The 72,089-nt window shown below is 43.4% G+C and overlaps 2 protein-coding genes across 6 annotated transcripts; both read right to left on the bottom strand.

Annotated features, from left to right (window-relative positions):
* Positions 1–4,308: 4,308 nt before the first annotated feature.
* Positions 4,309–8,044, bottom strand: LOC125449179 (probable G-protein coupled receptor 139). Its single transcript, XM_048524855.2, has 2 exons — positions 7,961–8,044; positions 4,309–6,266 (listed from the first exon to the last, which is right to left on the bottom strand). Exons 1-2 carry the CDS (start codon positions 8,028–8,030, stop codon positions 5,356–5,358), a joined length of 981 nt encoding a protein of 326 aa, XP_048380812.1. The 5' UTR covers positions 8,031–8,044; the 3' UTR covers positions 4,309–5,355.
* Positions 8,045–24,667: 16,623 nt separating this feature from the next.
* LOC125449055 (gastrula zinc finger protein XlCGF17.1-like) lies at positions 24,668–49,281 on the bottom strand. 5 transcript variants are annotated; one of them, XM_059641879.1, is made up of 4 exons: positions 49,185–49,281; positions 48,703–48,816; positions 45,241–45,364; positions 43,336–44,681 (listed from the first exon to the last, which is right to left on the bottom strand). In XM_059641879.1, exon 4 carries the CDS (start codon positions 44,581–44,583, stop codon positions 43,744–43,746), a length of 840 nt encoding a protein of 279 aa, XP_059497862.1. In that variant the 5' UTR covers positions 44,584–44,681; positions 45,241–45,364; positions 48,703–48,816; positions 49,185–49,281; the 3' UTR covers positions 43,336–43,743. The 5 variants fall into 5 exon arrangements, 3 of the variants coding, with proteins under 3 accessions (XP_059497862.1, XP_048380612.1, XP_048380614.1); XR_009443172.1 differs by lacking the exons at positions 43,336–44,681; positions 45,241–45,364 and adding an exon at positions 24,668–27,200; XR_009443173.1 differs by lacking the exons at positions 43,336–44,681; positions 45,241–45,364 and adding an exon at positions 37,884–38,003.
* Positions 49,282–72,089: the final 22,808 nt, after the last annotated feature.

The following is a 72,089-nucleotide window of genomic DNA, read 5'->3' as shown; positions in this document are numbered from 1 at the left end:
TTGCCTTTTCCTGACTTTGTGCTGGGTGTATCGAGATGTTTAGTCGCAGTTGATTTTCTTGAGTCCAACGGATGGGCCGGAAGTCGCTGATTGATGTTGCAGCGGCCGCTTTCTGTTGGCCAGCGGGGTTTTGGGGAGCTCAGAGACAGAATCTTACAGATAGTAAGAACTGCAGATGCTGGAGTCAGAGATAACACAGTGTGGACCTGGAGTAACACAGCAGGCCAGGCAGTATCAGAAGAGCAGGAAAGCTGACGTTTTCTGTCGGGACCCTTCTTCAGAAATGTGAGAGGGGGAGCAGAAGGGTCTCAAGACGGGCCCCGATAACACACTGTGTATCTAGAGCCAGAATTTTGCTGTTTTTCTTCACGTGTCTCATCGCCATAGCGAAATTTGTCGGAGAAATTCACTGCAAAGGGCAACAGGGATCGTCGTGGACGAATGCTTGAATCATTGATTTGAAAACTATTCTACTGCAAATATATAGGTTTGAATCCAGCCCGCTCAGGTTACTGTGCCTCTTAGTTCACAGAACCTAGTTCACAATGAGTCAAAAACAAGGACCGCCACCAAACAGCTTAGCGTGAATTTCTGCACCAAAGAAAGTACCCCATGAAAGATGAATATTTGGTTGTAGTGGAATTTAAATGCATGACTCCAGAGGGTGGAATATGCATCCAGCACCTTAAATCGCTCGGTTGCATTGTCACGTCTCTATTCCTTTTTAGATCATCTCAGAATACTTACAGTGTGGAAACAGGCCCTTCAGCCCAACAAGTCCACACTGACCCTTGCAGCATCCCTCGCAGACCGCTAATCTGCACATCCCTGAACACTACGGGCAATTTAGCATGGCCAATCCACCTAACCTGCACATCTTTGGGCTGTGCGACAAAACCGGAGCACCCGGAGAAAACCCACACAGCCACGGGGAGACTGTGCAAACTCCACACAGTCACCCAAGGCTGGAATTGAACCCGGGCCCCTGGCGTTGTGTGGCAGCAGTGTGAACCACTGAGCCATTGTGTTGCTGATGGATTGGCCCGCTGCAATCGTTGTGATCTAACATGAGCCGAAGACATGGAACAGGTCTATTGCACCCTCGATCCTGCTTCGCCAATTCATGACATAATCGTTGGTGACCGTTGAGTGGGAAGCTCCAATAAGTCTCCAATCTCTGTCCCTCACTCTGCAGATGCTGCCTGGACTGCTGAACATTTACCACATTCCTACCGCCTGTGTTTCATACATATTCAGCATATGCCCCGCAGGAGGGTACAGAAAATGCAAAAGCTAACGATGACCGGCCCGACAATGCGAGCTACAGTTACAACCTGGCACCATTGAAAATCTCATTCAGCAAATCTGCTTTCAAACCTCGGATTGGTCACACAGAGGGAGGTATGTTTTGCTGGAATGGATTCTTAGGTAATGGAATGACTGTGAAGGCAGCAGCAGTGGCGATCAGCATTAAAGTTCCAACACAGAAAGAGACAATTCGATCCGGATTCTGAACAAACAAACAAAAAAACAATGTTTTTTTCGATTTGCAATGAAATTCGTGCCAGCTTGAACAGCAGAGGAATAATCTTGTCTCACACTTTTACCCCCATTTTACCCCGTGTTATCGCCCCTTCACAGTGCATGGATCTTTCGCACTTTGTAAACTGTCACGGAAGTTCCTTCTGTCATTTCAATCCCCGTTATTTGTTTTCTGTCTTGGTACCCATTGTGTTTTCCACCTTCTTTGAACGGTCAAGCAGCAGTGGATTTGTTCCATTTCTTACTCCACAGAAGCTGCCGGATCTGGTTTCGGTTAGGATTGGAAATCAAGTTCATTGTAACCCGAGTCACAACACAGAAAGCATCAAATCCACGGCATCGGATCAAGAGGGAGTTCGAGCCAAACCTCCCTCAAATCCACCAACCAGCGTCACTTTAGCCAGTTTGCCATTTCAGGGCAGTTCGGCCACGCATAAGTTTGTCTCTTCCTGGTGCCCCCAGTACTACAACCTGATATTGTAGTCCAATAGCTGGATTCTGAGAAAGAAGATAATAAAATGTGAGGCTCGATGAACACAGCAGGCCAAGCAGCATCTCAGGAGCATCCCAGCCTCACATTTTATTATCTTGGATTCTCCAGCATCTGCAGTTCCCATTATCTCTGAGAAAGAAGGCTTTCTGCACTTTTGTAATGATTGCATCGATCTTTTTTTTCATGAATTAAAAATTCCAAACTGTTCAGCCAGAATCAATAACTGTGGAGGTTTGAAAACGGATCTGGAAATGTCACCGAGGGAATAAGTCGACAAAAAAATGCAGAGGCAGGGTGGACATGTGAAAGAAAACAGAGAAAGCCAGTGAGAGGTCGGAAAAGCTGTACAGATAGTGGTGGTAGGCGGGAGGTGGGTGATGACATGCTATGTTTTACTATCCACTATTTTCATCGGTACACTCATTATTCCCGATTAATCAATCCCAGCCGCCATTTCAAAACACTGAGCAGTTCTGAATAGCCTCATTCTGTGCTGACAGTTCTCTGTACTTATTCCCCGATCGGGTGGGAACAAGGACCACGGCATTGATTCCTGGGATGAAACATATATCTCAAGAGGAGGCATTCAGTGCGATGGGTCTGTTCGCTCCGGAGTTGAGAACATGGAGAAGTGATGAGATCTTTGCGTTTTGACCTATTGGACAAATCTAATAGTGCAATGAAGAGCCAGGAAAAGCAGAGCAACACTTTTCCATCAGCGAAAAGCACTCAGCAATCAACAAGTGTCCGAGTATTGAGAAAACTGCAGGCGTTCTCAGCAGCTGGAACTGAATTCAGTGAAGGCTCTATGTTTCTTCCTAAGGGCAAGAAGGAGGAAGATAAATATACACTGCGGGAAAAGACAGGGGACAACGAGACTGGCTGAGCTGTTGCTACTGTGGTACAATACAGTTATAATGGGTGGGTTGGTCACTTACACTGCTGTAAAGTCGTATAATTTTACTTCAACAATACTGGCAGCCTTGTGCATCATGTAGTCCTGACCGATTGATTTGAAATCCACTGGGATCTCTGCATGTTCAAAACTTGCTGACTACAATTCACAAACTCTGATTTTAGGCCGATGAGCAATTCTTTTTCTGCTGTTCAGGCGCCCCACGCAAGTTTTACTGTTTAAAAGCCAGTCATGAAGCAAGTTTGTTGATGTCAGTGTGAGGAGAAATTGTTCTTCAATATCAGGCCAACGCATTCACTTCCAGTCACATGAATCAGCTTTCTGTTGACTTTCAAAAAAACGGCTTTCCACAAAATAATAAAGGCTAAGATGTACTGACACACAAAGAAGTGTTTAATAACACTGTGAACAGACTAACAGTTCATTCAGTTAATGACAGAAATTCATGTGTTTCTTATGGGAGAGCAACAGTTGCTGTCTCAAATAGCGACTGAGAGCAAAATGGGAATAAAGGCGTAGCAGCATCGGGGAAACAAAGTGGCCGAGAGAGAGAAAACCAAAATAGCGGGCAAGCGATAAATGCCGCAGCAAAGATCAAAGCGGTGCAGAGGGAATGAGACCAGGTCTAAAATGGAGAAACAACTGGAATGGCATGAAGCAAGTTGGGATGAGAGTTGAGTGGTAAATGCTGTGTGAGTTTACTCAGTGAGGGATATAACGGGTTTGAAACGAAGCCAGAGGCAAAGAAATGAGGTCAGGAGGAATAAATATACAGGAGAAGCCTTGTGATACGGTGAAAGACAGGAGAGATTAATTAACGAATAAAAATATGGAAAAGGGCAGAAAATGTGAATGTAACACGTAGAAACAAAGAGATGGAAAACGATTCTGGAATCATCAATCTCTGATCTGCGAATGTTTTTATTTCCTCGTGGTGGCATGACACATGTCAATATATAGACATAAGAAATCTGCAAAAGAATTATGGCACATTGGACATGAAACACACATTTCTAGTGCAGCAGGAAGTGAAGAAAACAAATGAAATGTTTGATTTTACTTCGGAGTTTCGTAGTTTAAACACATAGAGTTGTAAAAATTATAGCATCTTGGTGGGGTTGCTCGATAAAGAGTGTTTACAGTTTTTGTTCCTCGAGTCAAGACAGGACACGCCGGCATTGATTTCAATTTAAAGGTGATGTGACCAGGATGATTGCTGGGATGAATAGGCTGACGAGTCAAGAAAGATCGGCAGATGAGAACTTTATTCAGTACAATTTAGAAAAAACGGTGGCTGTTTTTTATTGAACCAACACTGATGGGCATCTCGCTCATCCAGTAAAGTATACGGCCATGTTAATGTTTTTGAGATGTGGGTTCGAACACCAATGTGACTCAAATGAAAAAGAATACTAGCGAGCAGCGACTATGCAACTAATGCTGTTTGTCCTGGAAGCAACAAACTCGCTCAGCTATGTAACTAATTTCTCTGTGGAAGGAAATCTGCCATCGTCACATGGCCTGACTATTGACCAAACCTTGAACGTTGCTCAACAAAACGAATAATTTACGAGGAAGACAAGGAAGTCGAAATTGTTGGAGGCAACATGTTTGATATACGCACCAACGTTTTCATAGCCTCCAAATATTCTTTGCTATTTTATAAATCTAATGATAAATTATTGGTCAGACTGTTTGGCACCCAAGTTGTACGTCTGGAAAATAATCAGCTCGAGTTCAATAAGACTTCATCTTTTGTGTAGTTTCCTCAATGTTGTGCTTTTCCCCGCGTTTATTAAATTTCGTTTACACAAGAAATTTGCTCTGGCTCAAATAAATGACCAAACCATTATCCATATCGATCAGTAGAAGTTGAGAAAGGTTGTACAGCCCATGTTATTGCTGATTATTATCTCTCGCCTCCCTGCACCGGGTCTCTGTGCGTTTTCCTGGGAGTGTGAAAATGATAGTCCACATAGCAAAAGGGAAAACAATGTCATAGAGTGTACATCAAACACCCACTACTAAAACTAGTGAAAATGCTCTTAATTTTGTCAGCAGCCTATCGTTCGTGGAAAAGTGTTACAATCACGGAGACAGTTGTCATCTCACAATCTGTGGGAGAACCCAAACGTGATGAATTTCAGACTATGGTCATGATTCTGCAGTCATGGAAAGGGCCGTAACTGTAAATATTGCAGGGGGTTGATTGAGCATCAAGAACCGTTTCAGCAAATTGTGGGTATCCACGTAAGGACTGTCGGGAATCAATTCAGAGCATCAGCATAGACAGAATCTGGACTGAGAAGGGGACTCGATCAGTGGTTGTTCCAGTATTTAGCAACATTTGCATGTCCTGCAAAAATAATAAGTATTCAAATAATTCTTGCTGGATTTTCCAGACTCAGATCTGTCTTAAATTGATCAGTAGGCTTAACGGGTATTTAATCCCATTCTTTAACTCAGTTCTGAATTTACTCTGGGTCCCAGCATAAATAAACGGATTGATGCAGGAACTCAATATTTGAAGCATATATCCGCCTTCTTGAAGTGTAAATGCGGACTTACTGTTGGCAGAGCCTGAGTGATAAGTAGCATTCCCAATTCGGATGTTGAAGATCGTGACAAAAAATAATAAATTTAACAGAATAAAACTGCCCGAGATTGCAAAGAGCAAAACAATGGACTTTTTCCTTTTCTCCATTTCTGGGTCACTCTGATTCTCGCCATTCTTCTGGGTCCTGAGTCTCCTACGGGCTCTATTAGCTGCTAGAATGTGTCTGACAGTCAGAGCATTGAGCAGTAAAATGAGAATGAATGGGAGCAGAGGGTTTATAATGCAGCGAAACCAGTCATATGCTGTCCATGCAGGAGATGTGTAAAATATGTATTTTACTGTGCAGAGCCAGGGTATTTTGTTCAATATGTAGACAGGTTCAAATGCAAAATATATGAAGACACTTTTTAGAGAGGAAAATGTGGAAACTATACCTATAATTACTATAGCCAAATTCTCTGTGCAATATTTTACTTTCAGTTTCTGACAAGAAATGGCCACAAATCGATCAAATGTGAAAGTGACTGTTAACCAGGCTGAGCTGTCGACAACTGCAAAGTTTATTGCAGTACGCATACTGCATACTGGTGTGAGAGATAGGAAACTAAAAGGTGAAAAAATCCCAGCCATCCGATTTAGTATCACAGCCGTGACTATTACTAGAAGATCTGCCACTGCCATGGACAGCAAGTAATAAATGATGCATCCAGAGAGACCGCATCTTCTTCGGGACAAGATCACAATTACTGCCAAGTTAGCTGCAGGAGAAAGAGAGAACACCATCATAACTGATTTGGCTCGAATAAAATCATTCATTTTACTGTGCTCAGTGCAATTTAAACAGCTGAGAGCTGAACAAATGTGAACAAGTTTCTCTTCTGCTTGGTTAATCATTTTGATTAGTTTTACTCGATAATCTTGGTTAAAATATGCCACATTATGACTCAAAGATGAAAGAAATATCATCAGCTCTGAAAGACGTCCATAATAAATGGGAATGGACATCTAACTAAACACCCAAATATCTAATTTACAAGAATATATTAAACCAGAAAAGAAATTCAGAAAATGCCAAAGCCAATAAGTAAGAGAAGAGACAGCAAGATGTCTGGAAGCTAATATGACCACAGTTTTTTTCCCCTACCGGAATTAAATGTGGCTGCTTCCCAAGGAAAAATCTTAAAATAATTAACTTTGAAAAAGTCGATAGACAACTTGCTCAAAAATGTTCTGACACACAAAGAACTGAAAGGGAAATTTGTGTTTCTGCAAATTTGCTGGGGCAATCATTTGTACGATGCAATGAGAGGAGCTTAGCTGGTAACCATAGGTAACATTTGGGGCTCCATTGGAACTGGAACGGGAATGATATCGAGTGGAGAAACAGCTTGCAACAACGCTAACACTGCTGCACTCGTTAGCAAGACAAATGGTCAACTTCATCCCATATTGCTGATTTAAAATGAAAATTTGATTACATATACACTGTAATTGTAATCAGTTAGACTGCTTTACATGCTGTACTGAAAGATAGAACAAATGGAAGGCCCTGTCAAAGACTGGGAGTGAAAGCAAACCGGACAGTAAGTCATCAATTTAGAATAATCAGAACACATATTACATCGGTGGACAATGGAGCTGAAGCAATCAATGTTACCAATTGAGATAAAAAAAAACTATTCAGTGTTTAAAAAATTATCACTCGTCCACCAACGGGAAACTTGTAACTGTACTTTGAAAATTATGGCGCTGAAAATCTCTTACTTTGGAAATGCATTCACCCAATTTAGATAAAAATTATTCAATTTTTGAATTCCGTCAATGTAACCGCTTTCGAGAGTGTTCCAATGCATTCTAAATTAACAATGGCACTATGTACTCCAAATGTTGCAATGTTATAATAATCCACATACCAAAAAAGTCTGCAAGATGAGAGAATTTCGATTACACTGTGATGACAGTGTGGATATTAATTGTCAACCATCAACATTACTACTTTCAACCATAATAACTTGTTAGCGATTCACTAACAATAGTTCTGCCAAACCCACAAAGAGTCACGAGAAAGCAATGGCAAATTTGGGAGGATATATGTTTAAAACTGCGGGATGATATTTAGACAAGCAGTGTGATTTTACAGACAACATATTACAGTTTAATGGGGATGGGGTTCTATGCTAGTGATGGGAGAAAGAACTACATTAAATGTGATGAATGAAAGCATTGATACCTCAAAGTGCTGTCAACAAACAGGATCATCTATGCGGTAAACGTTATCAAGAAATAGTAACTAATATTACACATTTTAAGGTAAAAGTATTGCAGGTGTTCCCGGATAAAGCATACTCATTGAATGTGGTAAATAGTACTTGTGAAATGGAGAGGCGCTAATTAAAAATTATGTTGTTTCATAGAGCTATGAAGGAGTTACTTAAAGTCTACGATAATTTACCTGGAACTCCGATCACTGCAACAAAGGAATAGTAAATGGCAAACTGTAGACCTTTCACTAATCCGTGCATGTCTATCAGAAGCTGTGAACTAATTTGCTGAACCCTTGAAAATGATGAGTGTTAAGCTTATGTCAGGGCTCCAAGGGAGTTAATTAGATTCTATGACATATTGCATTAATTAAACTTATTGCAATTAATAAACAAATATAACTATGGGTTGGCAGGTGTTGATGTTTTGTTGTAGCAGAATGTTTTTCCTAGGATGTGCCAAGGATCAAAGATAAAATGTCCAACAACAAGAGACAGAACCACTACAGTGAGCAATTCTGAGAAAATTAGGTCTGATAAAGGTACTTGAGTTCTTGCTTACCAGTCTGGACTTCTTACGTGTCAAATTTCATATGAAGAGTGGTCGAGTAATTTTCATCTAAACTTGATGAAAATGTCCAACAACAAGAGACAGAACCACGACAGTGAGCAATTCTGAGAAAATTAGGTCTGATAAAGGTACTTGAGTTCTTGCTTACCAGTCTGGACTTCTTACGTGTCAAATTTCATATGAAGAGTGGTCGAGTAATTTTCATCTAAACTTGATGGAGTATAGAACGATAAGGAATAATTCCATTAAGTTTACACAATACTGAGAATCTTGGATAGAGTGGACTATAGGAAAAATGAAGTGAAGGCACAACACTTTAGAACTGAGATGAGAAGGAATTTCTTTAAGCAGAGGGTTGTGAAACTCTGGAATTCATTGTTGTGAAAGGCTTTGGGGGCCTAGTCATTGAGTGTATATAATACAGAGGTACTTTTTCTTTACTGGTAAGTAGAGGGATAAAAGATTGCAAGGAAAAGACAGGGGAATATTGTGGAGAAACCTATCAGCCATGATCAAAAGGCGGAGATGATTTGATGTGCCAAACAGTCTAATTCTGCTCCAATACCTTAAATACATAATGTCTCAGGAAAACTCAACTCAAATTTATACCCAATTTGAAAAAATAGGAATAAATCTTCGTCTGTAATCATTGTACACAGATAAAAGTAAGCACTGTTATAGTCTTGAGTAGAGGCCTAGCTAGTTATGAAAACCATCAATATGAGCATGCACAATCCTTATCGTTACATTGAATGTTGGAACACTGACCCTACACATTGTGCAGAGCAGCACAAGAGTATTCAATGTTAACATATACAGTTACTAAAGATTGCATTCATTTTTAGAATATCCTACTTGAATGGCGAGATTCAGTGATATCAGGTGATATCTGGTCTATTTCAGCTAAATCACATTCTGGCATTCCAGAATCAGATTGGCATAACAAGTCCATTTAAGGATGACATCATATGTAGAATGCAGAATATGTCATGTTCACCAGAGTTAAGTTCGACTTTTTCAGGTCTAACTCTGCACGCGCTTCATGAGCACAGGTAAACACACTTCAGATTAGAACACTACGATTCAAGAATGAGGAAAAAATTAGCATAGTTAATTATAGTGTTGATAAAGGTTAATCAATTATAAACTCAATCGAAGATTGTATCATCTTCGTTCTTTGGATATGAAAACATTCTCACCATCATGAAATTGAAGCAATAATTTCCATTTGCTCAAGTGAATGCAGCTTCAAAAATGCTGAAGAAAAGCAACAGGTTTTCTCAACAGGATAATTCAGGGCTCCAGCACAAAAGAGTGACATGACCCCTATATCATGTTAATTGGTTAGTAATAGTTACTAACGTTTATATGTTACTTTCAGATTGAAGGAAAATAAGGGAATGTTTTCAGGTTAAGAACTAAAAGACAAATAGGGTTTCTAAGAATATTAATTAAGAATTAAATAGATAAACTACAAATGCCAACCCAGGTGATGTGTTGTACATACATGATGTGAGAACTCTTTGACAGTAGTGATTACACTCGGAACAAATGTTTGTGGTTTGAGGATCTTCAGGCTCAGAGGTGATCAGCAAGAGTCTGAGCTTTGAAAAGTGTGTGGCATCAGGGAGGAGCAGAATTAATTGGGCGTCGTGTTTCAGCAGTCAGTCCAATCCTTCCCTGTGACTCCACTGAATTTGGTCATATATCAGGGACATTTGGTTGTGACTGCAGGCAAGTGGGTTCATGGGACCCACAAAGTAGTTTTGAAGGATTCACAGACCTTGAACTTGTCCAACTTATTTGAGACTCTTGCTGCCTGTGCAGATCACAGCAAGGCTGTATGGAGGATGAACAATCTAATAACAGCACTGTGATACAGGGAGCCATGGAAGAAGGGGGAGGAAAGAGAAATCCTGTTGTTATCAGGGATAGTTCTGTCACGAAATAGACATTGTTCTCTGTGGTCAGGATTGAGAGTCATGAAGGCTGTTTTGTTTGCCTGATTCCTAGGCTCAGGATATCTCATCTGGACTGCAGACAAATATGCAATAGGAGTGTGAAGATTCAATTGTTGTGGTCCGTGTAGGTACCAACAATTCAGGTAGAAAGAGCAAAAATGTTCTCCTCAGGAAATATGATCAGCTTTGGCATAAAGTAAAAAGCAGTGCAACAAAAGGAATTATCCCCGGATTACTATCTGAGCTAGAACTAATTGCCACTGGGTCCGCAAGATTAAAGAGGTAAATGCCTGGCTCCGAGATTGCTGTGGGAGAAAAGAATCCCAATTTTTGGGATATTGGCACCAGTACTGGAGAAAGCTGGGGCTGTTCTGACAAGCTCAGCTGTACCAGAATCATGCTAGTGTCCTACAGAATGCCACAAATAGGGTTGTGCATAGGGCTTTGAACTAAATAGTGTTGTTGCAGCGCTGGGATGGTGGGATCAGATGCATGGATAGTTAGGGGAAAATTTAAAGAGGGTGAGGACTCAACAGGGGCTATTAAAGTTTTCAGGATGAGTAATAGGTCAGAGAGTCTGAAAAGGCGAACTTTCAGGCACAGTAGACAAGGGACAACAATGAGAATTGAGCCATCTGTGCAGGACTGAGTGAATTGTACATAAATGCACACAGTATACAAAATAAAATAAAGGACCTTGTGACATTATTGAATTTGGGAGGTACAATGTTGTGAGAATAGCAAAGACTCGGTTTCTAGGGGCTGGGAAGTAAATATCCAATGATGAGCGTCATATCGAAAAGGCAGGCAGATGAGATGAGGTTGCATTGTTGTTAAGAAGTTAAAAAAAATTGAGAGCAATCCTCACTGATGATTGCACAATGTTCAGCACCATTCGTGACTGCTCAGATACTGAAGCAGTCCATGTTCAATATTCTATGATCTGGACAATATCCAGTCTTGGGCTGACAAGTGGAAAGTGACATTCACGCCATACAAATGCCAGGCTATGACCATCAGCAGTAAGAGACAATTTAACCATTGTCCATTGACATTCAATGTTGTTACCATCACTGAAAACCCTACTATCTACATCTTGGATGTTATCATTGACCAGCAAGTGAACTGACACATCACATTAACACAGTGTCTACAAGAGCAGGCCAGAATCTAGGAATACTGCAGCAAGTCGTTCACATCGACACTCCTCAAAGCCTGTCCACCACCTACAAGGCACACAACAGGAGTGCAATGGAATACTTGCCACTTTCCTAGATGACTGCAGCCCAACAACGCTCCAGAAGCTTGACACCATCCAAGACAAAGCAGCTGCTTGATATACACTATATCTACAAGCATACACTCCCTCCATCACGGAAGCTCAGTTGCAGCAGTGAGTACTATTTACAAGATGTACTGCAGAATTCACCAAAGATCCTCAGACAGCACCTTCTAAACCCGCAATTACTTCTTTCCAGAAGAACAAGGGAATCAGACATATAGGAATATCACCACCTCCATGTTCCCCTCCAATCCACTCACTGTCCTGACATGGGAATATATCACCATTTCTTGACTGTCTCTGCGTCAAGATCTTGGAAGTCCCTCCATTATAATATAGGGAGTCAGCCCACAGCAGGAGGACTGCAATGGTTCAAGAAGGAAGCTCACGACCACCTTCTCAAGGGCAATTAGGGGTGGGCAAGAAATGTTGGCCCCATCCTACAAATGAGTAGAGGAAAAAAAAGTGATATAGAGTAGGAAGATGTAGAATTTGTGCGGATAAGTTGAGGAAAAGCAGTTAATGTATAGATCTCCTGCTTGTAGTCAGGATGAGGGGAGATGATAAATGAAAATATGTAAGAAGATCATACTGCAATAATCAAAGGGGATTCAGTATGCAGTTGGACTGGGGAAAACAGCTTGTTATTGGTTCCTCAAAATGTATTTGTGCAATGTTTAGGAGACTTCTTTTTCTAGCAGCATGTGTAAGAGCCCACCAGACAACAGGCAATTCTGGATTTTGTGAGTAAAAGTGACAACAAAAGCAGGAGGAATGAACTAGCCAGGGTTGATTAGAAGGGGAGCTTAGCAGGGAAGACAGTGACAAAGCAACATCAGGCCTTTCTGGAGGTAAGTCGGGATGAACCACAGAAATTCTTGCCAAGGAAGAAGGGACAGAGGAAGACAGAGTAAGTGGAGGATGAGACAACTATGGGTGATGAGGGATGTCAGGGGCAGCAGAAAATCAACAGAAAAAGCTTAAAATGTGGTGGAGATTCAGAGGAAGCCACAGGATTGGGAATGTTTTCAAAACCAGTAGAAGATAATTAAAAGAAAAATAATCTGGGTGAATTGAAATAGGAGGCTGAGCGTGCTAGTAATTAAAAGAAGATGACATTTGTGCATTTATTTTAATCTTGAAAGGTAAGATGGAGGCAAGCGTTGGCATTGGACAGCTGAGAGAAGAGGCTTAAGAAGTAGAATTGGGAAAAAAAGGCAGAGAAAGTGAATAAAATGTGAGGCTGGATGAACACAGCAGGCCAAGCAGCATCTCAGGAGCACAAAAGCTGACGTTTCGGGCCTAGACCCTTCATCAGAGAGGGGGATGGGGAGAGGGAACTGGAATAAATAGGGAGAGAGGGGGAGGCGGACCGAAGATGGAGAGTAAAGAAGACAGGTGGAGAGGGTGTAGGTGGGGAGGTAGGGAGGGGATAGGTCAGTCCAGGGAAGACGGACAGGTCAAGGAGGTGGGATGAGGTTAGTAGGTAGATGGTGGTGCGGCCTGGGGTGGGAGGAAGGGATGGGTGAGAGGAAGAACAGGTTAGGGAGGCAGAGACAGGTTGGACTGGTTTTGGGATGCAGTGGGTGGAGGGGAAGAGCTGGGCTGGTTGTGTGGTGCAGTGGGGGGAGGGGACGAACTGGGCTGGTTTAGGGATGCGGTGGGGGAAGGCGAGATTTTGAAACTGGTGAAGTCCACATTGATACCGTTAGGCTGCAGGGTTCCCAGGCGGAATATGAGTTCCTGTTCCTGCAACCTTCGGGTGGCATCATTGTGGCACTGCAGGAGGCCCATGATGGACATGTCATCTAAAGAATGGGAGGGGAAGTGGAAATGGTTTGCAACTGGGAGGTGCAGTTGTTTGTTGCGAACTCAGCGGAGGTGTTCTGCAAAGCGGTCCGCGAGCCTCCGCTTGGTTTCCACAATGTAGCGGAAGCCACAGCGGGTACAGTGGATGCAGTATACCACATTGGCAGATGTGCAGGTGAACCTCTGCTTAATGTGGAATGTCATCTTGGGGCCTGGGATAGGGGTGAGGGAGGCGGTGTGGGGGCAAGTGTAGCATTTCCTGCGGTTGCAGGGGAAGGTGCCGGGTGTGGTGGGGTTGGAGGGCAGTGTGGAGCGAACAAGGGAGTCACGGAGAGAGTGGTCTCTCCAGAAAGCAGACAGGGGTGGGGATGGAAAAATGTCTTGGGTGGTGGGGTCGGATTGTAGATGGCGGAAGTGTCGGAGGATGATGCGTTGAATCCGGAGGTTGGTGGGGTGGTGTGTGAGAACGAGGGGGATCCTCTTTGGGCGGCTGTGGCGGGGGCGGGGTGTGAGGGATGTGTTGCGGGAAATACGGGAGACGCGGTCAAGGGCGTTCTCGATCACTGTGGGGGGAAAGTTGCGGTCCTTGAAGACCTTGGACATCTGGGATGTGCGGGAGTGGAATGTCTTATCATGGGAGCAGATGAGGTGGAGGCGGAGGAATTGGGAATAGGGGATGGAATTTTTGCAGGAGGGTGGGTGGGAGGAGAATACACCAACTCCCACAGCTACCTAGAATACACCTCCTCCCACCCACCCTCCTGCAAAAATTCCATCCCATATTCCCAATTCCTCCGCCTCCGTTGCATCTGCTCCCACGATAAGACATTCCACTCCCGCACATCCCAGATGCCCCAGTTCTTCAAGGACCGCAACTTTCCCCCCACAGTGATTGAGAACGCCCTTGACCGCGTCTCCCGTGTTTTCCGCAACACATTCCTCACACCCCGCCACAACTGCCCAAAGAGGATCCCCCTCGTTCTCACACACCACCCCACCAACCTCTGGATACAACACATCATCCTCCGACACTTCCGCCATTTACAATCCGACCCCACCACCCAAGACATTTTTCCATCCCCACCCCTGTCTGCTTTCCAGAGAGACCACTCTCTCCGTGACTCCCTGGTTCGCTCCACACTGCCCTCCAACCCCACCACACCCGGCACCTTCCCCTGCAACCGCAGGAAATGCTACACTTGCCCCCACACCTCCTCCCTCACCCCTATCCCAGGCCCCAAGATGACATTCCACATTAAGCAGAGGTTCACCTGCACATCTGCCAATGTGGTATACTGCATCCACTGTACCCGGTGTGGCTTCCTCTACATTGGAGAAACCATGCGGAGGCTTGGAGACCACTTTGCAGAACACCTCCGCTGAGTTCGCAACAAACAACTGCACCTCCCAGTCGCAAACCATTTCCACTCCCCCTCCCATTCTTAAGATGACATGTCCATCATGGGCCTCCTGCACTGCCACAATGATGCCACCCGAAGGTTGCAGGAACAGGAACTCATATTCCGCCTGGGAACCCTGCAGCCTAATGGTATCAATGTGGACTTCACCAGTTTCAAAATCTCGCCTTCCCCCACCGCATCCCTAAACCAGACCAGTTCGTCCCCTCCCCCCACTGCACCACACAACCAGCCCAGCTCTTCCCCCCCACCCACTGCATCCCAAAACCAGTCCAACCTGTCTCTGCCTCCCTAACCGTTTCTTCCTCTTACCCATCCCTTCCTCCCACCCCAGGCCGCACCACCATCTACCTACTAACCTCATCCCACCTCCTTGACCTGTCCGTCTTCCCTGGACTGACCTATCCCCTCCCTACCTCCCCACCTATACTCTCTCCACCTATCTTCTTTACTCTCCATCTTCGGTCCGCCTCCCCCTCTCTCCCTATTTATTCCAGTTCCCTTTCCCCATCCCCCTCTCTGATGAAGGGTCTAGGCCCGAAACGTCAGCTTTTGTGCTCCTGAGATGCTGCTTGGCCTGCTGTGTTCATCCAGCCTCACATTTTATCAGCTTACAATTAAACTGGGCAAATGTAACGTAACTGTGCTGAACTGGAGCTGTTAACATTGCATTTACACGTGCCGGATGAGATATTTTAATACTGAGTGGTACAAATCTCAGCCTATTTAGACAGAACAAAGCCACTGAAATGGTTCGGTTCATTGCGAACCACATCTTTTCACATTTAATAAAATTACATTACCCTGGGCAGGTCTACACTGATTATATGAGGTACTGTGCAAGATAACCCTGTGGGGTTCCACAGGGCTCTGTCCTTGGGCCTCTACTGTTTGTAATTTTTATTAATAACTTGGATGAGGGGATTGAAGGATGGGTCAGCAAGTTTGCAGACGACACAAAGGTCGGAGGTGTCGTTGACAGTGTAGAGGGCTGTTGTAGGCTGCAGTGGGACATTGACAGGATGCAGAGATGGGCTGAGAGGTGGCAGATGGAGTTCAACCTGGATAAATGCGAGGTGATGCATTTTGGAAGGTCGAATTTGAAAGCTGAGTACAGGATTAAGGATAGGATTCTTGGCAGCGTGGAGGAACAGAGGGATCTTGGTGTGCAGATACATAGATCCCTTAAAATGGCCACCCAAGTGGACAGGGTTGTTAAGAAAGCATATGGTGTTTTGGCTTTCATGAACAGGGGGATTGAGTTTAAGAGTCGTGAGATCTTGTTGGAGCTCTATAAAACTTTGGTTAGACCGCACTTGGAATACTGTGTCCAGTTCTGGGCGCCCTATTATAGGAAAGATGTGGATGCTTTGGAGAGGGTTCAGAGGAGGTTTACCAGGATGCTGCCTGGACTGGAGGGCTTATCTTATGAAGAGAGGTTGACTGAGCTCGGTCTCTTTTCATTGGAGAAAAGGAGGAGGAGGGGGGACCTAATTGAGGTATACAAGATTATGAGAGGCATAGATAGAGTTGATAGCCAGAGACTATTTCCCAGGGCAGAAATGGCTAGCACGAGGGGTCATAGTTTTAAGCTGGTTGGTGGAAAGTATCGAGGGGATGTCAGAGGCAGGTTCTTTACGCAGAGAGTTGTGAGAGCATGGAATGCGTTGCCAGCAGCAGTTGTGGAAGCAAGGTCATTGGGGTCATTTAAGAGACTGCTGGACATGTATATGGTCACAGAAATTTGAGGGTGCATACATGAGGATCAATGGTCGGCACAACATTGTGGGCTGAAGGGCCTGTTCTGTGCTGTACTGTTCTATGTTCTATAACCCACCTGGTCACAATAAGTACAGACAGTTCTCAGTGAGTGTCGGGTTGCACTTGCCAAGTGATCATATGCAATGATCAGAACTGAGATCTAACCCTAACCATGTTGCTTTCTGCAGGAAAAAAAGTCTTTCTGAACAATGTGTTTGGGAAACATCATTGTTTGCAATGACACATATCAATGAAGAAGCTCAAAGAATGAAATGTTAAAGGGATCACTCTGCATTTCGCAGGTAGTTTTTGTAAAAGTCAACCCCATGAAAATCATTCTTTTTCCTGAAAAGATAAACTGCAACTGAGCAGCAGCTGCACTGTGTTAAAACATATCATTAAAATACAAGAACAATCAACTAATCAACTCCCAAATGCCGTCTTTCAATTATAAATGAAACAGCTTTTCACTGAATTGCACCATGTGTTCCACATAACTGATAAAAATGCATGAAATATTAACAGGTCTTGTGTTAGAAATTTAGTATTGTGTGATTGCAGCGATTGGAATTCCAGTTAAAATACTGCATTTATGTAGTATCCCATTAAACATCGGTTACTTACGTAGATTCTCCAAGTTTACCTTCATGGCTTTTATTCTGGATGGAGATCACTAGCTTTTTACAGACTTGTATATAATCATTCCCTCCTCTCCACTTTTGAAAGATTGTGAGCATTTTCAGGTCCTGTATCTAGGTAAGGATGCGCTGACTTGGAGCAGTCCAGAGAAGATTGACAATTATTATCCCAGGATTGACGGGCTCATCATATACAAAGAGACTGAGGACACTCAGTCTTTACTATATGGTGTGGAGGTCCCACTCTCAGAGAGGGGTGGACAAGATCCAAAATCACATAACACCAAGTTATAGTCCAACAGATTTATTTGAAAACACAAGCTTTCCAAGCCTTACTCCTTCTTCAGTTGTTAGTGAGAGAGGATAGTATCAGACACAGAATTTATAAGTAAAAGATCAAAGTGTTACACCACTGATGAGGATGTACTAAACAAACTGAGCATGCTGCTAAATCTTTAATCAATTTAAAGGTTTTAATTGATAAATATGGACATGTAAATCCCCAAATTCCTTTCAGGTCATTGTCCTGAGAGAAGTAAAGATTTTATTAGTGTAAAGAAGAGGTGACATTTTTGCTCACGCAATGCATGTTAGGTGCGATGCCCTGTTTAGAATCTGTTTGTCTTGGTTTGGAGTCATTCTACCACATGCCATTAAGCTCACAATTCTGCACTTCTCTACCTTCTGCTCTGAATATATTAAAGCAGCCATCCCCTATGGACAAGCCCTATGCAAACGTAGAATCCTTTTGGATGAAGAGGAACGAGACGTGCACCTGAAGGTGTTGAAGGACACCCTCATAATAACAGGATATGACACTCAACTCATCGAACACCAGATCAGGCACGCCATGGTGAAAAACTGTAATGAACTCCTCAGAGGACAGACACAAGATATGTCCAATGGCATATGCTTCATCGTCCAGCACTTCCTGGGACCGAAGAAAGTTCTTTGCAGCATTCAACACATTATTGATGACGAAAGCACCCGGGTGTGTCATGGCCTGTTCGATTATAATTTGACGTCATGTAATTTCTGACCTTTACACAATGGAATTTAGAAAGATGAGCGAAATCTTATTAAAACTTACAGAATACTGAGAGGCCTGGATACAGTTGAAGTGGAGAAGATGTTCCCACTCATATGAGAGACTAGGTTACATGGCACAGCCTAAAATTGAAGAGTCAACTCTTTCAAATGGAGGTGAGATGGAATTTCTTCAGCTAGCCATAGTAAATCATTGAAACACACTTGCACAGAAGGCTGTGGAGGCTGAGTAATTGAGTGTATTTAGGACAGAGATAGATTGATTCTTGATAGGTAAAGGGAGTAAAGGTTACAGGGCAAAGGAAGGAGAATGGAGTTGAGAAATATATTACCCTTGATCAAATGGCACAGCAGACTCGGTGTGCTGAATGGCTTAATTCTGTTCCTATATCTTATGGCCTCGTGGTAAATTTAAGGGTGGTGAAAAATAACATTGGCGCTTTACTTGGCTACTGATTTTGGCAATAATTTGATAATTATCTGAATTGCACAACTGAGCAGATTGAACTACTGTGTTAATAACCAGCGGATTCGGTGATTGTGTATATTCAAGAAAATATTAGCATTCAAGCTTTTGACAGGTATCAACGCAATGTAACAGTCATCACTTCATGTATGATTAATAGTTCCCTCTAACTCAGAGCATAATCCGTCTGTTCTCTGAGATTCAATCACTACTCCAGACCAGCTCTCCTTTTCCAGTTTCAGTGCAACTAATGATTATAAATTTGTCACTGTTGAGAGTTGAGATCTCCTTCAGGCCCCAAAACAGTGCACTGTATCTGAGTGTACACATCCTCTCTGTGTGTTTCAGTACAACTGTGCCAATATTAAGAGATGTTGCTTGGCCCGCTGTGTTCATTCAGCTTCACACCGTGTTATCTCAGATTCTCCAGCATCGGCAGGTCCTACTATCTCTGTGCCAATATTAATATTGGCTGCTTTTACTTTCAGTGTATCTGCACTTACTTTTAAATATTCACAGTTCAATTAGGTTGATCCTTTATCTTGGCAACAGAAGGCAGCAATACAGATGTGCTACATTTTGGAGGGCACTTCACCAACTGTGACACTTCCTTGACCATTTCCAATGTTTGAAATCGATGGAGAACATCACAGATGACTATCTAATCAAGAGCTGAAAGGAGTCTTTTTTTTATTATCAGGGAGATATGATCCGTGTTCTTACCAATTTCCGTATCATGGTTAGTTCATTTGCTGTTTGCCCGTTTTTGTATTTTTAATTTATTTTTTCAAAAAGTTTTGATGGTTCTATATTAATTTCAAACAGTTTTCTTATTTTGTCAGTTTCACTTTGCACTCATTGAATAATTGCACATTGATATGATATTGACTTTTGGTGCTTCTAATCTGAATGACTATCATAAAATGTGAAATAATTGTCCAAACAGAGTAAATAACTTCAATCTTACAAATGCAATTAAAATGTTCACATTCAGCTGGGAATGGTCTAAAGCTTGGTCCTTTGGTCGGAGTGTAACTGGTAATTTGTTTGTTCTCACTCTGTCTCATGACCATAAGATCTTCCTCTTGCTTTTTCACAGCTAATTTCACAGCAATTGCGATCCTGCCTTGACGAAGCTATGGCCTTTCTTGATGCTTTTCATGTTACCTCATATCCATGGCAGTGATGGATCTCCTAGTTATGCTAATAGCTGTAATCATAAACCAGGTTGCTAGAAACTATTTCCCATTCAATATGTAGTCCATAATACCAATATGCTGCTTCCCTTCTGTTATAATTTATACAACCCTTGACACTTCTGCCTGATTAACTGTCACTTTCACCTTCGATATGGTTATTTCTTATAAAATGTTGAAAAGACAATGTTATACCAAGAAGGTAACAGCATGCATCAAAGGAATTGTGCCATCATAATAGCTGTCTTAAGAATGCCCTTACATATTTTTCATATGAGCCTATTTACGTTATTAACAGAATAACCTGGTTCTTTGGGTTAAAACCATATTTTATACATTGTGTACACGGGCAGCATATGACTGGATTTGTGCATCAACCATTAATTTATACAGGGGTACAGAGCTGAGTTGAAGAATGTGGTGAAATATCCACTGGAACTATTTGTTCGAATATTTAAGACTTTGAAAATGGGATAGTTTATCATGAACCACACTGTATACTATAGCATATACAAGGAATGCTGGAGAAATGCAGCAGATCTGAAACCAGCTGCACAGACAGGAAAAGAGTTATTATTTCAATCCTTGTATGAATCTCCTTCTGAACATCATATTGGATTCAAAATATTAACTCAATTTCGCTATCTAAAAATGCTATTAGACCCACTGAGGTTTGTCAGCATATCTGTGTCTTTTTTAATATTTCTCCTTTTTCACAAATTTCCAACAAGCTCATTGTTTTACTTATACAGAAGCATGGCCTCTTCGTCTTCATATTACATACATCAGGTTCTGACCTGCAATCATTGTTAAATCCTTCCATATTATGAATTCAAGAAAGCATCAGAAATACTGAATTACCACCCAGGGACAGTATTCTCAACTGTTCTCCACTTCCTCACAGTTGTGTTTCGTCTTGTTGGCTCATATTATCCACTGAGCTATTTCATGAATTAGATCAGCAACAGAGTTTTTGAAAAGTAGCTTTCTTCAATGTGATGTATAGATTTCTTACTAAAGCAGCATTTATTCCCCCTCCCTCATTCCATTGTTTGAGCCAAATATTTCAGACTCAGAATATCAATAGTGGCGTTTCTAAGACCTACTCTTTTCAGCTGCTATGTCAATGATTTTTGAATTATGTTTTGCATCGACTGGTTGGGCCAAAAGGTCTGTTTCCATGCTGTATAACACTATGACAAGATCAGAATTTGAGTTGTTAATTGATGAATGCACAATGTTGAACACCATTTGGAACTCATCAGATACATTTGGATAGGTACATGGATCATAAGTGTTTAGAAGGATATGGACCAAATGCAGGGAATTGGAATGAGCTGAGTGGGCACCATTGTCAGGGTGGAGCAGTTTGGGCTGAAGGGCCTGTTTCCAAGCTGTATTATCCTTTTAATACACTCTATGACTGATATTTTCCAATGTTCTTACTGCAGCACAACCACAGTGAAGGCAAAGGGAATGGCTTTGAGGATCCCTAACCTTGCTTGTCTATTTTCTTGGCAGCTTGGGTATGCCCGGCTGCAATATCAATTTACCACGAGATGCCATTAGCCTTTCAACCAAAACACAAATCAATGGAAAGCTGAAAGTATCTTTTGAGACTCGATTGAGCGACAAATGCTACCTACATGTGAGAAATCATACTTCATAATGCTTCAATAAATGAAACATAAGTGCACGACATTTCTGGAATTTAGATTTTTGCTTTGGTAAATGATTTCCCCCATTGCTTGAAACAGAACAACCTTTGTGTTCAAACATAACATGATAAAACACCAGACTACAGGGAAAATGCACAACGCTTAGAAGGCCACGTACAAGATAACACCATGCAGCACACTTATAGTTCCCTTGCCTGTTCTGTAGAATTAAGTGGCTCATTGAAAGCCATCTATCTGAAAAGCTGAGTTAGCATTAGAATCTGAGCACAAGAGATTATTTTGTGAGGCTGTTCAAAACTTGGGGGCAGGTACAAGTTGCCACTTTCCATGTTTTTCTCATTGACTGTGCATTTTCATGTTGAGCTTCTGGACCAAAGCAAATGTCACACAGCTGCCAGATGATTTTGAAACCTAGGTGGGAAACTGAGAAAAGCGACTCACTAAATGTTATTAAATTCCACAGTCCTTATTTAGAGATGCATAAAAGGCACTTTCTAAACATATTGACAGAGCAAAAAATCGATGAGAGATGTCAAAGTAGCATTAACTGTATGTGATTGCTCTTTGCTCTGGATGTGAAAAGCTGTTGCACTTGGGTCACCTTCACATCTCGTTACTGACTGAATAAGAAATGAACAAAATAAACAAAAGAAAGTACAGCACGGGAACAGGTCCTTCGGCCCTCCATGCCTATGCTGACCATCATGCCCTAATTAGCCGCAAAAGAAACCTGCCTTTTTTTATCTGTATCTTTCTATTCCCTCCCGATTCATGTACCCATCTAGGTGCCTCTTAAATACCTTCAATGTGCCCATTTCCACCACCTATTCTGGTAGTGCATTCCAGGCTGTTACCACTGTCTGCGTGAAAAATGTTCCTCACACATCTCCCTTAAACTTTACCCCTCTGACCTTGAACCTTTGCCCCTTTGTAACTGAAACTTCAACCCCGGGAAAATGTTTCTGATTATCTATCCTAGATATGCAACTCAATTTTATAGGCCTTTATTAGGTCTCCGCTCAGCTGCCATCTTTCCAGTGAAAACAATCCTAGTCTTTTTAACATTTCCTTATAGTCAATGCCCTGGAGACCAGGCAACATCATGGTGAACCTTCTCTGTACTCTCTCCAAAGCTTCCACATCCTTCTGGTTGTGTGGTGACCAAAACTGCACACAATACTCCAAATGTGACCTAACAAGGGTTTTATAAAGCTGCAACATGTTTTGCCAACTCTTATACTTCACGCCCAGCGATGAAGACAAGCATGTCATATGCCTTCTTTCTCACCTTGGCTACTTGTGTTGCCACTTTCAGGGAACTGTCGGCCTGCATGCCCAGATCCACCTGAATGTTAATGTTCCTAAGGGTTCTGCCATTGATAATATAATTGACATCTACATTTGATCCTCCAAAATGCATCACCTCACATTTGTCCGGATTAAACTCCATTTGCCATTTCAATGCCCAAGTCACCAATCTATCTATATCCTGTTGTATACTTTCACAATCATTGGCAGTATCAGCAACTTCACCAAACTTCGTGTCATCAGCAAACTTGCAATTCAGTCCCCTCGCCTTTTCCTCCAGATCATTTATATATACTACAAACAAAGCACCTAAGAACAACTCCTGTGGAACAATACTAGTTACTGGTCTCCATTCTGAAAAACATCTTCCACCATTACCCTCTGTCTTCTATGACCAAGTCAGTTTTCCATCCATCTAGCCAGGCCACCCAGAATTCCTTGAGATTTTAGTTTTTGTACCAAACTGCCATGTGGGACTTTATCAAATTCCTTACTAACGTTCATATGAATTACATCCAGAGCCCTTCTCTCATCAATTATCCTCATTACCTCTTCAAAAAAAATTCAGTCAGGTTGGTGAGACATGACCTTCCCCTGACAAAACCGTGCTGCCTTTCACTAACTAGTCCATTTTCCTCCAAATACCCATATACCACGTCCCCCAGTATCTTCTCGAAGAGCTTCCCTCACAGACATCAAGCTCACTGACTTACAGTTTCCTGGATTATCCCTGCATTCTTTCTTAAACAAGGGAACAACATTCGCTAATATCCAGTCCTCTGGAACTTCACCTATGGTCAACAAGGATGTGAAGATATCTGCCAATACTCCAGCCGTTTCCTCCCATGCCTCTATCTATATCCAATCTCAGTAAGTAAATCCCATATTGTCCTGGGGACTTATCTACCTTAATGCAATTCAGGATATCCAAAACTTATTCTTTCAATATGTTGACATTCTCTAGAGTACTCACACTCATCCCTGACCTCAACATTAGTCATGTTGTATAGCTTCCCTCCTTCATTCTTCAGTGGTTCTACTCTTTCCCTTGTTACTCTCTTTCTGCAAACATATAGAACATAGAACATTACAGCACAGTACAGGCCCTTCGGCCCTCGATGTTGTGCCGACCTGTCATACCAATCTGAAGCCCATCTAACCTATACTATTCCATGTACGTCCATACGCTCATCCAATGACAACTTAAATGTACCTAAAGTTGGTGAATCTACAACCGTTGCAGGCAAAGCGTTTCATTCCCTTACTACTCTCTGAGTAAAGAAACTACCTCTGACATCTGTCCTATATCTTTCACCCCTCAATTTAAAGCTATGCCCCCTCGTGCTCGCCGTCACCATTCTAGGAAAAAGGCTCTCCCTATCCACCCCATCTAACCCTTTGATTATTTTATACGTTTCAATTAAGTCACCTCTCAACCTTCTTCTCTCCAACGAAAACAGCCTCAAGTCCCTCAGCCTTTCCTCGTAAGACCTTCCCTCCATACCAGGCAACATCCTAGTCTCCTCTGCACCCTTTCCAAAGCTTCCACATCCTTCTTATAATGCGGTGACCAGAACAATACGCAATACTCCAAGTGCGGCCGCAGAGTTTTGTCCAGCTGCAGCATAACCTCTTGGTTCCGGAACTCGATCCCTCTATTAATAAAAGCTAAAACACTGTATGCCTTCTTAACAGCCCTGTCAACCTGGGTGGCAACTTTCAAGGTTCTGTGTACATGGGCACCGAGATCTCTCTGCTCATCTACACTACTAAGAATCTTACCATTAGCCCAGTACTTTGCCTTCCGTTTACTCCTACCAAAGTGCATCACCTCACACTTGTCTGCATTAAACTCCATTTGCCACCTCTCAGCCCAGCTCTGCAGCTTATCTGTGTCTCTCTGCAACCTACAGCATCCTTCATCACTGCATAAAGCATCTTGGGATTCTCCTTGACCCTGTTAGCTGAAGACATTTCATGGCCCCTTTTTGCCTTCCTAACTGTGCATTTAAGCTCCTTCCTAAATTCTTTGTACTCCTCCAGGGCTTCATCAGTTTGTAGCTGCCTATACTTGTTGTATGTTTCCCTTTTTCTTTTGACTAACCTTACAATTTCCCTTACAAGTTCCTTAATGCTGCCATTCCTATCCTTTAGTTTTGCATGGACATGCATGCCCTTTCCTTTAGTCAATTGGTCTTTAAAAGCCTCCCAACATGCCAGAGATAGATTTTCCCTCAAATAACTGCTTCCAATCCACATTCTCCAGTTCCTGTCTAATTTGGGTGTAATGTGCTCTTGCCCAATTAAATACCCTCACCCAAGGGCCATTTGTGTCCTTTTTCATGACTACTCATAATCTCACGGAGTTATAGTCACTAAGCCCAAAAAGCTCTCGGACTGAAACATTGATCACCTGTCCTGGCTAATTCCCTAGGACTAAATCTAAAATGGACTCCTCTCTGGCTGGATTGTCAACAAATGGCCTCAAAAAGCCCTCCTGGACAGAACCAACAAATTGCTCTCCATCTGAGCTGCTGACTCTAAGGGGTTTCCAGTCAGTAAGAGGAAAGTTGAGGTCACCCACCACAACTACCCTGCTCTTTTCACACTTTTTCAGTATCTGATTACATATCTGCTCCTCTGTCCCCCGTGGGCTATTGGGAGGTCTATAGAAAACTCCCAACATTATGATTTCACCCTTACTAATCCTGAGCTTTGCCCATAATGCCTCAATGCAAGATCCCTCCAATGTGTCTTCCCTCAACACAGCTGTAGTGTGATCCTGAATCAGCAGTGCAATTTCTCCAGTCATTAAACAGCAATAAGCAGCAATGTTAAGGGGCCAATCCTGCTCCTCCTTGAATCATGTCTCTGTAATGGCAATAACATCACAATTCTGTGTAGTAATCCATGCTCTTAGTTTATCTGACTTACCTGCTATACTTTTTACATTAAAGTAAATACATTCCTGTCCTCCAGTCCCTCCAAGCCCCTTGACTTCCCTGTGCTAGCTCTTACTCTATGCTATGCATATCTCTGTCACACTTTTGTCCCTAGCCCCTGCACTTACTGGTGTAGTATTCTGGTTCCCACCCGCTCCCCCTGACTAGTTTAAACCATCCTGAAGAGCTGTAGCAAACCTCCTGCCCAGGATATTGGTACCTCTCCAGTTCAGGTGCAACCCGTCCTTCCTGTTCAGGTCCCACCATCCCCAAAAGACATCCCAACAATCCATATATCTAAAGCCCTCCCCCTTACACCAGCTCTGTAGCCACATGTTCAACTGCACTTTCACTCTGTTCCTAGCCTCATTAGCCCGTGGCAAAGGTAGTAATCCTGAGATTACTACTCTGGTATTGCTGCGTTTTACTCTACTCTGGTATTCCTGTGTTTTGGCTCCCTACCCAACTCCCTGAATTGTCTTCGCAGGACCTCTTCTTTCTTCCTACCTATTTGTACCAATGTGGACAATGACTTCTTGTTCTTTTCCCTCCTGCATCAGGCTGTTCTGTACCCAGTCAAAGACATCAAGGGCCCTGGCACCAAGGAGGCAACACACCATCCTAGAGTCTTCTTCATGGTCACAGAAATGCCTATCTGTGCCCCTGACTATGGATCACCTACCACTATCACTCACCTAGATTTTGCCACATCCTGCTCTAAAGCAGAACCAGTTGTAGTGCTACAGGTGTGGCTACTGCTCGTACTATCTCCTGAGAGACTATTATCCCCCAACAGTATCCAAAATGGTATACCTGTTTGAAAGGGGAGTGGCCACAGGAGACTCCTGAACTATTTGCCTGCATCTCCTGGTGGTCACCCACCTATTTGCCTGGACCTGTGGTGTGGCCACTTCCCTAAAGCTAGAATCTATCACTCTCTCTACCCTCTGTATGCACACAGTGCATCCAGCTGCTTCTCTCACCGAACCATGCGGCCTGTGAGGAGCTGCAGCTGGTCAAACTTCCTGCAGATGTAGTTGTCAGGTACACTAGACTGCTCCCTGGTTTGACACAATTGACAGGGGGAAATACCACCACCCAAACTCCCATCTCTGCCCTTTTACACTTAAAAAAAAAACTTCCATTGCCTCAACATGACACATCGTTTTGGGTTTAACAACTCCTTGACACCAGTTCCACTGAGATATTCAGACTGGTCGCAGCGACTGCAGTGCCATTTCCCAGAATTCCTCTTAGTGACGTCTCTTCCACCTTCTGATTGGTCTGAAGGTGTTTCACCAGAGCTTCATGTGCCTTGCTTCCCTATCCCTCCGTGTTTAGATTTTCCTGCTCCTGTGATACAAGCAAATAAAAATGGATAAAATGTCTCAGAGATAGTAGGAACTGCAGATGCTGGAGAATCTGAGATAACAAGGTGTACAGCTGACGAACACAGCACGCCAAGCAGCATCAGAGGAGCAGGAAGGCTGATGTTTCGGGCTTCGACCCTTTTTCTGAAGGAGGGTCTAGGCCCAAAACATCGGCCTTCCTCCTCCTCCGATGCTGCTTGGCCTGCTGTGTTCGTCTAGCTCTACACCTTGTTATCTTGGATAAAATGTCATTTGGTAGCTTCTGTAATTTCCTCAGGTTAAGTTCCAACATGGTTTAGATTTCAGAGCACACGTTAATATTAGTAACTCTATGAGATCCCCACTCAAGAGGCTCATCTGGGTCTGTAAATCTATTCATTCTTGTTGTTGACTCAATGAGCCATTAATATGTCCAGTTCTTAGAAATGGGAACATGTTTCTCTACTCTACAAAGTGATTGAGGATTTCTGGTTTTGATTCACATGCTTTAAGACATGGCAGAATCCGATTAAGGCCTTTCAGAGGCTACTTTGAAATATATTTGCCAGAGAGGGTAAATCAGGAATCCGTGGTGCCCTGTGACACCGGCATATCAGGCTTCACCTTACCTTTGAACCGGAACGCCATCGCACATGAAGCAAATGTGGCGTTATTACTCTACAGAAAAGTTCAGGATGCATCAACTGCACTCTTAAAAAGCTTAACCATCTGTGGTGTGTAAATCAATCCACATTCAGGACCAGGAATGAGAGAAAAATTAACAAACTTTCAGGCTGCAACTGTTTTGAATCGTATTCCTTTATGCTACAACAGCAGATATGGGTGAGTAAGTTCAAAGCAAGGTTCCCAGGAAGGGTCACTGGGCCCAAAACGTTAACTGATCTTTTTCTTCACAGGTGCTGCCAGACCTGCAGAGCTTTTCCAGCAACTTCAGTTTTTGTTCAAAGCAAGCCAGAAAGCTCTATCCAGGTCAATCCAGAAACGTGTCGCTGGCAGCAAAGGAGTACCACTTTTTCAGCCTGGCTTTGAATTGGGGAACTTTTCAGGTCTGAGGCAAACGTGATAACCACTACATCACAGAAACATGATGCTGCATCTGTCCCCGCTGACCTTGGTAAAGCATTGAAATTTGCAGTCATTCAACGCTTTACCTATTTGTTTCAAAGAGTTTGATTTTGTCTGACATGATTTGCAGTATTGAAAATAAAGGGTTTCTCAGGAAAGATTTAACAGGGTGTTATCAGGGCTGCAGGGTTTGGACTGAAGGGTGAGGCTGAATAGGCTTGGACAATTTTGCCTGGAGGCTGAAGGATGAGCTTATAGAAATTTATAAAACCATGAGGGATATGGATATGCAGAATAGTCTTTTTCCTGGGGTAGAAGTCCAAAATTAGAGGACATGGGTTTAAGGTGGAGGGGGAGAAAGGTTTAAAATGGAGCCAAGGGACAATTTTCATGCAGAAGGTGGCGCATGTATGGAATGAACTGCCAGAGGAATTGGTGGAGGCTGGTACAAATACAGCAATTAAAAGGCATCTGGATGTGTGCAGGAATAGGAAGAGTTTACAGAGATAAGGAGCCGAATGCTGGCAAATGAGACTAGATTAATTTAACATATCTGGTCAGCACGGACAAGTTGGACCAAAGGATCTGTTTTCCTGCTGTGTATCTCAATGATGCTATAATTGCTGACACCCATTTAAATGGATTATTTTTAGCCATGCTGGCACCCCTCTCTGTGGAAAACAAGGTTAGTGTGTTTGGCTATTTACAGGACGTTTGGTGTTTAGAATCCATCTACACACAAAGGGCTTCATTATTTTAGCCTCCAGTGACCGTTCTCCACTACACACTCTCAGTGAGGACTTTGACCACAGGAAGATTCCTCAAAAACCATTTCAGATCCTCAGGTATCAAGGGAATCTCGAAACAGACCTCTCTTAATGCATAACATGACAAGCCAAACACGCTTCCAGACACACCATTGCATGAATGCTGTCTTGTGGCACAGTTCAAGTAGCCTGGGCCACGAACCTCTTACACGGGGCAGGGAGGCAATTCCAAACTGCACCTCCACACATGCTGCAGCCCAAGTGGGCCACCACTTTCCGGAATGTGTTTAAGTTGTTCAGGGGGTGGTGACAAGAAAGAACAGAATAAGAATGACCCATAAAAAGTGAAGATTACCAATGGCAGGCACGATTAGATTAAGTTTACCTGCTGATCAACAGTGTGTGTGTGCCTGAATCGCAGGGATTGCAATGGACCGAAAAGGTGGCTCAGCAGCCACTACTCTAGGATGGAAATGAGAGAAACTTAACAACATTTCATATCACAATTAATTGGAACTACCTTGCTTTTTGCCATAATAGTAAATAATGGTGAATAGATTCAAAGCAGGATTTTGTTTCACAACAGTAGTGAAATAATGGTCTCCATTCACTTTCAGTGAAAAGCGTGGATGATGCAAATTGGAGACTATCTCAATGCAACATCCGGACTAACTCAATGTAATTGATATATCAGGCACCCAGATCTGTCTCTCCCTCTGAGTCCTGCAATATCTCACCACTTAAATTGACGTCTCTTTATCAACTTTACCTGACAACCTAACAGCATAAGAACTCGGAGCAGGAATAGGCCATCTGGCCTCTCGAGCCCGCCCCACCATTTAATAAGATCGTGGCTGATCTTTAGAGACTCAGCTCCACTTACCCACCCACTCACCATAACCCTTAATTCCCTTGCTGTTCAAAAATTTATCTAGCCTTGCCTTAAAAACATTCAGTGAGGTAGCTTCAACTGCTTCACTGGGCAGGGAATTCCACAGATTCACAACATTTTGGGTGAAGAAGTTCCTCCTGACCTCAGTCCTACATCTGCTTCCCTTTGTTTTGAGGTGATGCCCTCTTGTCCTAGTTTCAACTGCTAGTGGAAACAAACTCCCTGCCTCCATTATATCTATTTCCTTGATAATCTTATATGTTTCTATAAGATCTCCCCTCTTTATTCTGAATTCCGATGAGACAAGCATCACACTCCTTATATATACAATGTTTTACCCACTCACTCATCTTTTCCACATCGATCAATTTAAATAACTCTTACATCCTCTTCACAAGTTACTTTCCAACCTATTTTCACCAAGAAAATATTCCATTTTTAAATCAAGTACTGACCTGAACTAATGACTTTGGAATTCTAAATGCCCTTCTGTCTCTCCCTGTCCTTTAATTGGTGTGTGTCTGTCCATTTCTCCCTCCTCCCTCAGAATATCTATAAATTCCCACATTCGGCCATTAGCCTTCAATTTAGTTCTTGCTGTCCACGTTCCCTATACCATTACACGAAGACTCGTTCACTTTGTTAGTCCCACCCCCTAGTCGTAATTGGCAACCTATCAATTTGTGAAATAGTTCTGTTCTTGCTGAGATTGTTGAACCAGTCAGATTTTGACTTTGTGGTATCACAGTCGAAAGTTCAGGGATGGATGTGTGCACATATGCATGTGTGAACGCGTCTGTGCGCATATGCGTGTCTGTACGAACGCACGCCCTCAGGTAAAGCGGTGCTGGTGACAGATGCGAATAGTTGAGAGGGAGTTTAGTCAGCATTTCTCCCCCAATTACCCATTCCCCTTCAAACTTTTGATTGGGACACCATCAAGGCAACTTTACTCTGCATCAATCTCCAGTGGTGAGTGGGGTTCCACAGGGCTCTGTCCTTGGGCCTCTACTGTTTATAATTTTTATTAATGACTTGGATGAGGGGATTGAAGGATGGGTCAGCAAGTTTGCAGACGACACAAAGGTTGGAGGTGTCGTTGACAGTATAGAGGGCTGTTGTAGGCTGCAGCGGGACATTGACAGGATGCAGAGATGGGCTGAGAGGTGGAAGATGGAGTTCAACCTGGATAAATGCGAGGTGATGCATTTTGGAAGGTCGAATTTGAAAGCTGAGTACAGGATTAAGGATAGGATTCTTGGCAGTGTGGAGAAACAGAGGGACCTTGGTGTGCAGATACATAGATCCCTTAAAGTGGCCACCCAAGTGGACAGGGTTGTTAAGAAAGCATATGGTGTTTTGGCTTTCATTAACAGGGGGATTGAGTTTAAGAGTCGTGAGATCTTGTTGCAGCTCTATAAAACTTTGGTTAGACCGCACTTGGAATACTGCATCCAGTTCTGGTCGCCCTATTATAGGAAAGATGTGGATGCTTTGGACAGGGTTCAGAGGAGGTTTACCAGGATGCTGCCTGGGCTGGAGGGCTTATCTTATGAAGAGAGGTTGACTGAGCTCGGTCTCTTTTCATTGGAGAAAAGGAGGAGGAGAGGGGACCTAATTGAGGTATACAAGATAATGAGAGGCATAGATAGAGTTGATAGCCAGAGACTATTTCCCAGGGCAGAAATAGCTAGCACGAGGGGTCATAGTTTTAAGCTGGTTGGTGGAAAGTATAGAGGGGATGTCAGAGGCGGGTTCTTTACACAGAGAGTTGTGAGAGCATGGAATGCGTTGCCAGCAGCAGTTGTGGAAGCAAGGTCATTGGGGTCATTTAAGAGACTGCTGGACATGCATATGGTCACAGAAATTTGAGGGTGCATACATGAGGATCAATGGTCGGCACAACATTGTGGGCTGAAGGGCCTGTTCTGTGCTGTACTGTTCTATGTTCTAATCTCGATGCTTTACCTGTACAGGGAGATGGGAATACACCAAACAGAGCTTTACAAGCCAGTGATCTATCTGCCCAATGACTCTCTGAAGGGGACAGTGTAAAAGGAGTTTTACACTGCATCTAATCCCATTCTGAGAATGCTGGATGGGCACTGTGTTGACAAATCTTTACTTTGGAGCACAGGAACACAAGTAGACCATTGAGCCCCTTGATCCTGTTCCATAATTCAATGAAATCATGACTGGTCTATGGCCTAACTCAACATATCTTCTTTTCTCATCTACCACACATTCTGTGTAGAAATGCTTCCTAACATCTCTCCAGAGTGTTCCGGTCCTTATTCTCACTACACTCCCTTGTTCTAGAATCCCCAAACAGTGGGAATGATTTATCTTTATCTGTTAATATCTTGAAGACTTCATTAACCTTCTGAATTCTAGAGAAAACAGGTCCCATTTGTATAATCTCTCCTCAGAATGTAACACTTGAAGTCCAGGTATCATTCTTGTCAAACTATTTTACATTCCGACTTGATAGCCATGCCTTGCTTGCAATGTTACCATGTTACAGTTCACCCAGTCTATCAATATCCTTTGGAAGTTTAATGCTATTATCTGCACTAAGTACATCTCTCTTGGAATAGTAGTAAGCCAAAACCTTAGATGGCAATAGCTGCTTCTTCTCTTCCCTAAAGGTGACATCTTTACTCTGAGACCATTCCATTGCTGAACCTTTATCAATAGCAAGTGTAATCATGCCAGGGTAGAGGTCAGGTGTTGTATGAATTTTCCATAATAATTCACCAGCCCAAGGAAAGATCTAAGCTCCAGTACAGACCTGGGAGCTGGTACACCTTTGATCACCCTCACCTTATTATCTAAAAGGATATAACCTGATCTTGTTGATTCTGTGGCCCAAGTAGGTCACTTGGCATGACTAGAACACATTTTTCTCCTTCTAGAGCATAAGCCCACCCTGGAGAAATTTGTAGTCACTATGTCCAAGTGCTCTTTCATGGTCTTCCCGGTTATTACCACATGATCCAGGTAAATTGCGACAATGGGTAGAAACAGAATATAGAACATAGAACAGCACGGTACAGGCCTTTTGGCGCACAATGTTCTGCTGAACTTTCAACCTAAACCTAAGGTCTACCTAACCTCCAACCCTCTCTTATACTGTCATCCATATGCCTATCTAATAGTAACTTGAATGCCCCTAATGAGGCCAACTCCACCACCCTCTCCCGCAATGCATTCCATGCCCCTACCACTCTCACTGTAAAGAACATACCTCTGACGTCTCCCCGATATCAACTCCCACTCACTTTAAAACTATGTTCTGTCATAATAGCTATCTCCACCCTAAGAAAAAAAAGTCTCTGGCTATCCACTATCTACACCTCTGACCATTTTGTACAGCTCTATCAAGTCACTTCTCATCCTTTGTCGTTCTATCGAGAAAAGTCCTAGTTGTCTCAATCTTTCCTCATAAGACTTTCCCTCCATTCCAGGCAACATCCTGGTAAATCTCCTCTGCACTTTTTCCAATGCTTCCACATCTTTCCTGTAGTGAGGTGACCAGAACTGGATGCAATACTCCAGATGTGGCCACACCAGGCTTTTCTATAGTTGGAGCATAACTTCATGACTCTTGAACTCAATCCCTCTATTAATGAAAGCTAACACACCATACACCTTCTTAACAACTCTATCCACCTGGGTGGCAGCTTTCAGGGAACTGTGGATATGAACCCCAAGATTCCTTTGCTCCTCCACACTGCCAAGAATCTTTCTGTTAACCTTGTATTCTGCTTTCAAATTTGTCCTTCCAAAATGAATCACCTCACACTTTTCAGGGTTCAACTCCATCCGCCACTTCTCAGCCCAGCTCTGTATCCTATCAATGTCCCTATGTAACCTAACAGCCCTCTGCAATATCCACAGCTCGACCCACCTTCGTATCATCCACGAATTTACTAATCCACCCTTCCACTCCTACATCCAAATCATTCACAAAAATCACAAATAGGAGGATCCAGAACAGATCCCTGTGGTACACAACTCATAACTGAGCACCATGTTGAATATTTTCTCTCCACTACCACCCTTTGTCTTCTGAGGCTCAGCCAATTCTGAATCCAGTCTGCCACATTTCCCCCATCCCATGACTCCTTACTTTCTGCATGAGCCTCTTTCCCTCCCTTTATGAATACTGGAGTACAACTAGCCACCCTCCACTCTGCAGGGACCGTTCCAGACTCTATAGAATCCTGGAAGATGACCACTAATGCGTCCACTATTTCTACAGCTACTTCCTTAAGTACTCTGCGATGTAGTGTATCAGGCCCTGGGGATTTAATCGGCCTTCAATCCCAACAATTTTCCCAGCACCATTTCTTCACTAATATTGATCTTCCCCCAGTTCTTCCCTCTCACTAAATCTTGCATCCTCTGACAATTCTGGTATCTGATTTCTGTCCTCTATTATGAAATCTGAACCAAAGTATGTATTCAGTTCCTCACCTATTTCTTTGTCCCCTATTATACATTCCCCTGTTTTGGTCTTTAGGGGACGCGTGTTTGTGTTTAACAATCTATTTTTCTTCACATGCTTATAGAAGTTCCTAGCATCAGCTTTTAAGTTACCTGTAGCTTACTTTTATTCTCTATTTTCCCCTTCATAACAAATCCCTTGGTCCTTCTTTGCTGAATTTTAAACTGCTCCTAATCGTCAATTTGCATGCTTTTTCCCTTGGATCGTATACTATCTTTTACTTCTTTTGTAAGCCATGAATTGGTCTTCTTAAGTTAATAAAATGTGAGGCTGGATGAACACAGCAGGCCAAGCAGCATCTCAGGAGCACAAAAGCTGACGTTTCGGGCCTAGACCCTTCATCAGAGAGGGGGATGGGGGGAGGGAACTGGAATAAATAGGGAGAGAGGGGGAGGCGGACCGAAGATGGATAGTAAAGAAGATAGGTGGAGAGGGTGTAGGTGGGGAGGTAGGGAGGGGATAGGTCAGTCCAGGGAAGACGGACAGGTCAAGGAGGTGGGATGAGGTTAGTAGGTAGCTGGGGGTGCGGCTTGGGGTGGGAGGAAGGGATGGGTGAGAGGAAGACCCGGTTAGGGAGGCAGAGACAGGTTGGACTGGTTTTGGGATGCAGTGGGTGGGGGGGAAGAGCTGGGCTGGTTGTGTGGTGCAGTGGGGGGAGGGGATGAACTGGGCTGGTTTAGGGATGCAGTAGGGGAAGGGGAGATTTTGAAACTGGTGAAGTCCACATTGATACCATATGGCTGCAGGGTTCCCAGGCGGAATATGAGTTGCTGTTCCTGCAACCTTCGGGTGGCATCATTGTGGCAGTGCAGGAGGCCCATGATGGACATGTCATCAAGAGAATGGGAGGGGGAGTGGAAATGGTTTGCGACTGGGAGGTGCAGTTGTTTGTTGCGAACTGAGCGGAGGTGTTCTGCAAAGCGGTCCCCAAGCCTCCGCTTGGTTTCCCCAATGTAGAGGAAGCCGCACCGGGTACAGTGGATGCAGTATACCACATTGGCAGATGTGCAGGTGAACCTCTGCTTAATGTGGAATGTCATCTAGGGGCCTGGGATAGGGGTGAGGGAGGAGGTGTGGGGACAAGTGTAGCATTTCCTGCGGTTGCAGGGGAAGGTGCGGGGTGTGGTGGGGTTGGAGGGCAGTGTGGAGCGAACAAGGGAGTCACGGAGAGAGTGGTCTCTCCGGAAAGCAGACAGGGGAGGGGATGGAAAAATGTCTTGGGTGGTGGGGTCGGATTGTAAATGGCGGAAGTGTCGGAGGATAATGCGTTGTATCCGGAGGTTGGTAGGGTGGTGTGTGAGAACGAGGGGGATCCTCTTGGGGCGGTTGTGGCGGGGGCGGGGTGTGAGGGATGTGTCGCAGGAAATGCGGGAGACGCGGTCAAGGGCGTTCTCAATCACCGTGGGGGGAAAGTTGCGGTCCTTAAAGAACTTGGACATCTGGGATGTGCGGGAGTGGAATGTCTTATCGTTGGAGCAGATGCGGCGGAGGCGGAGGAATTGGGAATAGGGGATGGAATTTTTGCAGGAGGGTGGGTGGGAGGACGTGTATTCTAGGTAGCTGTGGGAGTCGGTGGGCTTGAAATGGACATCAGTTACAAGCTGGTTGCCTGAGATGGAGACTGAGGTGTCCAGGAAGGTGAGGGATGTGCTGGAGATGGCCCAGGTGAACTGAAGGTTGGGGTGGAAGGGGTTGGTGAAGTGGATGGACTGTTCGAGCTCCTCTGGGGAGCAAGAGGCGGCGCCGATACAGTCATCAATGTACCGGAGGAAGAGGTGGGGTTTGGGACCTGTGTAGGTGCGGAAGAGGGACTGTTCCACGTAACCTACAAAGAGGCAGGCATAGCTGGGGCCCATGCGGGTGCCCATGGCCACCCCCTTAGTCTGTAGGAAGTGGGAGGAGTCAAAAGAGAAGTTGTTGAGTGTGAGGACGAGTTCCGCTAGGCGGATGAGAGTGTCGGTGGAGGGGGCCTGGTCGGGCCTGCGGGACAGGAAGAAGCGGAGGGCCTTGAGGCCATCTCCATGCGGAATGCAGGTGTACAGGGACTGGACGTCCATGGTGAATATGAGGTGTTGGGGGCCAGGGAATTGGAAGTCCTGGAGGAGGTGGAGGGCGTGGGTGGTGTCACGGACATAGGTGGGGAGTTCCTGGACCAAAGGGGAGAAAATGGAGTCCAGATAGGTGGAGATGAGTTCGGTGGGGCAGGAGCAGGCTGAGACGATGGGTCGACCAGGGCAGGCAGGTTTGTGGATTTTGGGAAGGAGATAGAAACGGGCCGTGCGGGGTTGGGGAACAATGAGGTTGGAGGCTGTGGGTGGGAGGTCCCCTGAGGTGATGAGGTCATGAATGGTGTTGGAGATGATGGTTTGGTGCTCGGGTGTGGGGTCATGATCGAGGAGGCGGTAGGAGGTGGTGTCGGAGAGTTGGCGTCTGGCCTCGGCGATGTAGAGGTCAGTGCGCCATACTACCACTGCGCCACCCTTGTCTGCGGGTTTGATGGTGAGGTTGGGGTTGGAGCGGAGGGAGCGGAGGGCTGCCCGTTCTGCGGGGGAGAGGTTGGAGTGGGTGAGAGGGGTGGAGAGGTTGAGGCGGTTGATGTCTCGACGGCAGTTGGAGATGAAGAGGTCGAGGGAGGGTAGGAGGCTTGGGGGTGGTGTCCAGGAGGAGGACTTGTGTTGGAAGCGGGTGAAGGGGTCAGTGGAAGGAGGGTTGGGTTCCCGGTTGAAGAAGTAGGCATGCAGGCGAAGACGGTGGAAAAACTGCTCGATGTCCGACCGTGACTGGTATTCGTTGATGTGTGGTTGTAGGGGGACAAAGGTGAGCCCCTTGCTCAGGACTGACCGTTCGTCCTCAGTCAGTGGGAGGTCTGGGGGGATGGTGAAGATGCGGCAGGGCTCAGTGTGGCTGTCTTCTCTGGGGTTGCAGGCTGTGGAGGTTGTGGGCGGAGCGATGAGGTTGTCGGCCGTGGGCGGGGTTCCGTCGGCCGTGGGCGGGGTTCCGTCGGCGTCGGCTGTGGGCGGGGTTTCGCCGGCCGTGGGCGGGGTTCCGTCTGCGTCGACCGTGGGCGGGGTTCCGTCGGCGGTGGGAGGATTGGGGTGGGCGGCAGCAGCTGAGGTGAGGGTGGTGTGTGGGCTGTAGTACCTGGACGTGGAGGTGGTGACTGCAGCAGCGGTTCCGGAAGTTCTGTGGCCGGCGGAGGCGGATGTGACGTCATCGGTGGGGTCTCCGGCCGTGTCCTCATGGTCAATGGCGGCGGGTGCATGGTGGGGGAGGGGCAGGGACAGAGTCGGGATTTGGGAGGCGCAGGAATCCTCTTGTGGGTGGCAGGGGCCAGTGAGTTGGTTGTACTTACGATTTTTGGTGTCCAGTAAAGCTGAGTGGAACTGGGTGTTCAGTCTGTGGATCCTGCGGAGGATAAAAAACAGCAGGGGTCCTTTGCAGGTCTGGGAGAGGGAGGCTCTGAGCTGGGGCAGGCTGGATTGCAGTGCCTGGAGGTGCTTGCGCATGTCTGGCAGAGGGAGGCTCTGAGTCTTCTTACCCATTTTGCTTTTGCTACAAACAGGAATAAACAGTTATGCCATTCGCCCATTCATTCCTTGAATGTTTGCCATTGCATATCCATTGTCATCCCTCGAAGTAACTTTCCCCAATCAATCATGGCCAATTCACACCTCATATCCTAGTAGTTTCCTTTATTAATGTTCAAATCCTAGCCCCTGAATCAACAACCTCACTCTCTATCTTGACAAAAAACACTTATCATGTTACGGTCACTCTTTACCAAGGGGTCTCGCATTGCTGGATTGGAAATGATACCCTTCTCATTACACAGCTCCCAGTCTAACATAGCCTGCTCTCTAGTTGGTTCATCTACATATTGGTCAAGAAAACCATCCCATATGCTCCAGGAATTTCTCCTCTACAGCATTGTGGCCAATGTGATTTGCCCAATCGATGGCAGATTAAAATCACCTATGATCACCCTTATCACACACTTCTCTAATTTCCCGTTTAATGCCATTTTTGACATCAGCACTGCAGTTTGGTTGTCTATATATACCTATTAATGTTTTTTGCCCCTTGGAATTTCTCAACTGTACACATACAGACTTCACATTGTCAAAGCTAATACCGTTTCTCATTATTATGTTAATTTCCTCTTTAGCCAGCAATGCTACTCTGCCACCTTTTTCGTTTTGCCTGTCCTACCTAAATATTCAGTTATAGTCCAACAGGTTTATTCGAAAACACAAGCTTTTGGAGCCTCAGTCTTTCTTCAGGTGTTAGTGAGAGTAGTATCAGACACAAAATTTATAAGTAGAAGATCAAACATTCATACCATTAATAAGAATGTACTAAACAAACCTAAGATGTTGTTAAATCTCCAATCAGTGAAAAAGTTTAAGTTGATTAATGTGAGGAAAGGCTAGACAGGCAAGGCCTGTATCCTCTGTGGGTTAGACGTTAAAGAGAAGAATAAATTTAAACATAAAAGATCCTGAGGGGACCTGACCAGGTGGAGGCTGAAATAAAGTTTCCTCTTGCGGGGGCATCTAGAAGTAAGGATCATAGTTTAGAAATAAGGGTTGAGAGTCTTTGGAATTCACTTCCTGAAAATGCAGTAGATGCAGAATCTTCAAATATTTTGAAGGCAGAGACAGATAGATTCATAACCAAAATGATGAAAGATTATTGGGTGGGATACATAGGTATATAGAATTAAAGTTGAAATCAGATCAGCCATGATCTTATTGTAGCAAGCCAGCCCGAAGGGCTGGGTGCCCTACCTTTGCATTTCATTCATATATTTGAATGAACCAGTGAACAAAGAAACTCAAGTCTTGTCTAATTACTGAGGGTGAGGAGTGTGGTTGAGTTCTCACTTCACCTTCCCTTTGGAAGTAGTTTGTCTCTGTCTCCCCAACCAGCTTCATTTAACATCTTAAATTTTAATCAAATCATAATTCATCATCCTAAATTCCTGCTGAGATGAGGCATTTCGTTGAAAGAGTACAGAATATATGAAATAGGAACAGAAGTAATCCATTCGGCCCCTCGAGCATAAAGAGGTCATAGCTGATCTATTTAGGCTTCAATTCCACGTTAAATTTGACATTGAAAATGTCATTTTTCAAAATTTGACCATGGAATGCGGGCATCACTGGCTGGTCCTTAATGCCTTTTTGAACATGATGATGATCACTAACACATTAGTTCCTTTTGAGTGGCTCTGCCCGTCCCCTGTCTCCTCCATCCTCACCTCCAACAAGTATAAGGAGCACATGAAGCTTTTTGTGAAGTTTGAAACAATCTAATCAGCTGTCTCAATTGCTTCTTGCCTTCCATTAGCCACCGGGCCAAGTTGTCTCTAAATCTCTCTGTTTGGTGGAACATGCCATCACCAATGAGGTGAAATCATTCCACATGCTGCTAATGTGTGGGTTTACAAAACCCAATCACTCCTGTGACTCCCGGGAAACTTAGGGTGCAACGCACAACACTCATTCTCACTGTAATCAACTAAAACACACTTCCAATTTACATCTCTTTCCACTTCTGTCCCTGTATCACCTCCATCTCCTCTGCCCGGCTAGATCCAACGTCAATTAAGTGCTCAATGTAGGCCAATGGCAAATCCAATGTTTACCTAGTAAGCAAGCAAAAGGAATATAAGACACAAGGTATTGTAATTTAATGGGATTTTCAACGATAGGTAATAGAAACATCAAGGTATCGTCTTCCTTATTCTCCCACATACGAGTTAGATGAATGTGCACAGTGTCCACTACCCATTCCAGGCTCGCCAGTGTGCATGTGGTTAAGTTTTGAAATTGCCTTTGAATGTGAGGCAAGTGGAGGTGTAACAATCCTGTGGTGTTCAGCAGATCCACAGCAAGAAAATACTGATCAGGCTTTTCCAAAATGGGCCTCTTCCAAGGTGGCGAGCCACATGAAAGAATGACAGCTGTTTCACCGCCAAACTCCAAGTCTACTTACTAAGTCTGCTTGAAGTGAAAACTTGTTGAGATAACCAGGTGTAGAGCTGGATGAACACAGCAAGCCAAGCAGCATCAGAGGAGCAGGAAGGCTGAAGTTTCGGGCCGAGACCCTTCTTCAGAACTTTTCTACACCTTGATATTTAAGATTCTTCAGCATCTGCAGTTCCTACTATCCCAGAAAACTTGTTGAATTTGGAGCTGTTACCAATACAGGGAAATTGCAAAGATTACTCATTTGTTAAAAAGAATTTACAAGGATATATCCAACTGTTATAGACAAGTGATTTACTTTAGTTGCTTGGAAAGCTCAAGAGACAACAATTGAGGCAAAATGAATAGTCGCCTGGGCATACATGTCAATTTGTGAAAAGTAGTATAAATTTCTCGAGGAAACATCATGTTAGCTAACTTGCAGTTAATGACCTTTCTTTTGCATATGTAAGTTGATCAGAGGAATCCAGTTCATGCTCATCCGAGACTTCTAGAAGGTATGTGATCCAATGTCATACAGTAGACCCATGAGCCATGCTTATGTGAAAATAACTGCACTAACAATACATACACAAAATAAGCTGACAGAAAAGAAATATGATGGTGACTCATGGATGTTTTTCAAGAGTCAAATGAATCTATTGAAATTTCCTCGGTGCCAATGTTTAGATTCCTATTTTACCTATTACATAAACGTTGGGATAGAGGGAAAATGTCAAAATGTGTGCATAGCTTGAGATTTAGAAGCAGAGAAGGTTGTGAGGAGAATAATAGAATGAAGAACAATACAGCATAGGAGCAGACTATGCTGACACACAACGCTTTTCTAAACTAAGACCTATTTCCCCTTTGCAGTCCATATCTCTCTATTCCTTGCCTATTTATATTTCTATCATATCCACCTCAAACACCACCCTTGGAAGTGCATTCCAAACACTTACAACCGTCTGACTAAAAGCTTGTCTCTGACATCTCCTTTAAACATACCTCCTATTACCTTAATTTTAGGTCCCCTAGTAATTGATATTTCTACCAAAGAGACTCGACTCTCCATTCAATCCATGCCTTTCATAACTTTGTAAACTTTTGTAAAGTTGATAGGATCATAGATGGATGACGTTCGATATGGAGAAGTAAAAGATCATACATTTTGATGGGATGCATGGAGATAAACGAAAAATAATGAGTACATCTCTAAAGAGGATGCAGGAACAGAGTGATCTAGGTATATACGTGCGTAAGTGTTTAAGTGTAGAAGGACGGATTGCGTAAGAACTTAACAGAGTTTATGATATTATATGCTTTATTATTATTATGTTTTACTGTGTCCAATTTTGGGCCCCACACCTCAGGAAGGACATACTAGCCCGGGAGCGTGTCCAGCAGAGATTCACATGGATGATCCCTGGAATGGTAGGTTTAACATATGATGAACGGCTAAGGATCCTGGAATTGTACTCATTAGAGTTTAGAAGGTTGAGGGGAGATCTAATAGAAACTTACAAGATAATGTATGGTTTAGAAGGGGTGGGCGCTAGGAAGTTGTTTCCGTTAGGCGGGGAGACTAGGACCCGTGGGCACAGCCTTAAAATTAGAGGGGGTAAATTTAAAACTGAAATGAGACAACATTTCTTCAGCCAGAGAGTGGTGGGCTTGTGGAATTCATTGCTGCAGAGTGCAGTGGAGGCCAGGAAGTTGGATGCCTTCAAGGCAGAGATCGACAAATTCTTGATCTCAAAAGGAATCAAGGGCTATGGGGAGGGTGCAGGAAGTGGTGTTGAAATGCCCATCAGCCATGATTTAAATGGTGGAGTGGACTTGATGGGCCAAATGGCCTTACTTCCACTCGTATGTCTTCTGGTCTTCTGGTCTTACTATTAGTGCCATTGAGTACAAAAGCAAGGAGGTTCTATTCAATTTCTCAAAGGTGATGGTTTTGTTTCTCGGCGCTTTTCAGAAACATTAGGGCTACAGCACAAGCATGCGGCCAATTGTCTGGTTGTGTGGATGGCGAGACCACCTGGAGAATGAGCTTGTCTAAATGATAATAATGGGGAGCCAGGAGAGAACAAGAGAGTTAAACAAATACTTTTCATCAATCTTCACAGTAGGGCATACTTACAACATTCAAAAAATTACTAACTAGTCAAGCAGCAAAAAGGGGAGGAAATAACCATAATCACAGAAGAAAAAAGTATTAGGGAAACTAATAACCATAGACAAAGAAAACAGAAGTAGACTGTTTGGTCATTCAAGCCTGTTCCACCATTTAACACAACCACAGCTGATCATCTGTCTGTTCCTGCTTTCTCTCCATATTCTTTGATCCCTTTCACCCCAAGAATTATATCTAAATCATTCTTGAAAACATTCAACGTTTTGGCCTCAGGTACTTTCTGCGGCAGAAAATTCCAGAGGCTCACAACTCTATGGGTGAAGGAATTTCTCCTTTTCTCAATACTGAATGGCTTAGGCCATATCTTTAAAGTCTGACTCATGGTTCTGGACTTCCCATTTATTGAGAATTCTTTCCTGTGTTCATCCAATGTAGTCATGTCAGAGTCTTTTGCTTTCTAGAAGATCCCCCTCCTCTAAACTTGAGTGAATATAGTCCGAACTGATTCAGTCCATATTCACATATCAGCTCTGCCACGCCAGGAATCATTCTGCTAAACCTTCAATGTATTCCGTCCACAGTCAGAACATTCTTCCACAAATAAAGCGACCAAAACTGTACACAATACTCCAGATATGGTCTCACTGAGACACATGCAATTGCAGCAAGACATCCCTGCTTCTGTTCCTGAATCCTCTCATTAAGAAGGCCAAAAGAAATCAACTTGTGTTTGTGTTGTTTGAAAAAAAATACATTTTGTGTTTAACATAAAGCTAGCTTTATTTGATTTTTATCCAGAAAATCAAAACCTATGATTGAAGGAGAGTCAATTTAACATCAGTAGAAACAGGCCCTGATGAAATGAGTTCATTCCCAAATATGATTAATAACAAAATGCAACCACTGTGGTTACTTGTGGAATCCCTGGTGTATCACAGGGTGCGATGATCGAGTGAATCCCTTCTCATGCTCAATGCAGGTAAACGATCTCTCTCCAGTATGAACTCACTGGCGTACAATGAGTTGAAATAATCACCTGAACCCAGTCCCACAGTGAGTGTACTGGAACAGTCTCTCCACTGTGTAAAGACATTGGTGGATCATCAGTTATTGAGAACTTTAAAAGCACTTTCGACAATCTGAGCATTTAAAAGGTATTTCAATAATGTGAACACATTTGTGAGCATTAATTCTCCAGAATCTTCTGATCATTTCCCACATTCTGAATGTTTAAAATTCTCTCTTCAGAATGAACCTGCTGGTGTTTCAGCAGATAAGATGACCTGGTGAATCCCTTCCCGCACCTGAAGCAAGTGAATGGCCTCTCCCCTGTGTGAATTCGCTGGTGTACAGTGAGGTTAGACTTTCGTCTGAAGCCAGTCCCACAGTGAGAGCATCTGAATGGTCTCTCATCAGTGTGAACACGCTGATGGGACATCAGTTCTCCTGAACTTTTATAGCATTTCCTGCAGTCTGAACATTTAAAAGGTCTCTCACTAGAATGAACTTGCTGGTGTTTCACCAGGTCAGATGAGTGAATGAATCCCTTCCTACACAGAGTACAGATGAATGGTCTTTCCCCAGTGTGAACTCTCTGGTGTATCGTGAGTTGAGATGATCGCTTGAACCGAGTACCACAGTGAGAGCACCTGAATGGTTTCTCGTTAGTGTGAACACGTTGATGGGACATTAGTTCTCCAGAACTTTTATAGCAATTCCCACAGTCTGGACATTTAAAAGGTCTCTCCCCAGTGTGAACTCGCTGGTGTGTCAGCAAGTGGGATGAGTGAGTGAATCCTTTCCCACATTCAGAGCAGATGAACTGCCTCTCTCTTGTGTGAACTTGCTGGTGTGTCAGCAGATTGGATGACCAAATGAATCCTTTTCCGCACTCAGAGCAGGTGAATGGTCTCTCCCCAGTGTGACTGCGCCGATGACTTTCCAGGAGGGATGGATATTTGAATTCCTTCCCACAGTCCCCACATTGCCATGGTTTCTCAGTGCGAACGCTGTTTTTGGCTTCCATGATCAAAGTCTGATGATATTCAGGTCCTGATGAATGCAATATTTCTGTCAGAATCTGAAGTGACGTTTGAGTTCACTGACTACAAACATTCTAATTACCTGTAAAATGAATGAAAAACAGAAAGAAGGAAATGTGACCCACACAAAGACATAGGCAGTACTTGAAAACTGGACTGAATGAATCTGATCATTTGTGCAGTTGCAAGAGAACAATGTAGCTGTGAAAGCTCTTGGATTGTTGTAAGAACAGAACTGGTTCAGTAATAAACTTCAGGGAAAAGAGCCTGCTGCCTGATCTGGAGCTGCACGGAGCTTGGTTTTCCGTGGGAAAACCAAGAAAGGTAGAGAGCAGTACAGGAGATGGGCTCTGTCTACCATCAATTCAAATAAGGTTTTGACAGAATCTTCCAAACTCACTGAACAGAAACACAAGAGCTAGTGGTGGATGGGAATACCATCACTTCTAGGACTCTCAGCAGCAGGTATAGACTGAAAGAGACTATTCACTTGCTCCAGGTGTCAGAATGCATTTTATCAAAAACTCAACATGCTGAAATAATAGGGCCTATGTTAATTCTGGCAGTTGGAGTTTATTTTAGCCTATAGTGGAGTTAGGATCTAATACCTTGGAAATGGTTTGCTGTATTTTATAACCTACCCTGAAAATAACATGACTTTCTCCAGAATATCCTCAAGATTTTGTAAGATGAAAACGAATGATGAATCGTTTGTACTTTGCATATTTTAATTATCTTCACTGCTCATAATGGGTGTGCTCCACACTGTGAACAGCAAATACAGATTGGATTATTACTCTGCAAAACAATATTTATTCAGTGTGCAAGTTGGACCATGGGCTTCTGATCATTTACGATTTTAACTTTCAAGCACACTCTCAATTCTCTGACAAGAACAAAGAACAAGAACAGCACGGGAACAGGCCCTTTGACACTCGAAGCCTGTGCTGACACATTGCGCATACCAGACACATACCAGGCTTTGTGTGAAAAACTTGCCTCACACATCTCTTTTAAACTCTCCCCCTGCACCTTGAATCTATGTCCCCGAGTAATTGACTCCTCCACACTGCGAAAAGAGCCTCATACTTTCCACCCTATCTATACCATTCACAATCTCATAAAGTTCTATCAGGTCAGCCCTCAACCTCTCGCATTCCAGTTAAAACAAATCAAGTCTTTCCAACCTTTCTTCATTGCTAAAATCTCCGAAACCAAGCAACATTCTGGTAGGCAGGCCCCAACAGGCTCCAAACCCCACCTCTTCCTCCGTTACATTGATGACTGTATCGGCACCGCCTCTTGCTCCCCAGAGGAGCTCGAACAGTTCATCAACTTTACCAACACCTTCCACTCCAACCTCAAGTTCACCTGGGCCATCTCCAACACATCCCTCACCTTCCTGGACCTCTCAGTCTCCATCTCAGGTAACCAGCTAGAAACTGATGTCCATTTCAAGCCCACTGACTCCCACAGCTACCTAGAATACACCTCCTCCCACCCAACCTCCTGAAAAAATTCCATCCCCTATTCCCAAGTCCTGCACCGCATCTGCTCCCAGGATGAGGCATTCCACTCCCGCACATCCCAGATGTCCACGTTCTTCAAGGACCGCATCTTGCCCCCCGCAGTGGTCGAGAACGCCCTAGACCATGTCTCCTGCATTTCCCGCAACACATCCCTCACACCCCGCCTCCGCCACAACCACCTCCAGAGGATCCCCCTCGTTCTCACATACTAGCCCACCAACCTCTGGATACAATGTATCATCCTCCGACATTTCCGCCATCTACAATCCAACCCCACCACCCAAGCTATTTTTCCATCCCCACCCTTGTCTGCCTTCTGGAGAGACCACTCTCTCCGCGACTCCCTTGTCCGCTCCACATTCCCCTCCAACCCCACCACACCTGGCACCTTCCCCTGCAACCGCAGGAAGTGCTACACTTGCCTCCACACCTCCTCCCTCGCCCCTATCCCAGGCTCCAAGATGACCTTCCATATCAAGCAGATGTTCACCTGCATATCTGCCAGGGTGGTATATTGTATCCATTGCACCCGGTGTGGCTTCCGCTACATTGGGAAAACCAAGCGGAGGCTTGGGGACCGCTTTGCAGAACACCTCCACTCGGTTTGCAACAAACAACTGCACCTCCCAGTCGCGAACCATTTCAACTCCCCCTCCCATGCCTCAGACGACATGTCCATCATCGGCCTCCTGCAGTGCCACAATGATGCCACCCGAAGGTTGCAGGAACAGCAACTCATATTCCGCTTGGGAACCGTGCAGCCCAATGGTATCAATGTGGACTTCACAAGCTTCAAAATCTCCCCTCCCCCCACTGCATCACAAAATCAGCCCAGGTCGTTCTCTCCCCCCACTGCATCCCAAAACCAGCCTAGCCTGTCTCTGCTTCCCTAACCTGTTCTTCCTCTCACCCATCCCTTCCTCCCACCTCAAGCTGCACCTCCATTTCCTACTTACCACCTCATCCCGACTCCTTGACCTGTCCATCTTCCCTGGACTGACCTATCCCCTTCCTACCTCCTCACCAATACTCTCCTCTCTACCTATCTTGTTTTTTCTCCATCTTCGGTCTGCCTTCCCCTCCCTCCCTATTTATTCCAGTTCCCTCTCCCCATCCCCCTCTCTGATGAAGGGTCTAGGCCCGAAACATCAGCTTTTGTGCTCCTGAGATGCTGCTTGGCCTGCTGTGTTCATCCAGCTCCACACTTTGTTATCCAACATTCTGGTAAACCTTTTCTGTACCTTCCAAAGCATCCAAATCCTTCTAGTAGTGTGGTGACCAGAACTGTATGAATATTCTAAGTGTGACCTCATTAAAGTTCTATAAAGCTACAGCATAACTTGTCTATCTTTATACTGAATGCACCTTCCAATGAAGGCAAACATTTTTGATTACCTTATCAGCCTGCACTACCACCTTCAGTGATCCGTGAACCTTCACACCCAGATCATTCTGCATATCAACACTCCTAAGGGTTCTGGATTCACTGTATAACTTCCACCTGTACTTGACCTTTCAAAACGCATCACCTCACATTTGTCAGGATTAATGCCCATCTGTCATTTTGCTGCACGTGCCTCCAACTGATCTGTATCCTGCTGTATCCTTTAACAATCCTCCTCACTATCCACAATTCTATTGATCTTTGTATCGTCGACAAACTTACTAGTCATACCAGCTATGTTTTCCTCCAAATTATTTACATAGACCATGAACAGCAGAGGTCCCAGCACTGATGACTGTGGAATATCACTCGTCACAACTTTCCATTCCAAGAAGCATCCTTTCACTGCTACCCTTTGTCTCCTATGCTAAGCAAGTTCTATATCCATCTTGCCAGATCATGTGACTTCATCTTTTGTACTGGGCTGCCCTGATTACTCCTGCACTGTTCAAATGAAGCCCAATGTACAGCAGATCTCTTTCAATTTGACATGCTTCAACCTTCCAGACTGAAACATGTAGTTCTGCAGTTTCTGCACCATCTTACAGTTACAAGGAACTGGAAGACTTGACCTGAAGATACGCTAGAATCTGATGTCGTGTTCAGATTGTGACTGCCTGTCCTCAATTCCCCATCCAGTGGAAATAGTTACTCTCTAATTCCCCGACCAGTTGCCAAACATATACTCAAAACTTTGATCAAAAGCACATCTTGTCATTCAATTTCCATGGATACTTCCCTCATAGAGAAGTGATATATTTTAGCAGAATGGATAGGAAGAGGTAAGGGATTAACATACACTCTTCTTCAGTTCTGAAGAATGAACTTTTCTACTCTGATGCTGCCTGGCCTGCTGTGTTCCTCCAGCTCCACATTGTGTTAACTCTAACTCCAACATTGGCAGTTCTTACAATCTCTGAATGATTCTTTTGCATGACCTTTCCCGTATTCTAAACCTACGGGTTTAGTTATTACTCAGGGAGATCTGTGCTACACCGATTGCAAGACAATTAGATCGTTCCTGAGGGCATGGCCCAGAACTGAAAACATCTAAGCAAGTTAATCTAACCATCTAATCTAGTATGTCTTAAATCTTATCCTACAGACGGAACGACGAACGTTAATCCTACCGCATCCAGATGCTGATAATATTCAGGTCCTCATCAATCGAGTTTTTCTCTCGTAGCTTAACGTGATGTTTGGTTTGAGCTTCCTGTCTGTCACTGTCCTCTGCTGACACTGCCCTATAAGAGTGCAAAATCCTTCACGATCAGTCCAGGAGAGAATTTCCGATCAGAAAGATTAAACTTGCATTCGCTGCGTGTAAATCCTACCCGCTCTACCCTCGCCCCGCCCCGCCCCAACGAATAAATAGTACGCATGCGCTCGGCTTCCTGTTGGCCCCGGATAAAGGTGGTAGACTCGCACATGCCACACGGAACAATGCCCCTAATAAACATGGCGACGGTCACCCTGGACCGGCAAACAAAGGTATTCAGCAATTCCGGATCATTCGCGACGAAACCGGGTTCGGCATTTTCCAGTTCAGCGACTGTGGCTACTCTAATACTTTATAAAGCCTCTTCGCCCACTTCGTGGACTTCTAACTTACTCGATTTGTCACTTTCTTATTTCAGTCCCTTATCGCGCCTTTTACTCGTCCACTTCCTCCAGCTCCACTTCGTGTCTGGTACTGCACATGCTCGATTTCGTCATTTTGCGCACGCGCAGGAAACTGCGCTGCGTATTGAGCATATTAATACCCGCAAGGAATACTAGGTTAAAATGCTGCCATTGAACGTTCATATTGACAGGACTAAGATATGGAGGCATCAGCTGGATGTAAGATTATGGAATCCGTTGATACGAGAAACCAAGTGCACGGGTCTTTTAGCGTATTTATATCCTGGCTGTAAATAGCAGCAAACAAAAAGTTGTGTACACACTGCAGTTTCAACAGTTAAAATGAACAAAATATTTTGCTTTACCTGTATAGAATATTTGGATTTCGCCTGCCAAGAAGAATGTATTTATTGTTGATCAAATCATTCGAACTTTCAAAGCTGAATGATACCATGTAGGAAAAGTAAATATATCAATTCTCACACTGAACTATGAAGTGTCTTCCCCTGCTGTGACTGTGCTGATGTGTCAGTAAATTAAGATGTTCAGACAAGGTGTGAAATGTAACTCACGAGCTTCCAGAGCAGACTGAGATCTCAATCGCCTCTTCTAATGAGTTTCACAGTCTCGGCACTCTTTGGACAAACAAAAACAGATTCAGCACCTGTCAAGGGAGAAATGCACTCCCCGAATTAGTTCACAGAAGGGAAATGTTAACTATCTAAGATGAAGGAGGTAGCATTATTTTTGTTTTTATATTAGTGCTAAGTATATTGCTGGTCAACAAGAGAGTCACAAGTTATTATGGTAGGTAGATTACAGGACTCGATGCTACACTCAGACCAGACACGTCGTATGGAACGGCCAAGCAGGTTCAGGGGGCTGAAGGGCTCACAACTGCTCCTGATGCAGATATGTGCATCTATGATATTTTTGAAGGTACTCACAGATGTTTGGGTGTATGAACCATTTAATTTCTGTTTGGGAAGGTATTCCGAAATGGGCCCCTGTAAAAAACAAGTGTGTAGTATCAGGAAAAGATCCAGAAAGCAAGAGATTAGTATAGTTTGGGAGGGAGAGAAAAAAGAGGAATGCACTTCCAGGAGCTCTCTGGTTGAAGGGGTTTCTCCTCATCTCAGTTCTAAAAGATTCATCCCTCATTCTTAAACTGTGACTCCAGTTCTGTAATTCCTCATTATGGGAACATCATTCATACATCTAACCTGCCTCATCCTGTCAGAAATTTAGAAATTTCTACAAGATCCCTTCATTCTTCTGAACTGCAATGAATACAATCTTAACCAGCTCAATCTCTCTTCATACATCAGTCCTACCATTTAACGAATCAATTTGGTAAACATATGCTGAACTCCCTCAAAAGCAAAAACATCCTCCCTTAGGTAAGAATACCAAAAATATAGACAGTACTCTAGGTGTGGACTCATCGATGCCCTGAATAATTGCAGCAAAAAAAGTTCCTGTATTCGAATCCTCACTCTATAAAGGTTAATACAGTTTGTCTTCCTTACCACCTGCTGCACTTGTGCACTTACTTTCAGTGACTGGTGTACAAGGATCCTCTGGTCTCATTGAGCACCCCCATGCATCATTCAAATAATAACCTGCCTTCTTTTTTGGTACAAAGTGGATAAGCTCATTTTTTTATCCAAATGTAATATAACTGACATTAATTTATCCACTCACTAAGCTTCTCTAAATCAACCTGCAACATGTCTACATCCTCCTCACGGCTCACCCTTCCATCCAGATTTGTTTCATGTTTAGTTTCCTCATCTAAATCAGCAACATATATTGTGAGTGGCTGGGATTCAGGTGTTGATCCCTGTGATACTCCACTAGTTACCGCCTGCCATTGAGAGAAAGACACATTTATTCTGACTCATCATTGACTATTTGCTAACCTATTTTCTATCCATCTCGATACACTAACCCCAATCCAATGCATTTCAATTGTACACATTAATCTCTGCTGTGTGGATTTTTTAAAAAAAATATTTTTAATGCCAATTAAACAAATCCACTGGTTCACCATGATCGACTCTGCTCATTACATTCTGAAAGACATTTATCAGATTTGTCAAGCATGATTTAACTTTAGTAAATCTATGGTGATTGTGATTTTGTTATTGTATTCTAAGTACTCTGCTCCAAATCACTTGATAATGGCATTGATTTTCTTCCCTATGATTTACGTCAAACTATGGTCTATAACTATAAGTATATGTCTTCTCTTTTAAATCATGGGGTTACATTAGCTACCCTGTAATATATAAGAACTACATATATTTCTAAGTCATCGTGGAAGATAACCATCAATGCATCCACAATTTCAAAGGCCACTTCTTTAAGTTCTCCAGATGTAGATTATTAGGCATTGCGGATTTATTAGCTTTCAATCCCATCAATTTCTCTGAAACCATTTCTCTGCCAGTACAGATTTTCTTTAGTTCCTCCTCTTCACTAAATCCCATGTTTTTTTTTATTAGTGTCTTATTTTATGAAGACAGGAACAAAATATGAATTTAATTTGTAAGTCATTCATTTGTTTCCTATTAAAAATTCCACCATTTCTGACTGCAATGGGCCTGGTTTTCACCAATCCTTTTCCTTTTATATATCTACAGAATTTTTTTTACAGTCAGTTGTTTTATCCCGCAAGTTTACTCTGATACTCTATTTCTTCTTTTTATTTAATCTCTTGATCCTCTATTGCTAATTTCTAAGTTGTTCTCATTCCTCAGATCTATTGTATTTTTCTCGCCAATCTGTATGCCCCTTTTTTCCATTTAATGCTATCTCTAACTTCTCTCATAAACCAAGGTTTGGCCATTGTTTTCTTTGTATTCTTGCAGTGTAGAGGAATAAACAAGTTTTGTCATTCACCTATTGAGTGTTTGAATGTTTGCAATTGTATATACAGTGTGAAATCAATAACATTTCTTAATCTGTTATTGCCAAACTATGCCTCATAGCATCGTAGCCTCACTCTGCAACTTGATGAAGAATTCTGTCATTTTATTATCAATCATCCTCAAGCAGTCTCTCACAATTACATTCTCAATTAATCGTTTCTCATTGCTTAAATATGCAGTCTAAATTGTCTCTTCCCTAGTTGGTTCCACCAAATATTCATCGGGAAAACCACTCTAATGATTTCTCCTGTACAATTTGATTCACGAAATCTACGAGCAGATTAATATCGCTCATAATTACAGAAGTTCCTTTACTGCATGCATCTCTTAATTCCTGTTTACAGCCATCCCAATATCATCAGTACAGTTTGATGCTCCATATATCATGCTTACTGATGTGTTTCTCAATCATATGCACATAGATTCTATATTGCTTCCATTAGTATCTTTCTTCAATATTGTGTGTATATCCTATTTAACCAGCAAAATGACTTCACCACTCTTTCTTTTCTGCCTCCCTAAATAGTGAATGTTCCTGGATGTTCAATTTCCGTTTATTCTGTTAATGTTTCTGGTCTCTTTCCCACTGTTTTCCAATACAGAAAATCAGTTAGCATGTGGGATGCCTTCTAGGGCTTGCCTGGCTGGCTACCTGGAGCTTTTCCTCTGCCTAGTCGTCACTTGTTCCCACTGTGCCTTCACCTCCTTAGGCTGCTGGGTGACTGTTTCAGAAAGCACACTATGTACGGAATCTTCAGCCTCTCCCATGCACCCCTGTGCCCCCACCTGGCTTTCAACTTCCCAGACTTGGCACTCAAGTTGTTTGAGCCAGTAATGCATCCTACAGATGCAGTGAATCAGATGGCTGGAAGAATTCAGAAATTCCCACACGCTGTAGATGGCACAACACCCTAGCTTGGACTTGCCTGTCATTTTCAGTCAAATTTAAAGATACTTGCATTTAAGACTTTTAAAATAATTTCTCATGAGACGTGGGTGGAACTGCATGGCCAGCATTTATTGCCCATTCCTAGCCTCTGTTGAGGAGCTGGTGGTGATTTGCAGTCCATGTGCTGTGATTGGGTCACAATACAGTTAGAGAGGGAATTCCAGGATTTGGACACAGTGACAATGAAATACTAGTGTAAATGTTACTTGTCACATGTCAGCTCAAGCCTGAATATTGTCCAGATCTTGTTGTATTTGAGTATGGCCACTTTTATGATCTGAGGAGATCACAGGTTTTCTGCTGTTGAATCATAGAATGCCTACAGTGTGGAAACAGGCCCTGTGGCTGAACAAGTCCACACCAACCCTGAGAGCATTCCCACCACGCCCTACCAGACCCATCCCCCATAACACACCTAATCTACACATCCCTGAACATTACAGGCAATTTAGCATGACGAATCAACCTAGCCTGCACAACTTTGGATTGTGGGAGGAAATTGGAGCACATGGAGGAAACCTACACAGACACAGGAAGAATGTGCAAACCCCACAAAGACAGTCACCTAAGAGTGGATTCGAACCAAGGCCCCTAGCACCTACTATTCAATCCTATTCTCCTAGGATTCCTCATTATTTAACTTATTTTGAGCTGCATAAGAATCCAAATCATCTGTATTTGATTCCTCATTCTGAGATGCAGTAACTAATACTTGTTTCTCTGGTTCCCTGTCCCTGTCATAATCAGGTTTCAGCATATTTACATGACATAGCTAATTAAGGTTTTTCCTAACTGGCATTCTTACCACATAATTCACCTGTCTCAACTTCTTCTCAATCTGATAAGGACCAATAACCCTTACTTTGAAAGGATCTCCTCCCACTGGTAACAGCACCAATATTTTATCCCCACAGGCAAACCTGTATGTTTGTCTAGATAAGTGTTGCTTAGCTAATTCACCCAATCTGTTTAATCTTTCTCTCACCTTAGATACATAATCCAACTTTGAGATCTGTCTTTGGACCTAGCAATTTCCCTTAATTAATTTTAAAGGACCTCTTACTTTGTGTCTGAAAATTAACTCAAATCAAATAAACTGAGTCGATACATTTGGAACATCTTCCATGGAAAACAGTGGAAGTGTGATACCTTTATCACAATTATTTGGGAATCCTATCAATAAGCCTCCAGTATGATCTTTAGGATCTGATGCCACCTTTTAAATGCTTGTTGGGATTCAGGATGATCAGCACATGATCTAAAGTGTTGGATACTTAAACGATCCATGATCTCCTCAAATAGTTTTGCAGCAAAATTGGACCTTTGGTTTGTGTGAATCTCCCTGGGTAGTCTGTAATGGATAAATAAAGCAAGTAACTTCTCCACAGTACTTTTCCTTTGACATTCCATAGTGGAATTGCCTCTGGAAATCTGGTAGACATATCCGTTATGGTTAGCAAATACTGGTTTCTGCTTTTGGCTTTTTTGCAGAGGGATCGTACACAATTAATCATCACCCACGTGAAAGATTCTTCAACTGTAAGAATTGGCATCAAAGGCATTGGTTTTATTATTGCTTGTGACTTTCCCACCATTTGACATGTATGGCAGGTACGGCAAATTTCAATGACATTCGTATATAATCCAGGCCAGCGGAAAAGGTTTTGTGTCTTAGCCTGAGTCTTCCTGATTCATAGATGAGCTCCTACAGGTAATACATGTGCTACCTGCAATACTTCCTGTCTGTATACTATCTGGTGTGCTTCCACTCATTTCTCCTCTGCACTAACCTGCCATGGTCTCCATTTTTGCCTAAAGATTTTATCCTTGAGATAATAACATTTGGGAAAACATTCTGATTCATTTTACAAGTAGGCTTTATGATGTAAACCTATTATTCTCTCATCTTTTTGTTGTAATTCGATCAATCTATCAGAACTCAGCACTTCTGTGTGATTGTTTATCTGTTCAGGCTTTTCCATTACATGTCAGCTAATTGGGCCTCAACACCTTTGTCTCTCTCTCTCTCTCTCTCCCTTTCATTTTTTCCCTTTTTGCTGTATCTTATGACTGTGGTATCTTGTTACCACCCTGCCTGAAAAAAAATCCAAGGTATTTTTCTTTTAACTCCTCAGCTCCTTGGTTTTCCTTCCGTTCTCCACTTGGAGCGGGAAGAAGAGCGGGAAGGTACCTGCTCTGATATAGCCCAAAACATGTCCCTTGAACCACTCCAATCATGCCCAGCTCACAGAGATATCTACCAGCTGGCAGCTTCCTGAAGCTTGACACAGCTCTTCTCTGGAGTGAGACAGACCAAGATGAGCCTCTGTAACCAGTGAGAGGGGGTTGGTGATCTGTCCTGTGTTGTATCCCAAACTTTTCATCTCTGACCTTCTGCCATGGTTCTGTAGACTAAAAATGCCTGGTGGATTTGATGTGCATCAATACTCTGGGCAGTTGCAGTGCAGAACAGCACCTTTCTGTAAAAATGGAAAGAACTGTGGATGATGTAAATCAGGAACAAATTGCTGCAAGTTGCTGGAAAAGCTCAGCAGGTCTGGAAGGATCTGTGAAGGAAAGAAGAAAGCAGTGTTAATGTTTCAGGTCTGGTGACCCTTCCTCATAACTGATGGTGGGTGGGAAAACGTTAGTTTATGTGCAGAAAAAAGGAGGGGGATGGGGTAGGGAGAAGGGCCTAAAGAGAGAGAAAGCAGTTGCACAGACAAAGAGTTGATAATCCTCAGGCTGGGAGGGTGAATAGTTGTTAATGGGGACTATTAGTGACTAACAACAGGTAGTGTGTAATGGCAGGCAGCGTGATAACAAGGCCTGATGTGTGGGGTAGGGGTCATAGACATGGGAGTGTTTAGGCCCTAAAATTATTGAACTCAATATTGAGTTCAGAGGCTGCAGGGTCTCCAAGTGGAAAATGAGGTGTTGTTCTTCCAGCTTGGGTTGAGCTTCACTGGAATACTGCAACAAGCCAGAGACAGAGTTGTTGGCCAGGGAACAGGGTGGTGCATTAAAGTGGAAGACAACAGGTAGGCTAGGGTCTTCTTTGTGACCAAAACATAAATGTTCTGTGAAGAGGAGAAAGCTGATGTTTTGCGTCTAGATCCTTTCTCATTTTTCTGAAGAAGGGTTTAGACATGAAACGTCAGCTTTTCTGCTCCTCTGATGCTGCTTGGCCTGCTGTATTCGTTCAGCTCTACACCTTGTTGCCTCAGATTCTCCAGCATTGGCAGTTCCTACTATCTCATCCAGACACTTCTTTTGTCTCTTTAATTCTTCACCACTGCTCCCTCTGATTTTGCAATGTGAACCCTTTTGTCAGTGAATCATTCCCATCCTTCACCCACCTATTCCCTTTGTTCACTGCCCCTCACCCCTTGCTCACATGACCTGAGCGTTCACCCAGTTTCTTTCTTCACTGACGTGGCTGGATTCAGGGCCTGAAGTGTCCAGAGCAGTGAAAGAGACCTTTTGGCCCATTGAGTCTGTCCCAGTCAAAACAAAACACAACAGTCGAACTGCTCTTATTCCATTTCCAGCACCTGGCCCATTGCATTGTATACCTTGACATCGCAAGTATATGTCAGAATACTTCTTAAATGCTATGAGGATTTCCACATCTACCACACTTACAGGCACTGAGTTCCAGATTCCCAACACACTTCAGGTGGAAAAAACAAACTCCCATTTCCTCTAAACCTTCTGTCATTTAATTTGCTCCTGCTCATTGATCCCTTCACCAAGAAGAATGGATCATGCTGTCTCTTCTGCACACGTCCCTCATCATTTTGCACATCTCAATCATGTCTCCCTTCAATCTTTCCTGCTCTAAAGAAACTTATCCCGGACTATGAGGGTGGTGTAGTTCCCTGCTGACGGATAGAGATTAAATATTACCATGCCGGAAAGTTGATCTACCATTATCACAAAATACTAAACTGTTCTTTGCACACCCAAACCAGCGCTGAAATTGACGAGTCACACATCTGCCAGAGACCACACAGTCTGCAGCCTATAACTGGGAATGGGAAGAAGGGGAAGAGAAAGGGTGAGTGAAGAAATCCAACAATCATAGAGAACTGAAATCTATCAACACCGCTGGGATAGCACCAGAGAGTTTGGAAACATTCACCAATTCGACACCCTCCTGTGCTGATATCCCCACAGATCTGTCACTCACATCCTAATTCCCGCTCAGTTCAGAGCAAACTTCCAGCTTGCAGTTTCCTGGTCCGTAACTCAGCCCTGTCTAGGAATGGGATAGTTCAAGGTGCGCGTCTCAGCACCTCACTGTGCGGTCTTCATTCACTGACCCAATCAAGTGTTTTTATCCCACTGCTCCTTTCCCAGTGATTCCCACCTCCTTCTGTTGTCTCTGTCTCTGAGTTTAACAAGGTATTTTTCTTCCTATTCCCCTTGTGATCTTGTGTGTGTGTGTTGATGGGATGGAGGTGGGGATGTGAGGCTGTGCCCTGACTTGCTGGTTTTATATCGCATTCACTATTAGTCCTTCAGATTTGAACCATTGGGAGTGTTTTCCAGTTCCATAATCCCAACACATGGCCTAAATCATTCAATTCATATGTGTTTTATAGTTTCCTCTGAAATTGTGATTAATTTTCAAGTTCTTTCTCAGTTGAGAGAATATTTAAATGTAGTTGCAATGTAATCACTTCCCCTGATTCAATCACATTCCCTGGTACTAATATGAAATCCCCAGCCAACAGCAATGGAATGTGTGTGGAGGCTGGAAAATAAATGGAGAACAGATATCATGCAATTAGTTTCTCATGTTATGGATTTCAATATTGGAAACTAGAGGCTACGAAGTGATGAAGCGGAAAAAAAAGAACACACAAAGAGATTCACTGAGATTGGCAGATCGCACAGCAAGATGGAAAATGTTATTCAAAATGGTAAAATATCACAGTGGGTTGGTATCCTGCTGATGGATATAGATTATATTCAGCCTCATTTGGAATTCTGGGTCTAAAAATCAGGCATGATTCGCAACTTTAGATCAAAATATGAACTGGAGCAGAACAGTAATTGTAATAAACTGAATCAACTTCAATTCTGACGAAGAGTCAAAGAATTTGACATTGTAACTGTTCTCTGTTCAATTGCTGCCCCACCTCCTGTGTTTCTTTGGCATTTATTTTTCTGCTACAGAAAAATACGTGCTCTGATACTGTTAGTTGACCAAAAGCTCCATGAATGATGTTGCTTGGAAATAGAACTTCATCTGAGTAATTCTGCACTGTCTGTTGATCCATTTCCAGATTCAGACACAAATATCTGACACTTTCTCTCTCATGGCTCCTGGAATACCCACCATTCCACAACATTCTGAAATTGCTGTATGCGGGGTTGCAGGCTTTCTGGGTGGTCAGCGCAAGCTCGAAACGATTTGGGCCTATTGCTGTTGGATATGCAGAGAAAGGTAACAATCATTAGGCATTAGTCATACCAATGGGAGTGAATGACAGATGGGCCAGAGGATAGATTTGGTGTTGGGGGAGTGGGGTTTGGGATGGGGGGGAACTGGTCCTCCAACCAATGGGAGTGAACGAGCTGGTTTCTTAATGACAAATCAGCGGCTTTCATGATAACTTTCTCCAACCATCAGCCCGACAAATTTCCATTTTCTTTCAGCTCCATTTCACAGTTTGCACTTTCTCCTCGTGTCTGCGTGGCTTCCTCCCACAGTTCAAAGGCGGTAGGTTAGGTGGATTGGCCATCCTAAATTGTCAAGTGTCCAAGGATGAATAGTTTAGGTATTTTAGCCATGGGAAATGTATGGTTGTGGGTATAGGGTAAGGTGTGTGTCTGGGTGGGACACTCAGTGTTGCTGCAGACTTGATCGGCTGAATAGCCTCCTTCCACATTGTACAGATTCTATGATTAGATGTTGAATAGGATGGGCTGAAGGACTGAAAGGTAATGATAACATTTTACAGCTGCATAGGAGAATAGATTTTACAGGCCGGGAAAATTTAGGATGATATTTGACAAGTTGTATGACCTTGAACGAGTCCTGTAAACATTCCTTTATGGGCCGAAAACTGCACCTACAGATTGTTTTTACTGTAGCTGTGGGTTCTGAACTGGCCTGCAGTTTTGTCTATTTGCTGTTTTCTGTACCTCGTTGTTTGTTACATTGTATAAGAGAGAAAGTTTCATTCCCAGTCATTGAACTTCGCCTTGGACCGGAATCATGCATGAGCTCAGACTTCAGAGCAGCTGTCGATCAAGGACTCCACAACAGCACAATGATGTGTGGCTTATTGGTTTTCCTTGTTTATCATTCTTTTTATTTATGAAATAATTGTTCTTTTTCAGTCTTTTATTATTACTCAATAAATGTTCATAATTAAGCAAATTGCTGTAGTTCGGCCTTCTCTTAACTACATTTAACTCAATTTGAAAAGAACCACTTGGTTACACTTTGTGATCCAAGATATTTTTTGCAATGAGGATTGGAATTAGGGAAACAGAAGGGAAATGCTTCCGAATGTTCTGGAGACCTTCTGTATTCCAGGGTGGAAAGTGGCAGACTCTGAATTTAGATCTGTAGCTAACATGTCAGCACAGTTAGGACCCCCAAAAGGATGGGGAATGGTTATAACTGGAGAAAAAGAGATAACTAGAGGCCAGGTTTCTATGCTGTGAAAGTACACTGTGCTTTGTAGAAGTGTTAACTCTTTGTGGTCTGGTTTGAATGCACCTTTGTTTGTTGGTTGCTAAATGTCTTCTTCTAAAATTTTGTTTTGTTTTGTTCCCTGGAGCACGAGATCTGGGGCTACTTTGAAGTTTTAGTTTGCATTTTGAAACATTTGGTGATTTGAAAGTGCATTGTGTGCCTGTGTCAGTGCGGAACATGTAGGTTCATATAATGTCCTTTTAAGAAACCATCCATGGTTATGTCAAACAAAAGTTTGCAAAATGTTGATTCAAAAATTTGGTTTGTAAAGCTTGGTTTAAAAAAAATCTACCTTTTAGATTTGGCTCTGTGTTGAGTTTGGGCTTGGATAAGTTTTAATTCCAAAAATTACCATGTCTGGAATTTCATTTTCTGGTCAGATGGAACTTTCAAATACCGTCTTAACACAAGTGAATCTTTAATTCCCAACTACAAGATGGATTCATTTCTAATATCCAAGTGTAAGGGACATTGGAATATTGAAAATGCAACTCCCTGTGTGCAAGGATTTTTGAAAAGGCAAATTTAACGAAGCAGTGGGCTTTTCCTTCATTCAAGGAAGCAGTGAGATGAATGATGTAATTGTGTGGAGTTTGCATTCCACCCCCCCTTCTTTTTAAATCCATAGTAGCTTAATACTAACTTAACCCATTCTGCTTGATGTGGAATGGATAGAGCTTGTATTTTTTTTAAAAGAAAGGAATTGGAGACACTGAAGTCCGAAACTATTTGCAGAATGTTAACCTCACAATCAACTCATCAAGCCAATCATCAATAACACATTTCAACGTTGCAGAAGTAACATGCAAATATTAATTGTAGCGAGTACCAGGGATCTCAAAACCTCTGAGCCTGGGTACACTTAAGCACATCATACCAGAAACCATATTAAGACTCACATGCCCTGGTATTCTAAAATATTTAAAATGGGAATGGTTACGTGAAGATTTAAAGAGATTATGGGAAAAGATAAAGCGCATGCACACAATGTCAATGGTTTCAATGCATACTAAAATGGTTAGAGGCTATGTGAGTAAACATAGTATTGAATTTAGACAAATTTACATAGTGATATATCAAATATCTAGAATGAGTCATCAAGTCACTTTAAAAAATGGTCAGCTTAGAGAAAGAACAAAGTATGTTGTGCCTGAATCAAAAAGAAATGTTTGACTTCTGTTTTAAAAATATTGTAAGATTATGTCCCATGGACTATAAATCTATACAGATCTCTTAAATTAGATATGGTGATAATATTTAAGTAGCAAAATTGGATGAGAGGATGGAATTAAGGGTGGAGACGGGTGGCAGAAGACAAAAAAATGCATTGAAGTGGCAATTCAGGTTAAATTGCATTTTAGTGGAAAGCTTTAGATGAAAGTCCAAACTGATGATTTTCTCTTGGTGTTTGTGTCCGTGTCTTTTTTTTTAAAGAAAAGATTGAATTAGTGACTAGCCGAGGTATCAGGACATAGGTGGAGAGATAAGTGAAACCTCATAGATCATTCGATTAGATCATATGGGAGTCAAGAATGCACGACATGGTCTTGGAACACCGATATAAGTGTGCAAAAGTGAATGTTACCATGGAGGTGACAAACATGAGATGGTAAAAATATGCACTGAAGAACAGTATTCAAATCTGTACAACTACTTGACAAAAGGATTAGTGTGTCTTAGAAGTGCACAAAAAAACATAGTTTAAACCTTAAGACACCGACACAAAATCCATAGAGAAACTGACTTTAAAACGATGAAAGTAGCGTTAGTGAAAGGGATGTAAAAAGAATTACAATCAAAATAATAATTGCGATTGGCTATTATGCCGAAATGTTACAGAAATGAAACAGTATGGACTCGCGAGGAGTAATGGTGACTTGTGAGAAAGGACTCATCAGATGACAAACAGATAACCCATCTTGCGCGTTCGTATGATGCATGTACTTCAGTGTTTATACCAGTAGGTGAAATTTTAATGTGTTAGGAAAGTAAGTGTCTGTGAAAGAAAGCTGAGCTAAGCCTCCGGTGGTGGAGGAATCCGTGGTAAAGGAAACTTGGGAAAAATAAAAGGTGGGGGGGCGTAAGTTGAAAGTAAAGCCCGATGATTGTTAAAGCTGTATTGTTTGATACCATGTATATTGTAACTCAAAAGGGGTTACCTGTTTTGGAGGTAGTTATCACTCAATGACACTATCGCTTGCATAATTGGTAAGGTAGGAAACATATTGAAGTAGTATCTTCAAGATGGATACAGATAAAAAAGAGTTAGAGAAATTTTGTAGAGGGTGGTGTAAGTATGAAATAACCTATCAGAAAAAGCAGACGAGGATGGGGCAATTACAACATTTGAAACACATCTGGACGGATATATGAATAAGAAGTGTTTAAAGGGGCATGGGCAAATAGGGCTACATTAATTTGTGATAGCTTGTTGGCTTGGATAGGTTGACCGAAGGGTCTGTGACCATGCGGTACAACTCTATGTCTATATCCAAACAAACCAAGGCATCCCTTACTTGATCAAAACTGTATTTACACGCATTTCAGGCACCAAGAGGGTCCAATAATTGAACAGGCCCCCATTTAACTTTCGCACAGAGATCTCAGACAGTGCTCTTTCCCAACTAAGCCTTGGCAGTAGCTACCCCAGGCTTTAGTGCGTCCCTCAGCATGTTGGCCTGGACCTCGGTATATGCTTGTCTACAACACTCAGTCGATGTCAACACCTTGTTCTGGAAAGCCAACAAGTTTTGGGCAGATTTTTGCAGATGCTTGCCATAAATCAGCAACATTTTGTAAGGGTTTAAGGTAAAGGAGAAAGCTCTAAATGTTGCCCCTTATGTCCCTTTCATAGCCTTCTCCTTTACCTTAAACCCTTACAAAAGGTCACTGACACTGTACTCGTTATCAACACAAAAACAGAATTTGCTGTAAAAGCTCAGCAGCTCTGGCAGCGTCTGTGGAAAGGGATCAGAGTTAAAGTGTCAGGTTGACTGAGCCTTCCCCAGAACAGTATCTATTACCTTGTTTAGGGCAGCAGATACCTCCTTCACAGCTGTGGTACTGTCTGTTAGACAGTCTCAGGAAATTCCTCCGGTCTAAAATCCCAATGAACATCTGCACTCCTCCAATTACACATGCAACATATACTTTCCAAAATCTCTCAAACACAACGTTCACCATTTTCAGCTGCTGAGGTCACAAGCTCTGGATTTCCCTTTTCAAACCGCTTCATCCTTCTTTAAGATACACAATGTTAAAAAGATCTCTTGATTCAATGCTTCATTCATCTATGAAGCACTTTAGAATTACAAATAGCTCAAAGGCTCCATCTAAATGTAATTTGGTGCTGTTATTGCCTTACACAGTGGGGAACAGGAATATCACATACAAACTTTCTTGTTCTCAGACCAGAATGACTGGTCATTTTCCAACTGGAAACTTAAACTTAACAGACCATTTGCATTCCCTGTTCTACTTGCTGACTGCAAACCCAGTTGTAAAAGGAGCTTGTGTTCCAGTTTTAGGAGCTATGAACCACGGAGGAGAGTGGCTGGGACACATTCCTTGCCCACTGTAAGGTGACCCTTACCCTCACTCCTGGAGACAGTAGGAACTGCTGATGCTGGAGAATCTGAGATAACAAGGTGGAAAGCTGGCTGAACACAGCAGGCCAAACAGCATCAGAGGACCAGGAGAGCTGACATTTCGGGCCAAGACCCCTTTTTCTCCCAGAGTAAGGGTCTAGACCCAAAAGGTCAGCTTTCCTGCTCCTCTGATGCTGTTTGGCCTGCAGCGTTCATCTAGCTCTACACCGCGTTACCTCACACTTAAACCTGACCAACACACTGCGCATGCTCCATTTTACAATGGTGCCTGAGTGATTAACAACGGGTAATAAAGTGTGAAGCTGGATGAACACAGCAGGCCAAGCAGCATTCAGGAGCACAAAAGCTGACGTTTCGGGCCTAGACCCTTCATCAGAGAGGGGTATGGGGAGAGGGAACTGAAATAAATATGGAGAGAGGGGGAGGCGGACCGAAGATGGATAGAGGAGAGTAGAGTAGAGGTGGGGAGGGGATAGATCAGTCCAGGGAGGCGGGATGAGGTTGGTAGGTGGGAAGTGGAGGTGAGGCTTGAGGTGGGAGGAGGGGACAGGTGAGAGGAACAACAGGTTAGGGAGGCGTTGCATCCCAAAACCAGCCCATCTCGTCCCCACCTCCCTAACCTGTTGTTCCTCCCACCTGTCCCCTCCTCCCACATACCAACCTCATCCCGCCTCCTTGACCTGTCCGTCCTCCCCGGACTGACCTATCCCCTCCTCTCCACCTATCTTCTCCTCTCTCCATCTTCTGTCCGCCACTCCCTCCCTATTTATTCCAGTTCCCTCTCCCCATCCCCCTCTCTGATGAAGGGTCTAGGCCGGAAACGTCAGCTTTTGTGCTCCTGAGATGCTGCTTGGCCTGCTGTGTTCATCCAGCTCCACACTTTGTTACCTCGGCTTCTCCAGCATCTGCAGTTCCCATTATCACTGATTAACAACGGACTCGGTCCAATAGGACAGGGATCATCTGGAGGGCCGAAAGGGCACGGCCGACCTCCCAACCAATCGAAGAGAGAGAGGGGTGGGCATTGTGGCCACACGTGACCAATCATCTCCCGCCCTCCTTCCCCCCCCCCCTCGGGGATCATCCAGCACGCGCAGTGCAACTATGAGTGACGTAACTGGGTGAATGAGGGGTTTGTAGGAGCTGGTCGAGTGAGCAGAGACAATTACGTTTTTAAAACAGCATAGGACATTGTCGACTGTGAAGTTTTATAATGACTTCTGTACAACTATAGATCCCAAACGAAACATTCTGGTCATGCCTTTTTGCAGTAAACGGCAGAGGGGTGCAGGCCTGAGGCGGCGAGAGGCCCTAGTGTGTCGCCAATATCCCGCGGGTTTAGGGGTGAATGGTCACTGTTTTGCATTGAGGACTGGGGTTGGGAAACGTTCGCTTTTGCAATGGGTAAGGGCGGGACGGGCGCTGCAGTGTTCAGGGTGCAGCTTTGTATCAGGGTGTGAAGAAGAATGCTTTTTTGGGGGCTACGTTACAGTAGGGTGCATGTGCTGCCTTTCTTTGTCGCACCAAAGGGAACCCAGAGAAACATTTGTCTTTTCTGCCAGTGATTAATTTTGTTTTCCAGTCATGTTTTAGAGTGTATGACATGGGAAGGATTCGCAGTCTCCAAACACAAATTGTGCAGTCACTCCTTTCTCCAGGATATGAATTGATTGTGGAAGGTAAATATTTTATTTTCTCATTATGTCAGGAAGGATTTCAGGTTTTGATGTGGCTCTAAGCGTTCTGATGTATTTGTAATACTGATTAGACTATATTGGAAGATGTGTTCAGTTCTGTGCACCCCAGCTGGTTACCCTGCTAGAACACAAAATAAAACAGAGAACATTACCTCCCTCTGAGGAATGTCTTTACACCTAAAGAAGAGTGCTGAGCAGATTTATCTCGTTGATAATTTAACGCCTGGAGTAAAATAACCAGAACAAATTAAGCTAGTTTAAAAAAAAATGCATTGTGGCACAGAGAGGCCATCTGGCCCATCAAATTGAACCTAGTTCCCTGTAGCACAATCCCAATGTCTCCCCACCTATCCCTGAAGCCTTGCAATTTTATTTCGTTCAGGTATCTCAGGATATAATTTTGTTCATCAATCAATCTAACAAATGGAAGTTACTGGAAAAGCTCAGCAAATCTGGTGGCATCCATGAAGAAAAACGAGAGTTAACCTTTCTGGCCAGAATTGAGGAAGGGTCACCAGACTCTGCGTCATTGACTCTGATTGCTCTCCGGAGATGATGTCTGACCTGTGGAGATTTTCCAGCAAGTGTTTCTGTTCCTAATTGACAGCATTAGTAGTTCTTTCAGAAAATCCAATAGACAGCACGTTCTACATATTTCCAGCCAATTCAGTCAACAGAAACACTATCTTTCTCAAAACCTTAAATCTGATCTTAATCCTTGTGCCATCACCTATTGGACTTTTCTTTATTATCTATGATATCTAGATCTGTTATACCCTTGTATGGTTCTATCAAAAATATTTTCAACTTTTTTTCTTCAAGGAAAATAGCAATTTATCCAAATCAACCCTATAGCTATACGTTCTTTGTCACTGAACTACTACACTAAATCTGTCCTCCACACACTTAAGGGCCTCTCATATCCTCCTTGATTAGAATTGGATGCAAGGATTGACTAACCTAACCAGAAATTTATCAAAGGTCAGCATCTTTTTTTCATAAGTTTGTTCTCATTACCTCTATTAATGAAGCCTGAGATCCCATACACTTTGCTAAATGCAGTTTGATTATGTCCTCGCTCCTTTAAAGATTTGTATATAGTAATCCCCCACTCCCACTATCACTGGTCTTTGCATCTGTGCCGTTCAGATATATATTCCCTTTCCATGTTGCTTCTCTTAAAATGCATCAACTCACGGTGTAAAGAACAGATGTGTTCTGCTCAAAATATTAATTGCCACTCCACAACTTCTGTCTCAAAGAAAGCAGAACAGTACAAAAGTGGAAGAAGCTCTTTGGCCCACCATGCCTGTACTAACCAGGATGTCATTCTATGCTAACTCTATCTGCCTGTACAGGACTCCTGTCCATCTACTCCCTGCCTGTTCATCTGTCTGTCCAAATGCTTCTTAAACATTGTGATTGTGCTTTCCTGGTAGAAGCAAAAACATTGTGGCCACCTACCACCCTCTGCATAAAAAAACCTGCCTTACACAACTCCGTTAAACTTTTCTGTTCTCACCTTAACCCAAGACCCCTAGAATTTGTCATTTCCACCCTGAGAAAAAGGCTCAGACTATCCACTTTCTGCCTTTTGGGCCGTCCTCAGCCACTAACTCCCTAGTAATAACCATCCAAGTTTGTCCAACGTCTCCGAACCCACTTCGATCCAGGCAGCCACCTGGTAAACGTCTTTTTCACCCTCTCCAAAGTCTCCACATCCTTCCTCTAATGTGGCAATCAAAACTGCACTTGGTACTCCAAATGTGGCCGAATTACAGTTTTATATTCAACCCACTGACTGAAGAGAGCAAGCGTGGCATACATGCCATTTACCACTTTATGCACCAATGTTGCCACTTTCACGGAGCTATGAACTTGCACCTGAAGATCTGACTGTATATCAATGCTCCTAATGGGTCCTCCCATTTACTGTATATATTCCTCTTGCAATTGGCCTCCTAAAATGCATCATCACACACTTGTCTGAATTAAACTCCATCTGCAGTTTCCAACTGATCTCTACCTTACTGTAGCCTTTGAGAGCCGCCTTCAAGATTCACAACTTCAGCCATTTTAGTGTCATCTGAAAACATGTCAATCAAGCCATTTACATTTTTGTGCTAATCATTTATATATTAAAAACAACAGAGGTCCCAGCTCTGATCCTTATGGAACAGCACTGGCCCCTGGCCTCCTGTCAGAAAAATACTCTGCACAACTGTTGACGGGAGAAATATCAAAAAGGAGTCATGACTTCTGTGTTCAGCAGCACGAGCGACCTTAATGCAGAGCTCCTTACCAATGCATTGTGGGAGAGGAGAGGTCCCTTTTTGAAACTCTCTGGCTTACCCCCAGCTGCATACAACATTTTTATACATTTCTCGTTACAATAATAACATGCACCATTGGTATAATTATTGACCACGCTTCCCTGGTGTTTACATCCAATCCAGTAAACACGTGGTCAACGTTAGACAACTCGATCAGATCTAGGTCGTCCCATAATCTGATATTTACCTTTATCATTGGAATACCTGCTGTTAAACCACATTTCAATCCTGACAGTTTTATATTCCTTCCCAAACATTTACCAGCTGCACCACAGTTAATTATCAATGACCTGGATACTTCCTTATCACTGAGGAATCTTCCAAATTCTATATTGGACGTTATGTTCCCTATTAACCTGAGATGCTTAAGATTAGAAATTATTAGATATGAATTTCTACAATTTATCATAAATTCTTCAAAATAAACTCTTAATATTAATTACTACAATTCTGTAACACAGCTGACAGATTGGCAACAGGCCCCCTCTCACTTGAGCCTGAGAAATCAAGCAAATAGTCTCTCTGACTTGTAGTTCAATTACAACCCACAGTACTCACATGCTGCCAGTAGGCTTTGCACCAGAGTTTAATTCTTGGATAAATCTTCGCCATCTCTTCTCTAAAGACTTTACATCACTAATTTTCTTTACTTAGTAAGACAGCATCTATTTGAATTCCACAAATGAGGGTGAAATTCAATCACTTTATAATCTTGCAATGTCATTATCCACCGATCTCCCTTTCCCAGTCTCTGATTTTCTCTCCATCTGCAACTTCCCCTCTTGGCTCATGCAGCTACTTTGCCAGCTCCTTCACAAATTGTCTAACCTTATCCTTGCCATTGCATATCTCTGGTTGTCCTGCTGCCACACCCTCCGGCATCTGCATAGTCTGTCCAGTCACTAATTGAAAGGTGGCCACCCCTGTTCCCTTTGCGAGGGTTGAAGTCGGTTTCATTAGGATGGCAGGGAGTAGTCTAATCCATCCATACTCTGTCTGTCAGGGCCTTAGTCAGGCCAGCTTTCAGTGTCCAGATCATTCATTCCACCACTCCTGAACTTTGGCCTAGGTATGAGTGATGGAATTTCTGTTCAGTACGTAACAAGGTGCATACCTGCTCAATTACTTTCCCTGTAAAGTGTGTTCTTTGGTCAAAATTTACAGGGGAATGCTTCCACCATGGTAAACTTGCCTGTTAAGACCCAGCAGGATTCCTTTCCCTGGGATTGGGGTAGGAAGCCCATAAAATTAATCTGCAACAGCTCCCATGGGCCTCTGGGTCTCGACTGGTGGCTCCATTTTATTTTGCTTTTTTTCCCTGGCTTGCACTGACAGAAATTTGTGATATCTCTCCCTATTTCAGGCCATCCCTGCAGTAGGTAATCTGATATTGCATTTTATCCCACCCAATATGCGCCAGTCCATGATATGATTTTAGTAATGTCTCTGTTGTACAGTGTAGTGTCTCTGCCTGAGTCTGCATCTTCCAAACTCTGTCTTGTCCTCTCATTGCTCCTCCCTTTTCACATTCCTGTGTCTCTTCTTGTAGGGCTGTTTGTTGGAGTATTTTTGAACTTTCTTCCTTCTTGTGTAACTACTGCCACTTCCTAAATGTCTGAGATAACAAGGTGTAGAGCTGGATGAACACAGCAGGCCAAGCAGCATCAGAGGAGCAGGAAAGCTGATGTTTCGGACCAAAGGTCTAGGCCCAAAATGTCAGCTTTCATGCTCCTCTGATGCAGCTTGGCCTGCTGTGTTCATCCAGCTCTACACCTTGTTATCCCAGATTCTCCAGCATCTGCAGTTCCTACTATCTCCAAAATGTTTGTACTGTTTCAGGTAGTATTTTAGCTCCCCCACCCATGTACTGCTTTCCTGTGAACGCCAATCTACATTAATGCTGTTTCAGAAAATTAGCTGCTTCCACCAACTCTAACCTGATCTTCATGCTATATGCGGCCTCCAGACAAGGTGATATATTCTTGCCGATCTCAAACCAATGTATGATCATGAACAGTACCAAAGACATCCTTACTGTGTATATACTAACTGTCTGGCCTCTGGCTAATTTCAGTCCTTCTGTCAGGCTTTTGATTGTCCTTCTTCAGCTGAGTATCTCCCAGGAATCTGCTCTCCAGTAATCAAATTCCCCTTGAGCGGCATGGTGGCTCAGTGGTTAGCACTGCAGCCTCACAGTGCCAGGGTCCCGGGTTCGATTCCAGCCTCGGGTCTGTGTGGAGTTTGCACATTCTGCCCGTGTCTGCTTGGGTTTTCTCCAGGTGTTCCAGTTTCCTCCCACAGTCCAAAGATGTGCAGGCTAGGATCAGCCATGCTAAATTGCCCATAGTTTTCAGGCGTGTGTGGGTTGTAGGGGGATGGATCTGGGTGGGATGCTCCAAGGGGCAGTGTGGACTTATTGGGCCGAAGGGCCTGTTTCCACACTGTAGGGAATCTAATCTAAAACAAAAGCTCCACCCCTCCCCTGTCTGGGCATGTAACGGTTCTGCAATTCTGAATAATTCTCCACAAAATCCAACAATAATTAAACAATCCTAAACTTTGGCTTACCCACTGCACGGTGAGTCGTCTTAAAAGCATGACCTTTCATTCGGCTGGGACTGTGCTCTGTCCCTTCCTGATTTGATCTCCCCGATATGTCACTGCCTACCTTCCCAGTTGTGATTTCTGTGGGTTAATTTTAAGCTCGGCCTGGCTGACCTGACTCAATACTCTGCTTATTATCCAGTTGTGTTCTTTCTCACCGACTGAGGCATTGAGGTATTGGTAAGATGAATTTGACTGACTCCGTCAGCCATATATCGGTGGAGTATGGCTGGACTAATCTGGAATTCCTGAGGTAACGGCGTCCATGTGTACTGTTTTCCTCGGACAGTAAACAGCAGTTTATTCTGGGATTTCAGGTCCGCGGGTATGGACCAGAGCCCATTCACAATTTCAAGGACTGTGAATATATCCTGTTGTGATTTCGATCCGTTAAGTATTAGTGGTGGGGTACACTGCTGTAGGATTCTCTTTAAGTGCAGATTTGTTAGGGAGTTTAATCAATAGTAATGAAGTGTGAGCCCATGCGGGTTCTGTGAATTAGTCTGAGATACTGCTGGTCTGACTATTCCCTGCTTCTCTAAGTCTTTTACTGTCACAATTACTGCCTCCCAGCTTTGATGGGATCATGTATGTGTGGGGTGTGTGAGATGGCCTGTCAATCTTTACAGCATCTACAGATAATAACACGTATTCCTTTTGAGTTGCTCTCACTGCTGAGTGGGTCCAAGATATATCTCCCCAGATTTCCTGAGTATCCCTGGATGACCCTGCAATGTAGCTATGCTGGAGATATAGCATCTCCTTTTCTTCCTTTCCCAGTCCTGGTGGGAAGGTCCCCACATTATAGTTCATGGCTCTACATTGATCATTGCTCCTCATTGTTTGAAAAGGTCAACTCCTAGAATGGTCCCTTGCTCATTTTCTCACACCCATATCAGAATACATTTTCTCACATTCCCAGTCCTCATCGGGACACGTTCACTTCATCTAGTTTCCTCAATTTCTCCTTCGATTACTCTCATCTTAATGGTTGGGGGTAGTGAGGGGGCAAATCCATATCGGTAACCGATTACAGATGCTGCTGTGCCTATAAACATTATGCACAGTCAGCCCTGTAACAGCGGGTCAGTAAATATTCCTGGGTTCTTTCCCACCACCCCCTTCCCCGTGGGCTGCTGCTTTAGGGCATCTTGGCCTGAGTGAGAATATATGCATCATTATCATCGGTGAGATTGTGTGCCCCATTTTCTCCCAATAAGGCCTCTTGTCCGTTATTTTTAAGGCTGGGAGTTCATTCAACAGCATTTGTCATTCAAGTTTGGTTTCTGTTGGTTGTCTTTCTTATCTCTACTGTTTATCCAAGTTTTAGCTTTGATCCACAACGGCGCCATGGGAACAGCTCTCTTTCAGTCTTAGAGCTGTGGGACACTTGACCCATTGTTGGCCCTCTGGGGGCACTTTGTCATCTAACCCATTCGGGTCAGCATCATCATCCTCACTACCTTCTGAGTAGAGTGGGGCACTGTGCTTTCCCTACTGTAAATATACCAGCAGGCCTTCTGGCTTTGAGCCCTCACGTCTGAGAACCGCCAGCTTCACTTATTCCCGTTCCTCACTGCTCGTATTTCCAACAGGAGCAGTCAGAATTGCAGCAGCCTTCTCATTTATATTTTCCTTATCCCTTCCATTGGGCTCTCTGCTCTGGTTTCAGGGTGTCTGGAACATACCCCTTCCTCATCACTGCTTGATTACAGTGAACAATCAAGTTCTCACTGCAATCCAGGACACTGTACCAACCACTGCTTTGGGCCTCATATTATCTTTCCTCTGTATTTCGACATGATCTCTTCCAGAATCTTTCTGGTTGCCTTATCCCTCCCTTTACACCACTTTCCGCCTGGGCATCCTGCTGTGGGGCTCAACCGTACCTCAGTGCAGACGCTCCTTCGGCCTTATCCATCCTGCTGTGGGACTCAACTGCTCCCCAGTGCAGACTAAGTCTATCAACTGCCAACTAAACACAGCACAACTCCCTTCTCGTACTCTGTTACTCTGTACCAACCACTGCTCTGTACTCGAACTAACAGCCTGGAG

This window comes from Stegostoma tigrinum, chromosome 43 (assembly GCF_030684315.1).
Source record: "Stegostoma tigrinum isolate sSteTig4 chromosome 43, sSteTig4.hap1, whole genome shotgun sequence".
NCBI lineage: Eukaryota > Metazoa > Chordata > Chondrichthyes > Orectolobiformes > Stegostomatidae > Stegostoma > Stegostoma tigrinum.
The sequence above is the reverse complement of the archived record's forward strand: the minus strand, read 5'-3'. Positions and strand labels throughout refer to the sequence as shown.

Excerpts from the sequence above, each read along its gene's own strand:
- LOC125449055 (XM_059641879.1), bottom strand. The coding sequence starts at position 44,583 with ATGGAAGCCAAAAACAGCGTTCGCACTGAGAAACCATGGCAATGTGGG.
- LOC125449179 (XM_048524855.2), bottom strand. The coding sequence starts at position 8,030 with ATGCACGGATTAGTGAAAGGTCTACAGTTTGCCATTTACTATTCCTTT. Across the intron at positions 6,267-7,960 it reads TGCAGTGATCGGAGTTCCAG|CTAACTTGGCAGTAATTGTG; the intron begins GTAAATTATCGT and ends TTTCTCCTGCAG.